Source organism: Lotus japonicus, chromosome 1, assembly GCF_012489685.1.
Source record: "Lotus japonicus ecotype B-129 chromosome 1, LjGifu_v1.2".
Taxonomy (NCBI): Eukaryota; Viridiplantae; Streptophyta; class Magnoliopsida; order Fabales; family Fabaceae; genus Lotus; species Lotus japonicus.
Genome location: NC_080041.1, coordinates 118,851,674 through 118,919,968, shown reverse-complemented (window position 1 = coordinate 118,919,968; position 68,295 = coordinate 118,851,674). Strand labels below are relative to the sequence as shown.

The 68,295-nt window shown below is 38.1% G+C and overlaps 3 protein-coding genes across 3 annotated transcripts; all 3 read left to right on the top strand.

Moving 5' to 3' along the window:
• Positions 1 to 4,091: 4,091 nt before the first annotated feature.
• On the top strand, positions 4,092 to 9,474 carry LOC130729799 (putative serine/threonine-protein kinase). Its single transcript, XM_057581635.1, has 8 exons — positions 4,092 to 4,941; positions 5,749 to 5,979; positions 6,557 to 6,765; positions 7,392 to 7,518; positions 7,760 to 7,831; positions 8,046 to 8,232; positions 8,326 to 8,458; positions 8,913 to 9,474. The coding sequence occupies exons 2-8, from the start codon at positions 5,829 to 5,831 to the stop codon at positions 9,174 to 9,176; spliced, it is 1,143 nt and encodes a 380-aa protein (XP_057437618.1). The 5' UTR covers positions 4,092 to 4,941; positions 5,749 to 5,828; the 3' UTR covers positions 9,177 to 9,474.
• Positions 9,475 to 19,319: 9,845 nt separating this feature from the next.
• LOC130729798 (UPF0496 protein At3g19330-like) lies at positions 19,320 to 20,914 on the top strand. Its single transcript, XM_057581634.1, has 2 exons — positions 19,320 to 19,532; positions 19,620 to 20,914. Exons 1-2 carry the CDS (start codon positions 19,448 to 19,450, stop codon positions 20,648 to 20,650), a joined length of 1,116 nt encoding a protein of 371 aa, XP_057437617.1. The 5' UTR covers positions 19,320 to 19,447; the 3' UTR covers positions 20,651 to 20,914.
• Positions 20,915 to 25,055: 4,141 nt separating this feature from the next.
• LOC130729797 (DNA-directed RNA polymerase III subunit 1) lies at positions 25,056 to 56,561 on the top strand. The gene is made up of 27 exons (XM_057581632.1): positions 25,056 to 25,237; positions 25,338 to 25,467; positions 26,624 to 26,773; positions 27,545 to 27,704; positions 28,330 to 28,517; positions 28,670 to 28,779; positions 29,678 to 29,777; positions 30,675 to 30,890; positions 33,282 to 33,430; positions 33,524 to 33,665; positions 33,739 to 33,879; positions 35,717 to 35,905; positions 37,974 to 38,190; positions 39,104 to 39,197; positions 39,617 to 39,851; positions 40,074 to 40,265; positions 42,596 to 42,694; positions 43,251 to 43,454; positions 43,609 to 43,848; positions 45,454 to 45,601; positions 45,719 to 45,870; positions 48,265 to 48,420; positions 48,492 to 48,608; positions 48,713 to 48,798; positions 49,304 to 49,508; positions 49,617 to 49,819; positions 56,155 to 56,561. Exons 1-27 carry the CDS (start codon positions 25,164 to 25,166, stop codon positions 56,201 to 56,203), a joined length of 4,146 nt encoding a protein of 1,381 aa, XP_057437615.1. The 5' UTR covers positions 25,056 to 25,163; the 3' UTR covers positions 56,204 to 56,561.
• Positions 56,562 to 68,295: the final 11,734 nt, after the last annotated feature.

Sequence of the window (68,295 nt, the reverse complement as noted above, 5' to 3'; positions counted from 1 at the left end):
TTATGACAGGATAACACCACCAATAAGTGGTATTTTTTTTTTCTGATAAGCAATATATATTAAATATATATTATATTGAAGTGAACCACAAGGAGTACTTCAACCTAATACAAACAGGAAAAGAGGAGGAAAGAAAATAGAAGTAGTAAAATTACAAGGTAACATCATAGAACCTACTACTAGTAAAAGCCCACCACCCACCACCTCCATGAAGACGGATTAAAGAAACCATGCCTCATTAGAACCTTACCAGGAAAAACCCCCTTGGGAAAACCTGGTGAAGGAAAAAGAGTACATGAATTCAGAAATCAAGTGGTAAATATTTAAAAAAAAATTAAAATCACAGCTAGCTCTTATTTCTCTTCATTATTCGGAGACCACTACAAGATGGTGGGGCCAATCTACCAACCTCGCTCTCTCCCTCCACCAAACTTGGTTACTCCCCTTCTCTCTTCTCTAACTCTCTCACACTCTCTTTCTCTGACTCTCTCTCACTCTCTTTCTCTCCTCTCAAACTTACTTCTACCAAACATGTGTAAATGTTTGGTGAATGTAAACGAACACTTGCTTAATCCAACCTCTCACATATATCCCTCGCGTCCTTTCGATTGTAATTTTTTTTGACAATGTCAAGTTTCATAAAAGTGAGATGATAAAACTTGACGTTGTCAATTTTTTTTTTACAATTGAGATGATCCTGATCCTACATGTATTTATTGGCATTTTAGCCTTGAAATGTGTGCCAAGAGATTTTGCAGAGGGAGCCCAACGGAAATAAAAGAGAGTCCTAGTATGTGTTTGGTTTTCAATTCACTCATGGTACGAGACAAATTCAACATATTTTCATATGCTACTGTATGCATGTTTGGATGCATGATAAATTTTCACGTTGAGAAAAATATAACTTTGTCATTATTTTCACCCTAAACGCTCACATTAATTTGTTTAAATCATTTCACGTTTATATTACTCAACATTCTATGTCATTTAATATGTGATTTCAACTCACACTTAAATTTACGCTATTAATCTTAAAATGCTATTATGAGGCTACCTTTTTGTGTTAGCTAGCTAGTAACCACATTGCTCAAGTTTGGTTGGCAATGCTCAATCACTTAGTGCATGTTTGGTTTTCAGTTAGGAAGTTCGTTTGAAGTATTGAAATTCGTGATCGAGATCACAATTTCTAATGCACATTCAGCCAACGGAATGCACTTGTTGAGTTGAGTGAATGTGCTTTCACATTCACCCAAATGTACTTTCACATTCACCCAACTGAAAACCAAACAGACTCTTATAAATTCTAACAACCAAGCCAAAAGGAAAATTAAATAAAATAGAAGAAAGACTTGTATAATCATCGAGCGCAATGGAAGGAAATAATGTAACTTGTCATAGTGAGGTCTCATCTAAGATTCTGATGAGTCATAAACCAGTACATAAAGCAATGCTCAAAGTTTCATATATTCATTCAAATACATCCAACATATGTGATTGATTAAAACAATTAATGACCCAATTTTCAAATGTGCTACACCAACTTATCAAATCAATTTTCAGTCCTTCAAATTCATAATTTAATGGAGGAGGTTCTCCAAATAAGCTTGGCCACTTTTGCAATAATGGAAGCATATGAGTTCAAACAGCTGCAAAATGTGAAAGCAAAGAAAGAAAAGGAAAACAGTGACAGGTCGGTAATTGAGTTTCCCCATTGGATATTAAGAGGGCTGGGTAATCTGGTATTCTAGGTCACAAATATAAAGATGTGATCTTTGTGGGGTTGAGCCGATTATACTGTCTGAAAAGTTTTGAATGGAAATAATGTCATTTGAGTTTGTTTGCAGTTAGGTGAGTTGTGTAACACAGAATGGCAAGAGGCTAGTGAATCTATATCAGGCAAAACCACATAAATAAATGTGCTGACACTAGGCCACTGGTGCCAGTTTTAAAGAGACCAAACCAAAACTAAACTAATTAGTTCTATTGCAAAATGGATTTTGATCACTTGATGAACAAGGGTTGAAATCTTCTGTCAACATAGTGCATGTTTGGAGACTGCATTAATGGTTGAATTTTGGTTTAATTGTAATTTTTGAACGAGTTTCCAAACATGTATTATGTTTTCTTAATTTCATATCTCACTAGCAAAATTTTGACTTATCAATTAAAACTTACTATATGAGTTTGTAAGTTATTAGTGTCTGCTTGGATTTTCATTAGCTTAATGTGAAACACATTTGCTCAATCAAATAAATAAATTCTGTTGGGTGAATATGTATTGGAAATTGTGATTTCAATTTATTATTTTAAATTGAAAATAAAACATGTTATCCCGCTAAATTCTTCTTAAATTGATTTTTGATATCATATAATTTTATTGGTAGAATGAGAAATTTAGAAACAGAAGATGTTAGTCAAATGAGAACTAATAGAGAAAGGCACCAAATCATTGAGCCACAATAATTTTGGACGTTGACATTAAGTAATTAACGATGGTGGTTCACTGGTTAGTGCATTATTATCCTTGCACATGTTATTAATCATATATCATTGCATCTCTATAGTCTTGCTTTCATCAAAGTCTAAGAATCTTTCAAATCGAGACCAATCATGTAACTTGTTTCGTTCACACAGGCTCGTACATTTGTTTTTCTTTTGGTCAGAGCCATGTCACACTCTCCAGTCTCCACAAAGAAGAAGGGAAAAACATATTTACCGGATGGGGGAAAAAGGTAAAAAGGTGGAAAAAAAAAACCAGCACAAAGGTGAATTTTTTTGTGGGTTGCTTTTATTGGAGCAGAGCAACCCCTTCAAACCTGAGAAGCTATTGACTTGTTGTAATCATCATGGTAATCATCATCACCCCTATCATTTTATATATGCTTACTTGCAATGAAATGACAAAGTGCAACACAGTATTAAAGAATAATTGGTAAGAATCCGAAGAAGTGTTGCTGTTAGAAATGGGAATAAACAAAAGCTAAAAGGAGCTAGCAGAGTTTGCCGTTGTATATTCTTTGCTTTTAGTCCTAAATCTCTTTCACTTCACTACTAATATAATCCTTAGATGACAACACATTTTGCCTCACTTGAGAATGACACATTACTTCCTCTCGAAAGATTATGAAATCAAATTTTTTTTTTGAAAATAAGATTATGAAATCAATTTTCACTAATATAACAATTGTATTTGTGGACATCAGTAAGTATTTATTTAAGCGACATATAATTTTGAAAGCATATTGTGATCGGTCTATGGTGTTGACCAAAGCTAAATCAACTTAAAATAATTCTTATATTATCCACATCATGTCTCAATTGGTAAGGATGAGTCACTTCCTCACCTCAGGAAATTGTGAGTTCGATTTTTGCTATTAGTGTAAGTGGAGTAATGATACATACACACATCACTTTCCCTTCCATCTCATTTGTACAAATTTTCTTCATATTTCTTTGCTTTCCTATCACATCACAAATTATATCACTCATTCCTCTCTCAATTCTACCATATCTCATAAGGTGAAGGTAGAATTGATATGTCAACTAAATATTGTTCAATGTGAGTGATTTCTTGATAAACAACTTATAATCCCACAAAAGTATCCTAACCCGTGATGATGATCGGAGTCGACTTCAGTGAAAACTTGTATTATACTCCTCATATTGTTATACACAAATATACAAATATATACATAAAAAAACTTAGTAGGAGCAACGTCAACATAGCTGGCTGGTGGGGTACAACAACCCCACAAAGAACAAGGCACAGCTTTGAATCTCCCTCACTTTGTCTTTCACTCTACAAATTTTACCCTTTTGGTGTTCTTTCCTACCTGTGCCCTGTGCATGATAAAAAAACGATCTTTGATGAAAACAAGTAACCAAGATCCACATCTCATTGATTTTACACTTGCAAATGTACTTGTCTACTTCCTCTCTCTCTCTCTTGAACTTGAATGAATGAAACCACTGTGAATCTGTTACAGCCTAGATGCTCTGTACACACAAAATAAACCTCTTTCAACTTGCGGTACCAGACAACAATTATGCCACTTTACAGCCCACAAAAATTTATATAAAAAAGATTATTTTTTTCTCTTTCTCTCTCTCAAATTCTCTATCACACAACAAACAAACACTCTCTCTCTTTCTCTCTCTACAGCTGCATTTTGCCTTTCTGTTTCAGTCTTCAGCTTCAATTCCAATTCCAACCTGTTTCAATTCTGATGGGGTGGAACCATCAATCAAAAGAATAAACAAAAAAAAAAGGGTCCCTTTGTTTATGGGGTTTTGTAGTTTACAACATTACATGTACATACAACATAGTTGTTATATATTAAGGTGATGATGTTTTTATATTCAAGTGTTTGGTAGAGGTGGTGGTCGTGGTGGTGGTAGTGGTAGTGGTAGTAATAAACCTGATTGTGTGTTGTGTCTGTCGGCGCAAGGTCACTTTCTGTCGGCATTGTCTGTATCCACTATGCAACGATGATGATACACTATTGCTTTGTGTGTGCTGTGTGATGTGAGAGAGAAGAGAAAGTGTTGTTTCAAATAAAATTTAATAAAAGAAAGAAAGAGAGGTTTTAGTTTAGTTTAGTTTACTTCTGGGTTTTCAATTTCATTGCTTCCAGAGTGGCACTGCTGAGTTGAATTGAATTGAATTCATAAGTACTAAGTGAAGCTTCAAGAGTTTGCTTTCTGATCTAAAAGGGTTTTTGTTTTTGGGTTTTGGGTTGATTTTGATGCCCATTTTCTCTATCTGCTTCCTATTGATTTGATTGGCGTGAGGTTTTGCTCAATTTGGTTGTTCATATGAGGGAAGAAGGAGGGAGATTGTGGGTCAATCTTGATTACCGTGAGGGGCATTGGAGGCTCCTTCAGTGTGTCATTGGTAAATGAAGCTCAGGCTTTCTGAGATCCTGCCTCATTGTGTAATAGGTAACTCTCTCTCTCTCTCTCTCTCTCTCTGGAGATTTGACATAAAAGCAACCACTTTATTCTGTTTGTTGTTCTGTTTCACTCTGCTTTTTATTTGTTTATGTCTTAAATCTCAATTATGTGCAGTGCTGATGCAATGTTATTAGCTTAGATCCAATTTTATCATAATGCATGATACATTTTGTGCATGTTTGGTTTATGTTGGTGCATTGGAAATCGAGATTGCACGTTACGGGGTGCCCCAATGTGAAAGGAAGAAAGGAGTTCCGTTGGCGTTCTGTTGGCATCAACAAAAAACTAAACATGAACACACATGCATTTTGCTGGAATTCCTAAGCTTGTTACAGTTTTTGCTGGTGATATCATATCACCTTAGAATTGTTCATTAATTTTATCTTCATTGGGAAACCAATTGACTGTTCTCTTCTTTCTGTCCAGCATTATTTTTAGAAAAATGCTACTTCCTCCGAAAACTTCAGCCGAATAATAATCCGAACCATACTTGAGTTTCCGTGTGGCCACATTGCTTTTTTTAAATGCTAAGTGGGCCTTTTGGATTTTCGGAGGATAATTCGCACTTTTTATTCAATTTTATTGAGTTTCTATATTTGCATTCTTATCTGCATGCCTTCCATTTAGTTTGAAATCTGAACCAGCTGTCATTTTGAAGATTTTTAGTTGATATATCCATGCTCTTCTGGCAGTTTTAATGCATAGATATCTTTTAGTTATTATTCCCTTCTTTGCTTTAATATCAATGTGTATTTCTTCATGGATTGTGATCTTTTGCTATTCTTTGGATTCCAGGTTTCATGTATAATAATAGTTCACATAAACTTGTACAGCACAAGTGAAGTGATTCACAAGTGAAGTGATTCCCATACCAGATGTCAAGTTCTCTTGCAGCAATATTAGGAGGAGCTGCAGGAGGAGCCGTGGCATTGGTAGGGATATCTATAATACTTTTATGGTTTTGTTTGTGTCGCCAGAGGAGTGTTTCTAGGACTTCGGAGACAGGTTCCTCTGATCCTTCCCAAGGTAACATCTAACACCAGTGTGCGTGTGTGTGAGGGTTTTAAATTGCGGTTGCGGTTCCAACTGCATCAGGGAATTGCAGACATATGCGGATTGAAACCCTATTATGTAATCGGGTTGATTCGGTCGCAACTGCAATTGCAATGCTGATGCGGGGACTCCAAAATCCGTTATGTTATGGCCGCAATTGCGATTACGGACCGCAATTTGAAACCCTATTAGTACGTATTAATTTGACACATCTATTATGTAATCGGGTTGATTCGGTCGCAACTGCAATTGCAATGCTGATGCGGGGACTCCAAAATCCGTTATGTTATGGCCGCAATTGCGGTTACGGACCGCAATTTGAAACCCTATTAGTACGTATTAATTTGACACATCTATTATGTAATCGGGTTGAAGCGGCCGTAATTGCAATTGTGATGCTGATGCGGGGGGACTACACAATCCGTTGTGCTACGGCCGCAATTTGAAACCCTATTAATATGTATTAAATTGACTCATCTATTCTGTATTCAACATATGTTATCTCCCTCAAGTGTTTATTGTGATGCAAAGAAATTCCATTTACGTGCAGTGGGAAGACATGGTGCAATTGAGTTGCAGATACGAGATACTAGGCGTTTTGCGATGGAAGAACTTTCTCTGGCAACAAAAAATTTCAATGACAGAAATTTGATTGGACAAGGGAAATTTGGGGAAGTTTATAATGGTTTACTTCAAGATGGGGTGCTTGTAGCCATCAAAAAACGCTTTGGAACCCCGAGTCAGGAATTTGTTGATGAGGTAATACTTAGTTTCCTACTCTAAAACCTGACTGTATGAGATACAATGAAATATATCATTGATTTGAAATGACTTCCCGTGCCGCATTCTATAGAATAGTGAAGAGATTATGAATACTTCTTAAAAGTACTTATGATTTACTTTAGAGATGAATGACTAGTAAGTAAAATTGTTTTCCTTGAACTGTTTCATACCGATTCCCTCTTCCTTGTCTGTTTCTGCTTCTGAGTTTTCATGAGAACTCTGTAGTAGTTGTCATTTAGTTTCAGATACTATTTGATTCAGAAAGTTAAAATTTTCTTTGCCTATTGAGTCACTCTAACAACTACTTTTGTGTTCAATCATGTCTGAAATAAGTCTTTATAAATATGTGAGCATAATCAGTATCGCTATCTTGCATCTTTCTAATTGGCAGGCTTCAATATGTAGGAATTCTTAAGCCAGTTTGATGATTAAATATAAGACAAAACTGTTTCAGAGTTTTTATTTTGTTTGCCAGTTATTTTCATTTCATAGTTCTGATGGATTAGCAATTTGCATACATAACTTATTTTAGTCTTAAATACAGGTATCTCTTATTGATCACTTTCTTGCTTTTGATCTAACATGACTGAGTTTTACTTTAGGTACGCTATCTCTCGTCTATTCAACATCGGAATATCGTAACTCTTATAGGCTACTGCCAGGAAAACAATCTGCAGTTTCTCATATATGAATATGTGCCTAATGGAAGCGTCTCCAGTCACTTGTATGGTAAATTTCTATACAGTCACGTCGAAGCATATTCAATTTCTGTCTTGTATATTACTTGAACTTTTAATTTCATATCTATTCAAATATTTCTTACTCATACTCTCAGTTCTGCTATCCGGTTCTTCATGTATGCAAAACTGAATTGAAATATGATACATTTCATAAATTTCATGGTGTCTTGTTTTAGATGAATGAACCCCTTATTGAAGCTCATGATTGTGGCTTTGATTTTCCTTTGCAGGCGCTGGTCAACAATCTCAAGAGAAGCTAGAATTCAAGCTTAGGCTTTCAATAGCTCAAGGTGCAGCAAAAGGTGATCCTTTGCTAAATCAGTGAGCATTTGTGGCTTTGCTGGTATCAGTTTTCTTCTATTTTAGATAAAATATCTTAATGGAACCCACAAATTCTTTTTGTAAGCCATCATAAAACTTGTAGTTATTTGGTAATCCTTATTCCCTTCTCTATGCATAAAGCTCTGAGGAACTTGTTTTTGATTTTCCAAACCTCATTCATACTATTCTATGCAGGTTTAGCTCATATCCACTCTCTGAGTCCCCGTTTGGTGCACAAGGATTTCAAAACAGCTAATGTTCTTGTAGATGAAAACTTCATTGCTAAGGTTGCAGATGCTGGGCTAAAACATTTTTTGGGGAGAGTTGACATTGCAGGATCATCTTCTCAAGTGGCAGCAGATGAGATATTCCTTGCACCTGAGTAATAACTCTAAGGACCCTCTATGATTTGTGCAGTTGTGCTGTTCTGGTTATGCATGATGTTTTCATGATTTGTGTACATCATTCCCTGCAGGGTGAGAGAGTTCAGACGATTTTCTGAAAAGAGCGATGTATACAGCTATGGCGTATTTTTGCTTGAATTGTTGAGTGGGAAGGAAGCAACAGAATCACCCTCTCCGGACTCCAATCTAAATCTGGTTGAATGGGTATGTGATCATTTTCAAACATCATGGATGTAGTAAAGGTGCCAAGCCAAGCCCTTCAGAGCCTGTTTATTTAGGGCGCATAATCTTAGATATGTTGGAATCTCATAATCAATTTTGATAGAGTAATATCGATTTTGGATGACAAGATAAATGTTTGTGAGTCATTTTGGAGAATTGATTTCAGTCCCAAAATCAATTCTGCTTGAAACTGGAGAGAGTAGTTTTTGCGTTCAACATAATCAATTCTGAGATTTTACAATTGGATTTCACAACATTACCTAGAAAAATCATTTTTTCCATAAATGTATCAAAGCATAAATCATTTTACTGTCAACTCACTCTTACTATAGTCAATTTTGTCAAAATCATATTGTGCTTTGTACCAATCTTGCATCTAAAATCCAGGTGCTGTGCTAAGTGATTGATTTTTGCTCTTTTTTTTCCTCTCTAACAGGTTCTAAGAAATCAAGACCGCCACCTTATGTCCAAAATCATTGATAGGAGATTGGAGAGTAGTTTCACAGCTGAAGGCATGGAAGCTTACATCCTGCTTGTAATCAGATGCTTGGATCTTTCGAGCGAAAGACGACCCGCCATGAGCTATGTGGAAACGGAACTTGATAGAATCCTGGAGAAAGAAATGAACTTGACAACAATCATGGGTGAAGGAACCCCAACTGTGACTCTTGGAAGTCAGTTATTCAAAGCAACTAAATAAAGAAAAAAAGAAGGTATTATTATGATAAAATTGTTACATATTATTATATCTTGTGAATTCCATCTTTGCTTTCTTATTTTTACCAGAGAATAGGGCCAGCTTCTTCATAAGTGTATAAAGAGTAGCTGTATCCCCCCTACCCTTTTTTCCTGGGCCAATGAACAGCTGTATTCTTTGTTTTTTTATTTCTGATTTTTTTTCTTCATAAATGTCTGAGATCTCTTGTAAGCCATTATTTGTTGTTAATATGACAATGAAGATTGGGTTGGTGTGGTAAAAACTATTTATCAGTTTTATATCTTCTTGCAATGTCCACATATTTCCTTTTCATTAATGATTCTATAACTATTGTAGTGACTATTCAAACTACATTTTTCTTTTGGCACAAAGCAAGTACTCTTTCCTGGAAGGGGAGAGGATGGGGATGGAGATGGGTTAGGTTCTTAATTGTTGATGGGGGTTGTAGTTGTAGGTAGTGGCAATGCCAGACTTCATTTTTCAGTAGCAAGACCCAAGAGAGAACCTCAATTCCAAGCAGCAAAAATTAAAATTAATTTATTAACATTGCAGACATCACTGAAGTCTCTTTATTTCACATAAACCGATGTGTTCTTGGTTAAAGTGGTACTTCCTTGACTCTCCTTAAGGCTTTGTTTGGTTTATGAGACAAAGAGAGAAGATGAATAGAGGGAAAGTGGTAAGAAAATGAGTAGAATTTGAGGTTGTTTAGTCTGAGAGAAATAAGAGAGATAGAAGAGAAAGATAGTAGTGAGTGATAGTAAAAATAGGATAAGTTTGGGGTGACAACTCAATACCACTTCCACCTCATTGAGAAATGAAGAAATGAAAGACATAGGAGATATAATAGGTGAAATGAGAGATAAATAGGAGATATAATAGGTGATGTGATTGGAAAAGAAGAGATAGATAGAAAGGAAAAATGTGTCGATATGAGATGGAAGAGAAATAGAAGTATGAATGAACCAAAACTTGTAAAATACACTTTTCCCCAAATAAAAAATGAAACAATTGCAAGAGCAGGGGCAATTTTGAAAAAAAAAAAACTCAACAAGGCATGATCTGTACCATTTCTTCTCATTTTGAGAAGATCTCAAAAACCTTGTGGGTCATGCACCCATTCTTCTACCTCCCCTCTTTCACCCTTACACCAAATGCAAGTGCTTCCTCCCCTCCCCCTAACTCTCTTTCCCATCTCTATCTACTAAAAACACCCTAAACCAAGTAATGTTTCAAGTTTAAGTATTGTGAAAACCTCTACCGAAAAGTTAGTCTCACCCTGATATGGATGTTCTTGACTCAAACATGATTGCCAAAAATTGGATGAGGCTAGCTGTAATTGGACTGTAAAAGTACATGGCCACTTGGGCGACTTTAAGCTTGTGGTTCTACGATTGTTCTTTACATATAGAGTGAGTGTCCTAAGAAAAAGTATGAAATGATCAGACTCTTGGTTTAAAATAGCTTCTTATTGCTCAACCAAGAGAGGAAAATCCAATAAGAGTGTTTGGGTGAATATTTGTAAGATGAATTTTGAATAATTTTGATGTTAGAAAAATTGAGTTTGGTTAAAAGTGCCAGGATTTATCTTTAGAAAATGTCCTCTTGAAAATGAATTTAAGAACACAAATGTAAAAGCTCCATTTTATCACCTTCACTCAAATTTGAGTATATAGGCAAAATCAATTTTGATTGTGAGTATCCAAACATCAACTTTTTGTGCAAAAACACATTAGAACTTGAATGGTATAAGAACTTGAATGTTAATCAGTTTCTCATTGAACAAGTGAAAACTACACAAAGGACCCACATTTACATTTTTAATCCTCTCTCTAAAGACATGTCACTTTGCTGCCCTCCATATCTGATCAGCACCTTGCCATTCTCATTCCTTTGAACTTCTTCCCCAGGATTAGATTCTTGAGCATCCCTGCCTGATACAACCGAGAAGACCAACTTTTCTCTCCATCCAAGTCCACTTCTTGTACTTGTTCAAACATTTGCAAACTCGCCTTCTCTTTTGTCTCTACACGACTATAAAGTATAAACCTTCACCTTAGCTCCAAGATACTCTAAGGCTTTGTTTATGAGTTTTTAGGGGAGGGGAGGATAAGTGGAAGAGAGGGGGAGGGTAAGCCCTCCCCTTGTTTGCAAGTCCTTTCCTAAAATCTCACAAATAAGAGGAAAACTTTTCATAAGCCTCTGTCTTCCCTTCTATTCCCTCCCCCCCCTAAAACTAAACTAAAAATACACCCTTTTTTTAGTTTTTAGGGGAGGGGAGTTTACGAGAAGGGTAGGAGGGTAACTATTTGGGAGTCGAAAAACCCATTTGGAGGAACTATATAATATAATTAAGAGAGAGTTTTGGAGGCTATTCAAAAATTTCTCAAACACTAGAAGGGCTTCTTAGAAGTCTTTTTCTTTCCTTCCATCCCCATCAAAACTCAACTCGCAAACACACACCCTAAGGTAACAATAATAACTCCTCCACCTTCATCTTTACTCCCTATGATCAATTTAACAACTAACAAGAGCCATGATGAAGGAAATCACCTTCATTTTGCACCAGAAAATTCGCATATTCACAATTACTTGGCAGCTAACATGCAGCTAATTCATAGCTAACCTTTGAATCCAGCAATGATGTAGCGAATTGGTAATTAATTCGCAGCGAATCCTTACGTAAAATATGAAAATCAACTTTTACACATTTTTCTTCACATTTAAATCCACACAAGGATAACATAGATTAAGTACACCTCCTAAGTAGGTACCACATTCAAGACTTAGAACCTAATTACAGTCTCCTAAGTTTATTTATATATATGAAAACACGTGTTGGGTGTTTTGTAGGTGTACAAATCAAATATCCTCAAATATAAGAATGAAATATAAATTTACTAGTTGTATGTTGGTTTCAATACTTGGTTTTTATCTGATTTTATATATGCTATATGTTTGAATAAAGATTAATTTTGACTGAAATGATTTATTTGTATTATACTAGATCTGGACTGTATTGTGAATATTGATTTGAAACATGATGGATGTAAATATTAAGAATATTAGTGTGTGGTTAAATTGTGATTGAAATTTGTGTTGCATGTTGCACTCTGATGTTGGGGAAATATGCACATTTCTACATAAATGCTGTCAAATTTATGAAAATGAGGATATTTAGGAACTATGAGCCAAGAAGATTATATGATGAGCTCACATATATGGTAGAACATTTGTAATTAAGTAAATAATTATATTTGTGAAAATAATGGGCTTGTTAGAATTTTCCATAAAACTTAGGAGTTAATAAATGAAGACTGTCTCAGTGATGCAGAATCCCCCAATATTATTATCCAAGTAGGTACATGAATAATGTATGGTGTTAGATCCTTTCACTAGTACTGAGACTTCCTTTTTTTGGGTGAAGAAAGTGAATTTGGACTTATGGGCCCTAACATTCATATATAACTAATTTTGAAGTGGGCTAATATTCCAGCCTGAGTAAAATGTGCACACGGTGAACTATCTATAGCACATTCACAATAGTTGTCTGTCTTCTGAGTACTAGGGCCGAAGGTGGCATATTACACTCATGCTTGCTTTCATGCCTTATTATTAATGTCTTTAAATTATGATATTATTGTATGTATGAAGATTATTATTGATTGTTGTGAGTGAGCCTTGCACCTTTGTGTTTTTTAGTATATTTGCTGGTGTCTAACTCCCCCACCATGGTTATATTTCAGGATTGGGATTGTAAGGTATCAGATCATATCGTTCTTTTCAAACGCCGAAGCTATTGAGTCATGGTAGTTTTTAATAAAGTTAAGACTGTTATGTCTTAGAATTATTTATTCAATTTTATGAATTTTGGAGAAAATTCTGTTGGAGAAAATTCTGGGTGATTTTATGCAATTCAATAAGCAGAAATATTACTGTACTAGAGGTGTTAATTTAGCCTCAAATATTTTGTCGATTTCAGTTTTTAACTTCTTAAATTATAATAACTTTTATCGGTCTAGCATGATTCTGTTGTATACTCTGTGTATTTCTAGATTTTTTTTATAGGCAAATGATAGTTGTTAATAATGTTAGTAAATTAATTCATCCTCCGAATTCAAACGCGAGACCCTTCACCTTTCATCTCACCCAACCCTTATATCCCTAGTTCTTATCACTTGAGCTATCATTCAAGGACCTGTGTATTTCTAGATAGCACAATGAATGACATGAAGTCAAAAAGGTTAAGATTATTACTTAATACTGAAAAGGTCTAAGTCAGTCATAACTAGTAATTTTGAAAATTTTTAGGAAAAAAAGTTATAGCCATTTTGAGATTCAAACTCTATTTCTTGGGAAGAAATGACAATTATTAATAGGCTTGGATATTTTGTCCTTAAGATGAATACAGAAATTTTATGAATGGGTCTTTTTTAATCATGCTGTTGACAAGAGGATTTGGGAGCTTTATTCCCTGTTTGATGTGTTGGGCAATTTGGATAGATAGAAGTAATGTCATCTTCAGGGGCGGATTCACCACCTGGCTTGCCTGGGCCCTCGCCCAGGCTCAAAGGAAATAAATTTTTTTTTTCTTTGGACCAGATAAGCATTTGGGTCCAAAAAAAGAAGAGAGAAAGGGCAAAATTGGGTGAAGGTGAAGCAGGGTGATTGGGTGAAGGAGGATGAGGGTGAGTGAACTGTGAAGAGGGTTGTATGTGGGTGAGGGTGAGTGAAGCAGGGGTAGCGGCCTGTGGGTGGTTTCTTCAAAATCGATTTTCTCTCCCAAAATCGGATCTGACCGAAGCTGGAAATCTTAGCTTCTGCATTCTTGTTCTTTCACTCTCTGCAACTCTCATCCACTTTTGTTCTCTGCATGCACAATACTTTAGGTAGAAATTCCAGCATCAAGAAAGCTAATTGTCGTTGTTTGTTGCAGAAATAAAAAAAAAGAGAGAAGGAGGTGAATTGTGGGTGTTTTTTTTTTTAAGGGAATTGTGGTTTGTTGAAAAAGACAGATGTGGAGTATGGAAGGAATTTTTTTGGGTAAGCCAATAATATTATATATATAATGCACAAGAAGTGCTAAAAAGAACAGATACTGATTCAGGTTCAAAGGAGAAGAAAAGAGAAAAAACAGAATTGAGAAAACAGTGGAAAAAACAGGAACAACGAACACAGGGGAAGGACAGAGGTGGTTAGACAGCTTTGCAATGAATAAAAAGATAAGATACTTGTGGCTGGGATTGTTGGAGCTTAGTGGAGGGGTACAACTGTCATCATGTTTATATTTCATTGTGTTTGTTTTTCTTTGTGTTTGTTTACAATATTTTTTTTTTAAACTCAAAATAAACCAACAAACGTTTATTTACAATACATTTAAAAAAAACGTTTATTTACAATATTTAATAATTATATAATTTGTTTATTTCTCATTAAAAATAATTTCTCCAAAGCATGTATATTAATTATAATATTTGTATCAATTTTCGTCATGACACACTCAAAATCAATTCTAATATCCAAATAAAATTCTCTTACAAGAATTTCGTTTCTCACAATGTATCTAAGCATAAATTAAATCACTCAAACTCACGTCTCACGTTTACCAGATCCAATTCTGGTCAGATCTAATCATGCTAACGTTAATCCAAACACACACTCAATTCTTTAGCCGCACACATACGCGTTTGGCCTGAAGCCCTGAACCCACTTTCTCCTCCTTCCTCGCCCGTTCGCCGGCCGCCGCCTGCTGATTGGTCGCCACCCGCAGCCACCATCCATTGCGGTTAAAAATATTGCCCAGGCTTCACAAAATTTCTGGTTCCGCCACTGGTCATCTTCAATGGCATGTTGCTTGGCCGGATTTGTCTCAAACATATGAAATGTTCAAAATCAGATTGGCTTGGTGGATTAAGCGGGTTGGGAGGAGTGCCCGTATCCCATTGGATTGATAGCTGAAAATTAGCATGTGATTAAGAAATTCCACCTTCAAAAACAAGGCAACGTTTGGGAAGTTGGTCACCCCATCTTTGAATGTTCTAAAATTCAATATAGATGAGGCTTCAAAAGGCAATTCGGGTCAAAATGGTATTGGCGGCATGATTCAAAATAATGAAGAGAAGGTGTTGGGTTGTTTCTCTAAATCCATTGGAGAAGGTTTTGCGTATTAGGCGGAGGTTCATGCGCGCTATTATTGTGGCACTGTAGTTTTGTAAAGGATTTAACATGAAATCAATAATTATTGAAAGTGACTCCACCATAGTAGTGGATTGGGTAAACCAAAGGAACTTTTGGCATTTGAAGCTGATAAATGTGTTGAATTAAATAGATGCATTGCGGGTGGATGTAAACTATTTAGAAGTGTCGCATATTTATAGAGAATTGACTTGTTTTGCTGATAACCTTACAAAGCAAATCAAGGGAGTTGTAGGAGAAATCAATTTTGGGCTTGTATTGCTTAAGTACTACATGTAATGAATCTATCATAAATGAGAGGAAGATTATCACTTTTTTTTTACAAAAATGATATAACAGAGAGAAAATATCTCCAGACTATCGGACAGGATGACGATAACATGTTGGAGAGGTCAGCAGATGTCCACTCTTAGTAAGAACGCCAAGGGATTTCCTTGAATCATCTTTATTTTGATCTATAAAATCATTTATGTTGTTTAAAAAACAGAAATTTTATGAAATTAAGTATTCTTGATAAGCTTAGAGGATTTCAAGTAATAATCAAATCTTATTAGACATCATTCGCTTCCAAGTAATAACATTTTCAACAATTTAGAGTTATAATGGGCTGAAGAACCCAAATATTATATATTATTAACCCAAACTTTATGAAATATTTAAGGACAGAAAAGAGATGTGAGAAACATATGGTAAAAATGATAGATAAACCTCTAGAATTGACTTATTATCCTAAAAATTTAATGGTGCTCTCCAAGGGGAAGAATAATGGGGCACCGCAAAGGAAGAAAGAAGAGAGTAAGACGGAAATTTAAATTTCTTTGATCCTTGTCATAAACTTTTGGCCAAAACTTACATTCAAATCATGCGGTGACTAAATCTCAAACATCCATACCTTGATCTTTGTTATAAATTTTTGGATAAATCACAACTATTCAAATGTGATAGGTAGTAATCAAATCATAACCAAACAATCTTAAAAGTTATAAATTGAAATTATCAATTGATTGTTTCTAATTAGTAGAGATTGCACGATGAACGAGAGTAGAGTTAAGTCAAATAGTGGTAGTTTGAATGCAAATCGTTGAAGAAAATGATATATTATTTAGCATAATATGGAAATTGGAGACTTCAACAAAGAAGCAATTGTTAGAAGGAGAGAAATTATGCATGTACTTGCATGGTTGAATCATCACAAATATCTCAATTTTCTTATTTGTGAGTCTTCTTCTTAAAATCGCTCATTAAATTATTTCAACTAATAAAGTAAGTGAAGTAAGTTATTTTAGGACTTGTCTAAATGATTCATGAAAAAACTTGGATTAAATCACGATAGTACTAGGTGAGCCAATGATATTTAAGATAAATGAAATTTATAACTCACTTATCTTAAACATTATTAGTCCACATACGATTAAAGTGATTTAACCCAAAAAAATTCATGAATTATTTAGATAACTCCAATGTGGTTTTGTAGCTTAATAAAAACTAGTCAATTTCCAATGCGAATCTAAAAATATCACTTATGAGGGAAACCAATTTCATTTGAAAGGTATCAAATATTTCATGATTGGAATTTTTTTCAGTATACTCAATTTATTTATTATGCAAAATTACGTCAGAACTACTCAAACATGATTTTAACTCAACGAGATTATAGAATTTGAGTTCAATTAAACAAAATGTATTCTAGAGTAGAAATTAAAATTCGAGTGAAAAATTCACAAAGAATGCTAAAAGCGTTATTATCCAAGTCTCGAGTTCAACATTGTCGGTGAAAATAAAGCACATATTATAATCAATTGTTCATCCTTTAACACGAGCATCCACGATGAAAAAATTAGACATTCTCATTAATGATAAATACTCAAAACTAAAAAAATAAGTTCGTTGTCACAACGGAGGAAGAAGCACCAGAGGACTTGCTGAGTTCAGGAGTTTGACTTTGGAATCAGACTGTGATATCGAGCTGGGAAGGAGAATAAAAGGTAAGGGTAACTCGGTTTTAGTGCGTCTTGAGTCTTGCATGATTTTATCGCACTGCATGCGTTTGAGATGAAGATGTTTATATTGATTGGCATTGGATTATGATTATTGTACTGAACTGAGAAAATGTTTTCTGGAGGCTTCGACCGAGTGAACTTATTGAGACGTGTGTCTCCGTTTTCTGAGAGGCTTCGGCCGTTTACTGGTTTATGTCATTACTGCTTTCTTGTGGATGTTTTGATTGTTGTCGTGGTTGATGTTGGGATGGATCATATACTAAGTGTGTGCTAAGTAGCTATATGCTGTATTGATATTTGTGCATATGCGTTATTGGATTATATTGTGGAGCCTGTGTGGCATATTGTGGAGCCCGTGTGGCATATTGTGGAGCATGTGTGGCATATTGTGGGGCTTGTGTGGCATATTGTGGTGGGGCCTTCGTGGCATATTAAGTGGCAGGTCAATGGTTTTCATTACATGTGACTGTCCCGTCTTGCGAGACGCTTTTGATTGGACCTGTCTTGGCAGTAACACATAGTTGTACCACATGACACTCATTGAGGTTGTTGATATCTGAATTGATGTTATGTTGTTGAGGTTGTTGATATCTGATTTGATGTTATATTGTTGAGATTGTTGATATCTGATTTGATGTTATATCGTTGAGATTATTGCTGTTTGATTTAAATCTGTTATTATGTTGCTGATATCTGATTAAATTTTATGTTGCTGATATCTGATTAAATTTTATATTGCTTATATCTGATTAAATTTTATGTTGTTGATATCTGATTTGATTTTATGTTGTTGGATATATGTCGTCATCTATCTGGAATTAAGTTGCTAGCTTATGTGCCATGTTATGCACTTAAACTTTAATAACATGTTTTTCTCTTTTATATGTGGTAATTGCATGTAGTTAACCCTTTCTATTTGCTACTTGTTGTTTGGGCGCTTAACGCTATTAGGCGACGGAGAACCCTCGATGGAGCTTGGCCTCAGTACGAGCCGAAGATGATGACTTTAAGATTAGTGAAGGACCTAAAGAGTAGAGTCGGGTTAAAGGCTAGAGCCTTGGGTTAGAGAGCTTACCGTTATTGGTTTAAGCTCACCTAATGATTTTTAGGAATTTATGTTTGAATTTCCGGGTAGATTCCGATGCTTTGCTTTCATGCGGTTCCCCGATGCTGAGACCATAGGAAGTATGTCCGATTTATGGCGTCCTTGCATTGTAGATTCTTCGTTGAGTTGTTTCTATTGGTTAGGTTTTGTAGGTTGGGTGCTTTCGTGTTTACCTTCGGGTACTTGCCTTATTCAAGGCTTGATGTAAACCTATATGTAGATGAGAGTATGCATGACATGTTTTAGAAACACTTTGAAGAGAAAAAAATATACTCATGTTTATAAATCCTTTTGAAAAACATTGCATATTTATTTTATCAGGTTACTATGGTGACCCCCGAAATTCGGGGTGTTACAGTGAGTGTAAGTTAGAGATGAATATAAGCCTTTAGATTTTAAAATAATAAAGGGTTAAAATCGGGAGTGGCTTTAAAGACTTACTTCTGGAGTAAATGGAGACATCCTCTGCTTAATTTATTTATTATGCAAAATCACGTCAGAACTACTCAAACATGATTTTAACTCAACGAGATTTTAGAATTTGAATTCAACTAAGCAAAATGTATTCTAGAGTGAAAATTAAAATTTGAGCGAAAAAATCACAAAGAATGCTAAAGGCGTTATTATCCAAGTCTCGAGTTCAACATTGTCGGTGAAAATAAAGCACATATTATAATCAATTATTCATCATTTAACACGAGCATCCACGATGAAAAAATTAGACACTCTAATCAATCAACGATAAATACTCAAATCTGAAAAATAAGTTTATTCTCTTAGCAAATTTTGACTATTTGAGATGTCCACTCACACCCATTAGTCCATTAAGACATTGATCCATTAAAACCCCACTTTCTCTCTCCTTTCATAATAACAACCTTACATAACTTCATAATATCTCTGACACAATCCTTAGAGGGAAGTCAAAATTGATCTTTGCAAAAATTCATAGAATGCTGGAATGCATCTCCTTCAACTCACTCACTCCTTCACCATCCAACCTCCCTCCACCACCACCACCTCCTCCACATTCCCAAGGTAAGAAAAACCCAAAACCTTTCACTCTCACAACCACCACCTGTTTGTTCAAATGCCTCACTGAATAATCTGGTTTTGATTTTCCAGGAAACTCAACTGAAGAAGAAGAAGACACACCCATCACGAGTCCCAATGTCTCACACGAGTACGACCTCGCCGTGCAGACCCACTCCTACAACGAGATCCGCTCCATGGTCCTCGCCCCTCCACAACCAGACCTCATCGTCCAAGAAAACGAAACCGACCAAGACTCCCACCACCGCCACGTCCTCACCCAAGTCCTTCAACCCGACCCGGATAGCGTCCGTGAAGCCCTAGCCACCGCTAAACCCACCAGCGCCACCGTCACCCGCCTCGTCTCCTCTTACTTCGACCACAGCCAAAACGCTTCCCACCTCTGCCTCCTCCTCTGCGGCAGCATCCACCGTGCTCGTCAAATCTACGCCCCTCTCTCCGACCTAATCGGCATCCTCGACCCTTCCTCATCCCTCTCTCAGCCTCAATGCGACCGCGCTTACGACCTCTTCCTCCAATTCGACCGCCACGAGAACCCTTTTCTGTTCCCCCACTTTCAGGACCTCCGCCGCAGCTTCTCCAACCTCCGTAGCCACATCCAGCTCGATCGCCGCAAATGCCGCTCCAGAATCCGCCTCCTCCGCCGCGCCACCGCCGGCTGCGCTGTCTGCCTCGTCGCCACCACCGCCGCCGCGGTGGTATCTGCCGCGCTCTTCGCCGTGCACGCTGCGGTTGGGTTTGCCGCGGTTGCATTGACCCCCTTTTGTGTTCCTAAGAGTGAGAGGAAGGTGCGTGAGAGGTTGAAGCAGCTTGATGCTGCTGAGAATGGTACTCTTGTGGCCAAAGACATTGACACCATTGATAGCCTCGTGGACCGGCTTCAGACTGCGGTGGAAGGCGATAAGGCTCACGTGAGGTTCGCGTTGGAGAGGGGGAAGGACCGGCACGCGACGCAGGAGGTGGTGAAGCAGCTTCGGAAGACGCAGCTGGTGCTTGAACAGCTGCTTAATGATCTTGAGCAACATATCTACCTCTGCTTTTCCACTGTTAACAAAGCCAGACGTTGCCTGCTCAGAGAGATAAGCCTTCATCAAACTTTGTAGTTAGATTTTTGTGTTTATTATGAGATAATCACTTCTGATTCATGATGCTTGCAAACTGTTTAGGCATGCACAGAAACTGATCAACGATTGAGGTAGTGTTTGCTAGATAAGTTAGAATAGGGCATAACATGTGAATCATTTTCTACATTTGATGCTTATTTGTAAAGAATAGAGAATAAAAACACATAAGGTAAAAAATGGTATATCTTGGTTCCATTAAAAAGGTAGAACCAACAGAATAAAATTTATTGTTCCATTCTGTTCCATGTGTGTGCTAAACACTACCTGGATGTGTAGGCTCTCTGTTTATAATTTGTGGTATTGTGTCATAGATCTCAAGTTAACATGCTTTGTTTTGAAGAACCCCTTAATAATGTATTCATCATTCCATTCATTCATGTATGAGGTAGCATTATCTACTAGGGCTGTTGGGACAATTTTAATGAATCGAACCACACCTTGAACTTGAACCTAAATAAACCTAGTTTGAAAATAACCGGATCATTTCCCGGTTCAATTACTTAAATCGCTTTCTGTAAAACATATTTCACGAACTGGATTGATTATTATTATTTATTTACGGTGAACATATAACCCACCATTTCTGCTGAGTTGTTTTCCAAACCCAAAACCATCGTTTTGATACTCTGCCTTGTGCCTTAATCACAAATCAGTGGGCTTTTTCTTACAAAACCCCAAATCACTGAATGAATATCTCCTTTCCTTACATAGTGCAAATGCTAATTCAAATCTGAAATCCCAAATTCAATACGTACCCTAACACTTCATTTTGTTATGCAATTCCTTTGTTTGCACCAAATATTCTGCCTGTTCGTTTGCGATTTGCCCCATCTCTCCACTAAACTAGTTATGCTAAATTGCTAATTGAATTAACTTTTTAGTACTGTTATATTGGTTTTAGATCTCTAAGATTGTTTTTGTCTCTCTGGTTGTATTCTGTTTTCAGATGAATTCTTCGTTATTTTCATTTTTGCTTCTGGATTCTTTGTAACTAAGAAGGTTTACTTTTCATCTGTGCTTCAAGAATGTAAGGTTTTCTTTATTACTTCGGATTTTCAGTTTTAGTTTTTGTTATTTTTAACTCTTGTATGTTGTTGTTGTGTATTAAATGAGTATCCCAAGTTTGTTTGATAATCTATACAAGACCACTAGTTGCTATTAGTTTTTCAATCTTTGTTTGTGATTGGGTTCTTTTTGTATCAGTTTTTAAGGCCTTTGTTTCTAGATTACTAGTAAACTAACTACCCTCTTCAGGCTTTCTCACTTAAAAGCCTTGAGTTTGAGCAACTGTTGTCCTTTTCAAATAATTAAAGAACCTCATAAACACACGTAGGTAAAATGTTATAAGCTTCTAATGTAGATTAGACTATTAGAGCAATTTGATGGCGTAGCTTGCAAACAAGCTGCATCCTTTGAAATCTAGCTGTAGTGCAAAGGTCTCATAACATCTACACGCTTAGGGTACACTTGAGCATATTCAAAATTATAAAATACAAAATTTTAATATGAAAACAACTTTTAATTCAATTGCAATCTGAATACCTTGACAATGAGACAAAGCCTAACAAGTAACAACACTTAAACAACCTGTAGATACAAATTATTTAATTAAAATATCAAAGCTCATGTATTACTTTGGAGAAATTCAATATGAAAGTAAGTTGAATTGGGATATTCTATCGTGTCTGCTTGCTCTTAGTTCATTGAAAATATAACTACGAGCATGAGGAGCTGCTTAAAAGTCCAACTTTTAATCTTTACTTTTATCATTGATTGAGGAGCTATCTACTCCATCTGAGACTAGTTGATGTACCATTTCAGAGGTTATGGCTTAAAAAGTGTAACTGTTGAGACGATCCTAAATGAGTTTGAGTTGAATCGAGCCTTCGGTTACTGATCCCAGAATTCAATATATAAAAAGAGAGGTTGATGTCTTGGAATATTGTAATTTTGAAGTGGCGATGGTGTATTAATATGTGTTGTGTGCATATTTCGAGCTTAATTGTAAAGAAAGACTTGAAAGAGATGAATGATTTCATACATGAAAGAGATGAATGATTTCATTTTAAGAATTAGCAATGCTGTCAAGTACATTAAGTCCTATCATTCTACACGTGGTAGATTCAACTCAAGTGCTGAACCAGAGATTAAATGTTTGGTTTGACTGGATGATATCCAACACAAGATGTTAGAAATATAAAAAAAAACCCTTGACTTGCTTAAAGTACATGAGAATACTTATGTTGATTGAGACTTTCCTCGTTCAATTTTGTTTTTTTTAAAAGATGTTTTATGATATTACAATGCGTATTTTTCCTTTTTATGATGTACCAAGAAGCTACTGAGTTAGTTTTTTTTTATAGGCAGCTACTGAGTTAGTTAATTTATCGTTTGAGTAACAAAACTTATAGACATTAAATTATTAAATAATTTTTTTTCACCCAGGTATCCCACAGCTAGCCGCAAATGCATTACATTTTTTGTCCCCTTAGTATATGACGTTTGGGTCATTTGGAGCCCCTAATTTTTTTCACTTGATTTAAGTCCTCCCAGTTTTGCTAATTAAACAAGTTTAGTCCTTAATTAATTTTTCATCCAATACAAAACCGTGTTTGCTGACTTTGCAATGATGTGGCCAATTTAATTTAATTAGAAGCCACATCAGCAGTGATGTGGAGAAATGAACGACAATGGACACTTCTTCTTCCCTCTCTCTCCCATGCGCGCTTCCTATTGTTTGCCTCAACAGCAGGGGTTAATCCTGATCTTCCAGGTTCCAGACAACTCCTTTCTTCCATTTCGAGTGCTCCTTTCTTCCACCACCGTTAAAATTTTCATCCTAATTATGCATTCATCACTTTTGATTAATTCTCGTGTTCTTTGTCCATGCAACTCCACACGGTACTTTCTTGAGGGACCGGGTAAGGTTGAGAGTACTACCACCAAACTCAAATACATACATTGAGAGATAAAGTACATTCAGAAAACTCATTCATTTCATTGCTCGGAGAAAAGGCCGCGATAAATTTGATAAGATAAGAAAGTGCGAGTAAGCCGATAAAAAGGTAGGCACTCTTATCTTTCCTACGGCACCTTTGTTGGGGTTTACTATAGTGAGGAGCTCGAAATAGATTTTAGGATGATAGGAAATAGGCACATTTATTTGCGTATGGTTGTTCATCATCATCATTTTTTATACTATTAATTCGGTTTTTTGTGGGATTTGTCTAACGTGCACAACTTTTTTATTGTGTAAAGTTACACAAGGGACATATGACTCCCTCCCTACAACTAGCCACTAATCATAATTAAATTAATTAGATTATAATTAAATTTTCTACACACGAAATTCTTGGTTTACCCTCCAAATAAGAGTTAATTTTCAAATCTTGCCTCCTATCTTTCTTTCTTCCCACTGGTCTCAGACTCTCCGTCTCCACGCCACCCCAACCTACCCCACCGGCCACCACCATCACCAACCTCTCCAACCACCCCCAACCCAGAACCGACCACCACCACCAACCTCTCTCCAAGCCACCCACCACCATCACCAACCTCTTCACGCCACCCTGAACCCACCACCATCACCAACACCAACCTCTCTCTCCATGCCACCCCCAAGCCATTCCCACCATCATCCAGAAATCGAGAACCCACCCACCACCATCACCAACCTCTTCACTCCACCCCCAACCCATAACCCATCATCCAGAACCCACCACCACCCCTCAGATCCTATTGAATCAAACCTCAACTCACCACATCCACCAGCGATCCAGATCAGGATTCGATTCAACTTGCTTCCATCCTCGACATTCAGAAGGAGGAAGACGGGTGGGGAGAGAGGACAATGGAGCTGAGGAGGAGGAAGACGGCGGCGACGGATAGTCCGACGACGAAGAGAAACTTTTTCCAACTTTTTACACAACTTTTTCCTTGTATACTATAGGGGGACCCGTTTTTGTGTCGCTAGAGAAAACCTACATAAACAAATTCAAACATTGCACTTCATCATAAATCAATACAAAATTTTATTCCTCTAATAAACAATACTATGGCAAGAATTTTACCATATTACCCTATATTCTTTTACAAATTAAATTTAATTAATATGGTAAAATTAATTATGGTAAAAAAATTTAAAAACAAAGCAGGCCAGTTAATTATTATTTTTTTTTTGCTGCAAAGGCCAGTTAATTATTAATCGAATTGATTATAAATTAATTATGGTGCATGTCTTGATTAATTTTTTTTAGGGTTTGTGTCATGTTTTGATTTTGATTGTGTGGCCCATATGAAGAACGCCGTCACCATTGGATTAGTCTAACGGTCAGGAACGTTGCTGTAGAGGTGTGCAATTCCGTGCGCATCAAGTACTACCCCACTCCCTTCAGTTCAAGCCATTCTCACTATTACACACTGATCGCGCGCCAAAGAAAACCCTAAACCCTTCTTCTCTGTTCGCAGCGAGAAACAAGAAGAAGAAAAAACAATGAGCCACGCTAGAACCGAAGGCGTAACATTCACGAAGGAACCCTACATCGAAGATGAAGGACCACGCAGAATGTGAGTTAGCCAATTTCGTTATGCCCCTCTCTTCCTTCGTTAACTTCGCTTTTCGCAAACTCTGTGTTTGATTGTTTGTTTGTTTGTTTGTTTGTTGCAGGAAGAGCATGAAATTCTCCACGCTCTCAGAATCAGAAATTGGCAAAATCGCCGCTGTTCAAGTCTACAGTAGCAAATTCTATGATAGCAACCTAAAACCCATCGAGGGTGGCTTGTTGGATTCCCACATGGTACTCTCTACGTTTCTATTGCTTGTTTAGTTTTGAAAATTATTGCCTAGGTGGCGTTCTCTTTGTAAGATGTGTCGTTTTTGTTTCGTTCGCGATTCTGGTGTGGTTTGGCATATAGTTTTGTCGTGTGTATTGGGTCCGCCGTGAATCTGGAGTTGTTTAGAATTTCTAACTACAAAACAATGCACTACTATATAGGGTTTATGATGATGAGATGGCTGATTTTGTAGTATGAAGGTATGGATGAAGTGAATACCTGTTCAATTTGCGAACAGGTTTTATAGATTATGACTTATTCGACTTGGGCCATTATGTGAGTTATGGTTGATTGATAGATACTGTTTATTTACCAGGTGATGCTTGTTAAGTGAAATTGCTCAGTTGAAGTCAAATTAATTATTGAGAGGGAATGTAGGAAGCTTCATAAAGCACGGGAAAAGTGTGTGTGCCTCAAAATGCAGTATGGCGTTTTGGGTTCCTTTGCAGTCAACTCTCTACAGCCCTCTCTGCTGCAAAATCCTAACCATTAATTTATAGTTTTAATGGTGAAGATTGATTTAAATAAAAAAGTGATGAATTATTAAAAATCTTCAATTAGTTAATTAGAGCTGCTGCACGGGCAGCAGCTGCTGAGGATCCAACTGGTTAAAACAATACCAGAAGTTACCATGCAAATATTGTTTTTGTTGTTTATTTTCCATTCTCAGATTATAAAGCTAATTTTAGTTTTAGCTCCTGAATTTTAAACGGAAATGAATGACTAGAGTACTAGGCATCACATGTATTGGGTTGAATAGTGTCTTCACTCTTCACAGGAATTCAGTTTTGGGTTGGTGCATCTCTATAGATTTACTTTACTTTTCTTTCCTTTTTCTTTTCTTATGTCAATTCCCAGTTTTTCTTAAATTTTGATTATTGATCAACAAATATCTATTAATAGGTTTTTGGTTTAAGAAGTATTTCCTTTTCACCTTTATAACACCAGACTTGAGGTTTTTCCCCTCTCTTTAATGAAGAAGTCCGGTTAATGAAATATTTGGTTGGATAATATTTTTTGTGTGGACTTTCAATCTGTTTGATCATATATTCTTCTTTCATAATGCTCAAGTCTTTCCTTGCATAGAATGCTTTAATAAAGCATTTGTTCATACTTCAGGGCCCTGCTAGTAGGCAGATTGTCTGTGCAACATGCAATGGGGGCTATGCTGAATGTCAAGGGCACTACGGATACTTACCCCTTGCCCTTCCTGTTTTCAATGTTGGATACTTAAATACTATTGTTGAAATACTGAAGTGCATTTGTAAGGTATCTCAATCTTCTTGTCTTCCTTATCTGATCTCTGTCTGAATTTTGGTTTTTTCTGTATTTATAAATTATTATAAACACAATATTTTTCTTGTTTTGTCTCATTTCTATTAACTTGACTTATAACTCCTAATAACATACATGTCTGGACGGTCTAGCCTTAGGAATTGGTTTTTTGAAGGACTGTTAAGTTTATTGCTTTAAGAACTCAAACTCGAATCATCATCCGGCCTTTGGTTTGGTGGTCTCTCACTTGATGAGTTTGTGATAAGTGGATATTCTCCCTCCCCGAGGGTTGAGATTTGAGCCTCCTTTAGCACTTAGAAAAGAGCTTAAAATTTATGTTATCCATTTCTGTCTAAAAATTCAGATTTTGCTTATTCGATTTCAATTTGAGCTTTGTTTTGTTCAGGCTTTTGTGGCCTGTCACTTTCATCAACTTGTGATAAGAGCTGAGTGACTAAACATAATTGTTACTCTGTCTCAAAAGTGTATAGTTTATGAACATGCATAGAGCTTGACAAAAGGGAAAAAAAGAAGAAAAATGTAGGTTATACTATGCCCAAAATTCTTGTTATTATGCGTAAAAGTCCTTTTACAAACTTGCATGTCATTCTGGTTACTAATGGACATTCTATTTCACCCCAAGCATTTTTTTGTAACTGTTATTTGACATGTAGTTTCTTATATTGTATATAGCATGCTTTTCAATATGTAGTTTTCTAAAAATTCTGCTTAGTCTATATGTCAATGTTTAATGTTTCTTTTCAGGGTTGTGCTCGTATTCTCCTTGATGAAGAAACCCGATTTTTTTTTTTGAAGAAAATGAGAAGCACCAAGGATGAACTGCAGAAGATTAAGTTGCTTAAACAATCCATATTAAAAAAATGTAGCAGAGTCGTGAAATGCCCATATTGTGGATATACTAATGGTTCGTTTCATGCTTTATTCTGAGTTTATCATTGGGATTTGTTTGAGGGTTGTGTTTTGGTGACTTAATTTCAATATTCACTAGAAACATAATTGCTTTAACATTTTTGGAGCTCATTCCATCTTAAAGGATATTATGGATTTAACCTTAGCATATTTTTATTTTCCTTTTGCTTATTTATTCTAAGCTATGAATAATTGCTTATAAAATTTTAATTGTCTGCAAGAAGACCTTTAATACCTAGTTGGCAGCTAGAATAAGGGATCGAGTGCAACAACCTGAGATAAACATATTTTTATTTTCTATTCCGGCCTATATCTAATTAACTATTTTAGAATGCAATTACTTCGAGGCTGATTCTAAAGACTAACATTTCAAAGAACAGAACCTTCCAAGTAAACATGACAGCTGCAGAAGTTCAATGACAGCTGCAGAACCTTCCAAGTAAACAGATTCTAAGAAAAAGGCTACGATAAACTGGATAAAGTCACTTTTAAAAAACCTTCAACCAACTTCATAACCACTTTAGGAGTGAGGATTAAATATGATTATGTGTTAATGCCTTTTAAGACATGTGCATTTTTGAAACTTGGTGGTGATATTGATGATGACTATTGTGATACAGGTTTAGTAAAGAAGGTTCCAGCATCGCTGAGCATCGTTCATGATTGCTCAAAATGTAACAACGATATTGTTGCAGAGCTCCAGTCAGCATTTTCTTGTATAAGGGAGTATAGGGTGACCTTCAACATAACCTCTCGAATGCTGAACGCTCTCCATGCTCTTTCTCTGTTCAGGAGGATGCTTGATGAGGTAGAAATTTATATTTATGCGGATTTTTTTTCGATTTTCGGGCTTTCTTTTCCTTCTCCTTTCCTATTGGAGAATGGATTGATGAATTTTAAGACATCATGAATGCCATGCAGTGGTTACACATTTAACAATTTTGTTACACTTTGTTGTAGGACTGTGAATTACTTTATGTTGCTGAAAGACCAGAGAAGCTCATCATAACAAACATTGCTGTGCCACCTATAGCTATTCGACCTTCGGTGATAACGGAAGGGACACGAAGGTAATGCCAGTTTTATTGTATATGTCTTTTCCCCCTTTCATTTTGCATCATTTGATCTCTGATGGGCCTTTCACACCTGTATAATCGAAGAAAAAAATTGTGACAGAGCTGCAGTGTTGGGCCAAGAGAAATTATGGGTGTTGGTGCATAGTGAAATATGAGTGCTGCTAGGATTAAGGAGGGAAAATGTGAGGGTGTATGTTAATGGAACTTGAGCCCCGCATTGGAATCATGAGATTCTAATGTGGGGTTTTTAAGGCTTCGGGCTCTCCAACTACAACAACTTGCTTTTTGTTGTATGGTTCTCCCAAGGTTCTTATGAGGGTAACATAATGTGCTTGTGGCAGTAAGGTATGGAGTGGAATGAGGACTATTGTGCATTGATATGAGACAAAAATAATGGTGTATAAGGAGGGGAGCGTATTGGTGGCTTAGCTCAGGGAGGGCAGAGTATGTGTATCAGCTCTAGTAATCATCTCTCATTGCTGCATTTCTTCATTTCCTCATTTCAGTATGTGGTTCTGTTCATTGAGTAGTATGTTTCCCCTGTGAATCTCCTTGAGCTATATCCTATTGTCGCTATTACCTCTAGTCCTTATCAAGTTTGTATAAAAGCTCCCAATCCCTGCGAGGTTGATGTGATTAAAGATGGAGTAGATCATGGTAGAAATTGAAATTCGAAGGTGACTCTGGAAAGGGAAATTATCAACAATCACACTAGGAACAGTAGTCGAAGGTGCATGATGTCAAGGAGATGAAAAGAGAGGAAAGATGCAGCGGGGCTAAAAGGATTACTAACTTGATCCCCTGCTCTGTCTCAGCTTCAGTCATTCTTAGTTTAATAAAATTATAAAATTATATGACTGTTCCTTATGGTTTTCCCCTTGATTTGTGGCAGCAATGAAAATGACATAACGGTGAAACTAAAGAAAATAATCGAAGAAAATGCTGGTTTACGCCAAGAAGTAGAAGAATCAAAAGGCTCATCCAAAAGTCTGGTATAAGAGTGCATTTTAAGTAATTGAATTTTACTTGTAAAGCTGCAATGACCTTACATATTTGGATGATTTGTTTGTGAATATTATTACGAGATGCTCCCTTTAAGCCTATAAGGAAAGACAGATTTTCCACTTTATTATATGCTTGAAATAGGCTTTTTCATTTTTTTTTGGACGTTTATGGTGGAGTGACTGGTTTGTGTTGGGCTCTCTGTAGAGCATGTGTCTCAGCTTGTGTTTCTGTTATATCTTATCTCTAATTTGCTGCTGTCTGTGTAGATAAATTCTCTTAGGGAGATATTGTAACCGATTTAGATCTCTTCACAATGTAGTTTCTGATTCATTCTAGAATATTCTTGTTCTCTCATGTATCACTATCTTCTGTTAATTTTCCCTCACTTTGTTGTTTCCATTTAGCTAGTGAAATCTAACACATCATTACACCGTATATATATTTTAGTCTTTTGGAATTTATACTTGTTGTAGCATGCCATCTTGAAGGTTTCCATACACCCTTCTGGTGTGGGATTAATTCCTGTTTGGGCACGGACATTTCCCTAGCTCAAATGTGCTTCTAGTGGCATTTTGAACCTTGCACTCGTGGTAAAGTCAACTCACATAGAGCCAAGTTTACCAATTGAGCCACATTTTGTGGTTGATTCATTGATGTTTCTTTTTTAAAAAAAACTAGTTAAAACTGGTATTGTACTCTACTATAGAATTAATGCTTAATGTTTTGTTGATTTGAATCAAATACAGTCTAGACACTGGTTTTGCAGTTTGCTTTGTATTGTTTGCATTTATCCGCTCTCAGTTTTTTTTCCCTGTCTTGAGATTGTTTATTTTGGTTCTAGGATGTAATAGCATTGTGATTGTGTTGATAATTCTTTGGTTTAGGAGCGCTGGGAGTTGCTCCAGATCGAGGTTGGTCAGTACATAAATAGTGATGTTCGTGGTCAACCACAACAGGGCCAGGAGAAGAAGAAATTGGATGGTTTTGTTCAGCGCCTTAAGGGGAAGCAGGGGCGTTTCCGTGGCAACTTATCAGGGAAACGTGTTGAATTTACTGGCAGGACAGTAATTTCACCAGATCCTAATCTAAAGATTACTGAGGTCAGATATTTAAATCTTTCCACACATGTACTTCTATCCTTTACTTGAAGCATAAAATAATAAACTAATAGAATACAGGCTTAATTGCACTTTTGGTCCCTGATCTATCATGCTTGTGTGATTTGACCCCCAAATGGTTTTTTGGTCTCTGAATTTTTTATCTGTGACAATTGGGTCCTACCGTCAATCGCTCATTCAATTCCAGACGGAAGTCGCCTACGTGGACGGTGGACTTCATTAATGACTTGGGACTGGTAATTTTGCCACTAGGACGCCATTGGGATGCCACTTCATTAAAAAACAAAAAACATAAAAAATAATTAAATAAAAGAAACTAACTAAATTAAAACTTAAATTTTAAAATTTCCAAAATTAAACTAACTCCCTTCTTCATCTTCTCCCCTCCCTCTCACCTGAAACCTTTTTTCTGGTCTTTACCATCCCTGCCAACCACCGCCACCAAGCCGCTTTAGCTCCATCTTCTTTCTTCCATCTTCCTTTCACCTCAAACTCCCCTCTCCTTCAAGCCAACCACCATCAGACCCATGATTGAGCAACAAGAAGGGCAACCTGAGGTGAGATCTTTCTTCTCAAAGAAGAACAACCCCAAGGTGAGTCCTTTCCTCAACCTTCCCTCTCCTTCAAGCCAACCACCATCAAACCCAGTCACCATCGCAGCCAGTTTCGCTGCCGTGAAAAGGATCGCCGTTCACCCACCCTGTCCTCGAGCACCACTGCAGCCTCCGGTGAACACAATGCTGCCAGGTCCTCCTCCGCGAGCTTCTTTCTCACGCCCACCACCCTATGCTCCTTCCTCCTCTCCTCGCTCCTCCTTGAACCCTCTCAACCCCAAAACCCTCCTCCGTCAAAACCGCAAAGGGTTTCACGGTGTAGATCTGGGTTTGGGATTATGTTTGCTTCGTTGTGTGTATGTCACTATGTCAAGGCTCTGGCAAGGGAAGAAGGTGGAGGTCAAGGCTGAGGTGGTGCTGCCAGTCTGGGCTCAGGTTGTGTTTGGGTGGGATTTCTGGCTTTGGTTATGGATCTTGACTCCATCTCCACCCTTCTAACCTTTTCCACTTCGGATTCGTCTTCAACGACCACTGCAGTGGATTGCTATATCTGATTGCTGTGTATTAGAGTATACTTAGTGGTTTACCACGTGAGTCTTCTACTAGACTCTTTCTTACTATTGTTGTCTGTAAATATAGACCTAATGTAATAGTTCTATTCACTTTGAGTAATAATATTTCATAATTCAGTTAGAGTTAGTTTTCTCCAAAGTTAATATGGTATCATGAGCTTCTCTTCTCGGTCTTGCCATGGCTGACGAAGAACCTATCCTTGTTGATCCTCTCCGCACTCATCCACTACCACCTCTGCCACCTCTTTCTTTGCATCATTCTTCTTTGCTTTCGCACTCCATATTGTCAAGCTACCGGATTTGAACTATCTCTTATGGAACAGCAAGTCAAGTCAGTATCAAGGGGCATCCTCTTCTTCGTTTCCTTGTGAACCCACAAGTTCCTGTGCGATTTCTTACAGAGGCTGATTGTTTGGCTGAACGCGAGACCGAAGCGTTCCTTGCTTGGGAGGAACAGGATCAATTGCTTCTATTCTGGTTACAATCAACTCTTTCGATGTCGATTCTCAGTTTCTCACCCCGTGTAATTGGATGCTCTCACTCCTTCGAACTTTGGGAGGGGATTCACAAGCATTTTCAGTCGCAAACTCGTGTGAAATCGCGCCAATTGTGCACTGGGATGCATGCAATGACTAATATAGTGGATGAGGAGGTATATATAGTTCATCCTTTGGGTTTTGTGGATACTAATATAACACTTGTTTTCAGGTTGCCTAAAGCTATCCATGGCCTGAAGCAAGCCAGTCGTGCCTGGTTTGAAAGGCTACAAACCACTCTTCTCTATTTTGGTTTTCAGGGCAGCAAATGCGACTCTTCTCTGTTAATCTACAAGGACATTTCTTGTACTGCCTACTTGTTGTTTATGTCGATGACATTATCCTTACGGGTAGTGATTCTGTCTTTATTCAGGTCCCGGTGACCAAACTTCATGGCATTTTTGCTCTCGAGAAGCTGAGTTATTTTCTTGGTGTTGAAGTGTGATACTTGTCTGATGGTTCTCTTCATCTCACACAGTCAAAATACATTCGTAATCTCTTGCTTCGAGCTGGCATGTTTGAGGCCAAACCTATTTCTTCTCCTATGTGACGCTCCGCAGTATCTTACCATCATGCGGTCCAAACTCACTTTTTATGTTAATCATGTATGCCAGTTCATGTCGAAGCCAATTGATCCCTATTGGACTGCTGTTATGCGTATTCTCAGATATCTAAAGAGCTCTATTTCTGTGTGTCTTTTATTTGTTTCAGGTTGCAATACCCATCCATATGGCTATTATTTTGAGTTACCCTGAGCGTGTTACACGTCACAATAAAGAGAAGTTGAGACAATGTGTGAGAAATGGTCTTTATAAGTATCCTGGTGCAAGGCAGGTTAACCGTGTTGGAGGTCCCAAATGGTTTGTAGTTTCACTCCTCCTATATGGACTAACTAATGTTGATCCAATTTTACCTATTGTGCCAATTATGTAGAACCAATCATTATTTTGCAGGAGCTTACATTCTGATAATAGGAAGCGTCTTGCTGATGAACTGAAAGAAGGTGATATTGTTGATCGTCATTTGGAAGATGGAGACGTTGTTCTCTTCAACAGACAGCCAAGCCTACATAGGATGTCTATGATGTCTCACAGGGTAATTTATTAAAACTAAAATGTAGAATATCAGATTTGGATCACATTGCAATAATCTCTTTTTGCTTATGCAGGCTAGGATTATGCCTTGGAGAACTCTGAGATTCAATGAATCTGTATGTAACCCATATAATGCTGACTTTGATGGTGATGAGATGAACATACATGTTCCCCAAACCGAGGAGGCACGAACAGAGGCTATTTTGCTTATGACGGTAAATCATTGGATCTCATTGTCATAGGATTGCATGTTGACCATTTAAAATACAAATGGGTCCAATTTTCACTACCTGATTTTTTCATCCAAAAAATGATATCCACAAAAAAATTCATTATCTAACCACCTGCTATGACTCTGATAACCCTGCTGAATATTCCATTGTTACGGGGGCTGGGCCCTTAAGTTACTTGTATCTTTTGGGTTGCCAATCTAGCTAGACTAGTTTTTTTTTTTCTTTCATTCATGCATTTCATGATTTTGTTTCTATTTTCCTATGTACTGCTTTCACACTAGGCATCTTCCCATCCATGTAAGTTTAGTAAAAAAATTATTCTACAATAAAACCTTTTATACAGTTTCTTTTCAAAAGCTATTATTTTTAGCTTGGTTATGCAAAATGGACCGGCCGAACCGGTTTAACTGAGAGCCGCTGGTCCAGAATGCTTAAAAAACTGGACTGGGAAAAAACCGGTCAACAACCAGTGTAACCGGTAAAACCGGTATAAACCGGAAATTTACCGGTTCAAACCAGCTAGTGTGCTCTCAACTTCATCTTCAACCTTGTGCAAGCTACCACGGCAGACTTTGCGCGCAGCCTCCTTGCATCGTGTAGGTGCAGTGCATATTAATTTTTAGTTGAGAGAGAGAAGATCATGTATGAAAGGAGGGAAAGAGATGAAAACTGAGCAAAGAAATACGAAGATGAGAAAGGCAGACTCTGACGGCGCATGCTGCAAACAAAGTGATACAATTTTCATTAGGGTTTAAGTTTGCTTAACCATTATTTTGGGCTGGGCTTGAGGATAACATTTTTAACAAAAGCTCAATGTTTTTAACTTGCTAGATTTTTCCTTTTCATAAAAATTTGCTAGATTAGATATTTAGATTTTCCTTTAAAAAATTAATAATTTAGATTTAATGTACATTTGGTTTTCGAAACCAAGAAAGAACACATTTGGTTTTAAAGAGATCAAACATTTTAAAAATCGACTTTATTAGACGTAAAAGAACTGATTAAGCATAAAAGCTTTAAAGAAATAAACTAAGGTATATAATTAATAGAGATAACAAGTGGTGACTCAAAGAAGTCACACATTGCCTAGATTAGCTAGTGCACAAGTGTATATATAATAAAGAACACACACACCCATTGCCTTAAGCCTAAGGTTTTGTGGTGTTGTGTGGTTCTAACTTATGATTTCTAACAATAATATTTAATAGATATATTATTTATGTTTAGTGAGATGACATAATATAGAAAGTTTAATAATCACTTCAAAATAAATTATAAAATAACATTAGAGTGAATATAAAATAGTTTTTTCTTTTGATATATTATATAGTTTTTTAAAAACTTTTATTTAATTGTTACGGTTCAATTACGGTTCCACCATGGTTGAACCTTTAAACCTGAAACTGGTACCTCCACTGTTTCAGTGATCAGTCCGGTTTTCTAAACATTGATTTTTAGCTTCTGACAGTTGAAGATAACTTTTTTCCCCCTAAAAACTTACATAATTGTTACTATTTTTTCAAACACTTTTAATAGAATGCACAAACAAACAGGCCTAAGCACTGGTTTGATTTTGCGTTTGGATAATAGCTTCTTAATGGTATGATTCTTTAATCAAAGTAAGATTAACCCCAACATGTGCTCTGATTCGAAGGTTTTAGTTAGACATGGTTTAACTATCATTATTTACATGTTCAAATGTTGCGTGATTTGTTCAATTAAGTGTATGATCCTCAACAATCGTAAACATTTGAAAATGTTCACATACAGTGTTGTTGTTATTCCATGTAGACCTTACTGAGTTTTTCTTTATTTTCAGGTGCAAAACAATTTGTGCACACCAAAAAATGGCGAAATTCTAGTTGCCTCAACTCAAGACTTCTTAACCTCTTCCTTTCTCATAACTAGGAAAGATACTTTTTATGATCGTTCTACTTTTTCACTTATTTGCTCATACATGGGAGATGGCATGGATCATATTGAACTGCCAACTCCTGCAATTATCAAGGTGAGAGTTTTAGATTATAAACATGATACCTATTTTAACAACTTCCTGTATTATGCAAATTTAACCAATGCAGTTGTTGAATAATGTCATATCATATTGGTTATGTAACCCAGTCTGAGGTAAATCAGATGATTTAGGTGTCATAGGTATGTCATATGATAGCCAACCAAGTTATATTTTAAAAGCCAGAAGACATATTAAAATAAAGTGTTGCAATGCAATATCAACTATTTTAACTTGTATGATTGGATTGCTGAAATAAACACTCATAAAAAGTTATTTAGTGGATAAGAGATAGAACCCAATAGCAAAGGGGTCAGCATAGGGAGCAATTGTTGGGCCAACACAACCAAAGGCCCAAGGATTTGGAGAGTGTACTCCAGAAGAAAAAGAGAAACATGGCTAGGAGACAGTTATGGGTAGTGGGGTGTCAGTTGTAGTAGAGGAATAGAAATTGGGGGACGGAGTTACATGGGAGAGGGGGTGTGAAAAGTGAAAAGAAAGAGAGATACTGCCAGGGGCTTGGGACCTTCAGTTTTAGAAGCCGAGGTACAATTCTATTGTGTTTGAGTTCTAGGTACTTTTAAATTCTTTGGTTTCATCAATAAGTATGCCAAAACTTACTCTTGGGGTCTCTTTACTGTTCAATGAAGCCCATCTCCTTCCATTCTTTTCTACGAGCCTGCTTGTATTTCTTCCCTTCCCTATGTCCCCCATTCCTTTTTACAATATGCCAATATCTATCATCAAGTTTATTTTTATATTTTCCTTTCTATATTCTACGTATAGCCAACTTTTGCTGCTAGTCACTTGAATCACAGGATTTTACTTATTAGGGACATCTGTTAAACCATGAAATCTGATGATCTGTAGTTGTTCCTATTCCTATATCATTTTGGGTTAACCTTCTCTTTTTAGGGGGCGCAAGAAAGGTAGGAATTCAGTATGGCTGCCCAAACCCTTAGCAAATTGGATATGGCAATATCATTGAAATTTGAAACAACTATGGGCTTAGAACGAGAGTCACAATAAGAACAAGAAGTCAAGAACAACCCTATCCCAATGCGAAGTTGATGCATGGGTAAATCCATTTTGGCATGCGTACCGGGTACCTTTTATTATTGGGCTCCTGTAAATATGAGCCAAAACAATTTTCAAACTAAGAAACTTGGGTACTTTTTAGGTACTACTTGGGTACAGTTTTATCAAATATAGGCCAGGGCGGCGCCTTGGTGGGTTCTTATGGCCGGTTATTGGCTCTCCGCCATGGCCGATATCCTGCCATAGCCCATAGGCCGCCATTAGCAACCTTGCTTGGGTACTTATTGAGGATACATTAACCAAAATTAATTTTTTTATCAGTTTTTATTCCATTTATGTATACAAAAATGAATCCCTTGTATCACACATAAAAACCTTGATACCCTACATGTATCATCAATTTGCATCAATGTTGTTCTTTCTTGATTGATGGTGAATAAGGTACTAAATTCACATTTTCTTTTAATAGAGTATCCAACAGAAAACAGAAATTTAACTGAATCTGGGAATTGTATTATTCAACCCAAATAACACAGAATACATCATGCCTTTATATAGGCACGGTTCAGTAGCTTCTAGGAGAAGCTTACTATTTACATTTAACTAACTAACTAACTATCTTGTAGTTATTTCTATTAACTATTACATAGTATATACTCTTATGTCTTTCTTGCATCAGACTCAAATATCAATTTCTCTGATATGCTTAGGTAGTTTTTACCACAAAGTATATTTTGATTTTTTAACTTGTTGAAAATAATATTTATGTATATATTTATTTTCTGTTTTATCTCTTTCTCTTCTTCCCCCCACACTCTGTTTTTTTTTTCTGCATAATAAGATCATATGCATATTGATATTAATATCAACATTGTCTTTCCATGCCATGTAGATTAGTAGCTGGAATGTGTTTTCCACTATTAATCTATTAAGCTGCATGAACCAAAATCTGTATCATTGATTCAATCATGTTTACTAATTTATACAACCGGTGTATATATTCCCATGATGCAATTATTCTTTGCAGCCAGTTGAGTTATGGAGTGGTAAACAGTTATTTAGTGTTTTATTGCGCCCACATGCAAATGTGAGGGTATATGTGAACCTTACTGTTAAGGAGAAGACATACAGCACAAAGCTTGATGACAGGAGAAGAGAGTTTAAAACCATGTGCCCAAATGATGGATTTGTTTATTTTCGCAATAGTGAGCTGATCTCTGGACAACTTGGAAAGGTTACATTAGGTTAGTAATTCTAAATTTACTAGCTTTTCACAAGTTGTTTGAATTTTGTTAATGCAGTTTGTGTGGCTTGGTGAAAGTTTCCACAATATAATAAATGTTGGCCATTTTTTATTGTTATTTAATCATTGAGTTTCCACCTGGATAGATATGATAGAAAAGGAAACCTCGTTCTGGTTGTCAAAACATTGTTACTTCTGTATTGAGAGTGTTTATTGCCCTTTTGGCTTCTTGCGTTACTGCTATGCAAAGGAGTGTCTGGTGAAGAAGAAAGTGAGAAAACCATATAGATGTTAACAGCTGGAATGTATTTAGATCTTCCATCGTAGTGCCTCTTATGTTATGTCATGCAAATGTCAAATTGAGAGTGGAAAAATGTTTTTCTTAATGTTTCTGTTCCATTCTCATTCTTTGTTTGAATGGAAAACAAATCCAGTTGTTTGTCTTTCTGGGTTGTAATTTTCTTTTCCAATTCTGGTTTGGTAGCTTCTTAGGTGTTTTCGGTCTTGCTGGTTTGTTGCTGTTGAGGATTGGTTTTGCTTTTGGGTTGATGGATGGGTCGTTGATCACTGTCATTTTGCTTTAGGCTGTTATTCTAGTTTGTTTTTTTTTTCTTTTTTCATTTTGTTTTTCGTGGTGGCTATTTGCTGCTACATTTTCTTCTCTATGTATTCAGGTTTAGCACCCCTTTTTCTAAGGTTGAATGCAATTCTTTGGCTTATAAAAAAAAATCAGTTTTTCTGAGTTCTGGTAATTTATGTCAACTAACCATTAACATTACTGCAATACGTCTTTCAAAATGAGTGGAAACAGTGGTTGTAACATTTTTGCGAGCTTAGTTTGTTGCTAGTTGTAGTTTCAAAATGAATGGCTTCATGCTTTAACATTTGGTGACCTTTGTTTTGCATGAGTTCAGGAAATGGCAATAAGGATGGACTTTTCTCTGTGCTACTAAGAGACTATAAAGCACAAGCGGCTGCTTCTTGCATGAATCGTCTAGCTAAATTGAGGTACTATACCTGCCTTTTAGGTGGTAACATTAATTTATTCCTTATGATGTTTGCTTTTAAGGCAAACTGATTTAAATGAAACAAAAAGAAATGCTAGAACTTCAAAAAAAAGCTTTTAAAGAACCTAGATGGGTGGGTCAAGTGAGAAGCAAGCATGAGCTCAGCTGTTGAGGACTAATGGTGCCTTTGTGAAGTCAGGGTTTCATTTTGCATGAAAGTACATATGATGAGGGTAACATCAGTGACCGAAGTGATTCAAGTGCCTAGTCTCACCCGATAGGAGTGTGGAAATCCTGCAACAACAACAAGCATTGCTGTTAACATATTTCTGTTAATAGCTTCCAGTTTGTGCATTTTGTTGTATTTTGAGTCCATTGGTTGGCTGGATTTTGAACCTTTAATGATATGCTCTGATGCAGTGCTCGGTGGATAGGCAATCATGGGTTCACCATAGGCATTGAAGATGTCCAACCGAAAGACATACTGATCAACAGGAAGGATGAAACAATTTCAGATGGTTACAGAAAGTGTGATGATTTTATAGAAGCTTTCAATAAAGGAAAGCTAGAACTCAAAGCTGGTTGTGATGCTGCTCAAACATTAGAGGCTCTGATAACTGGTGTATTAAATGGCCTACGTGATACGGCAGGGAAGGTATTCGTTCTTTTTCATTAAATATTCTTTGTTTTTGAAATTTGGTGGCCATTAAACTAAGTGCAAATCATGACTCTTGTCTTTTATAAACAACTTTATTTCTTTGGTTTATTCATGTGATTAAATTAGTTCTTTTTGTGTGAATACCTCCCAGGCTTGGTGGGTAGATAAAACAATTTTATTCTAGTTCAACCGACTTATTATAATTTGAAATTTTTCTAGGTATGCATGCAAACCCTGCACTGGAGAAATAGTCCATTGATCATGTCGCAGTGTGGCTCCAAAGGATCTCCTATCAATATCAGTCAAATGATTGCCTGTGTTGGTCAACAATCAGTTGGAGGTTGTCGTGCCGCTAATGGGTTCATAGATCGGAGTCTTCCTCATTTCCCTAAAAAAGCAAAAACCCCTGCAGTATGTTAAGTTCTCATTATATGGAACTCTTTAATGTTTATATTAATAGAACTCAATCTACTCACCCTTAGTACCTTATTTTCTTCTGTTACTTCCCCACTTATTGCTGTATTTTAGGGTTCTAAATATTAGGGTTTTACTCTAGGAGGAAAAGACCCTAAGATTTAGAACCCTAACACGTATTGTTATGGATAACATTATCATCTGTAACTTGATAAATAAGAGGGGCCTAACAGGCAGCAAATCCTACTAAAACATCTTATCTATCTGAAAAGGCTGCTTAGACTTCTTTCCTTTTATTTCTTTTGTGGAAAACCATGAATAAGTCGAATGATAATTGTCCAACCATTTGGCTTACAGTGTCACTATATGCCTACGTACAAAAGTTAACTGGAAAAGTGCAGCTCATGTATTAGTCTTAGATTCTTAGTTTTGTGATGTTATAGAATATAAGGGTTATTAGGGTAAGTTCTGCACTGATACTTGAACTATTTGTATGGATCGAAGGAACTAGATTAACTTGTTCCTTCCCAACACAATATCAATCTCATATCATACCGTTCGGATCAGGATTGTTTTTTCCCCTTTTCTACTTAAATTCCATTTTCAACAGTAAGCCCTGGTAATGTGAGAAATGACTGAAGTGATAATTCAATAGTGAAATAATTGTGTATAGGCATGCCTATGGAATATATGCCACTTGCTTATCTCAGGATTGACAATAGAGTGCGATAATAGCAGTGTCCCATAGGGGAGCAGTTTGAGGTCGCGGCTCAGCACATTTGAATTTGCGGCCATAGTGGCACCTACACGGCACTACAAGGATGAAACAGAGGAAAACCTTAACTTACCCCTCAAAATGTTAGTATTAGGTTAAATATTAGGGGTAATTTTGGGGTTTCAGTTAAAAAGGTGAAAGGGTAATTTTGGGTTTCCGTTAAAAAATGGAAACACTCCTCTGATTCGCACCTCAGTTTTTCCCATGCACGTCTAGCTTCTACCCATCATTCATTGACCAAGCCACCACCGTCCAGACATTTGAAAGACCGGCGAGGCTCCTGGGAGCTTCTAGCTACCATTTGTAGCCCCAATAGTTTCTATTCTTCTCATCCAGCAACCTTCAGAACAAGAAAGAAGGAGAGTAGCATAGTAACTAAGGAACAAGAAGGATGTGGATTGAGTAGCAGAACATTTTTGGGGTATGACTATGAGTATCTGGGTCACATTAGAACAAAATGAAGAACGAGAAACGAGGGTAGTATCACTAGCGTCACAACTCACAACAGAAGAATAGCAACGATGTTGAGGGAATGTCTCGGAAAGAGGCCAAAGGGGCATTTAGGGTTAGGGTATTTTTGAAATCAGTATATATATATATATATATATATATATATATATATATATATTGCGTCAAATATCTGGTCTCAAATCTAGGTACCCTCCTTTCCCAATTTTGAAATTCTTAGAATTTGGATTTTACTATGCTTTTAAGCTTTGAATTGGGATTTACTCAAATTTCACCGGCATGGGATTTTACAAGTGATTGAAATCGCTGAGTTATTCTCAAATTGTATTTTTTTTGTTGAGATTTTAAGATTCAAAACAGGATTTTAACTACCATGATCGCACGTGTCCAATGTAAACAACATTGCCAAAAATGGATATGTGGTAAGGAGTTTGAATATGAATTTGTTTGCTCTTCATGTTTTGCATCTCTTAGAATTTTGGCTGAACCTAACTCTACGCCAAAAGCTAGGGATTGCCCTACCCTTCTTATGTACTTTGTTAGCCATATCTCACCTTAACACCCTCCCTTACCCCTAAGGTTGGACATCTCGAGCGTGGGCTTGATTGAACAACCATGAGTCAGTTAGGTTGATTCTTGAATCTTGAACATCGGCGGGTGGCTTATAATAGGTGGTCTATATTCAATAGTTTATCTAGGATTGACTCATCATTTTAGAATTTGGGCTAGCCTAACTCTACGCAAAATGCTAGCTTAGGGGTGAGGATTTCCCTGCCCTTTATATGGACTTCGTTAGCCATGTTTCTAGAATCCTTATTGAATAATTGGATATTATGAAGGCTGTATAGTTGCTCACCTTTGTTGCATATTGTCTTTATTCTCATTTATTTGTATATAAATGTCACTGAAAGAAATATTCTTTTGAATATTCACCATATCATTGAATCTTTATTACATATAGCAGCAATGTGTCACTTCTATTGTCTTAATTGTTGTAAATTTTTGTTTTTGGCTGTTGCCTCCATTATGCATTACAGTTCGCCGTTGTTTCGTACATTTAAAACTGTTGTTACTCTTGATGCAGGCTAAAGGTTTTGTTGCTAATTCCTTTTTCAGTGGATTGTCAGCTACTGAGTTTTTCTTCCATACAATGGGAGGGAGAGAGGGGCTCACTGATACAGCGGTAGGATTCATATTTTGAATAAGCCATGTAAAATATATTCTTAATCAGGAACAAATTTCAATTTTATCAACAATTAAATATCATTGGCTATCAGATAAGTTCTATGGTAACTTCAAAGGGAGAGCATTTTATCTTTGGACTCAGAGTTTGGCTTCGGGGAAGCCGGCTAATATTTCATTTTATCATGAATTTTGGGTTTCTCCCTTGGGACAAGGGTTCTTGTTACCTGAACAGTTTACATGTTTATTTGTCATTTTGTTTCCCTCATATTTGGAGTTATTGATGGAACATAATGAAACCGGTCTCTCTCGATATTTACCATGGTTGTTATTAAAAAAAGGACCAAAAGGGCCTTCCTATAACCCCCTAAATAGATGTTTTCTTACATAAATAAATGAAACGGTAAAGTTAAATATTATTGATTTGGGAGCTGACTGGTATGGTGAAACATAAAGCATTTATTTTGGGATGTTAGTCATCAGTTGATTTTTAATCATTTTACTGGGAGGAAAAATATTGAGTCTGTTTTATAGTTTCCTTAATACTTTTTTTGCAGGTTAAAACTGCAGACACTGGATACATGTCTCGTAGATTAATGAAAGCTCTGGAGGATTTATTTTTACATTATGATGACACTGTGAGAGGTGCTGCTAGTAATATTGTTCAATTTTGTTATGGAGATGATGGCATGGATCCAGCAGGGATGGAAGGAAAAGATGGGAAACCATTAAATTTTGAGCGGTTGTTTCTCAGAAGCAAGGTTTGAAACTGCACTATGTTGTTATGGGGTTTCATCATGATTTTCTTGACTTTTGCAATGTTCTGATAAGTTAATTTTTCTTGTTAAGTGCTGCTTTTGTTAACTTTCTCATCATGGTTTTCTTGACTTTCATAATTTTTTTTATAAATTGTAGGCGATATGTCCTAGTGATGGAGACGATGTAATCTTACCTTACTCAGATGTGTGTAAAGTTGTTCATGAGAAGCTTTCAGAGGATGATATAAAGTCAGAGGTGGGCTCGGCTTTCGTGAGTTCTCTACAATCCTTTGTCAAAGACCGTTCAAGATTGACAGAAGCTTTCAGTGAGGAAGATTCTAAAAATCTGAATAACTTTATTCAGAGGATATCTGGGATCACTCGTAGACAACTAGAGGTATGTATGGTCTTCTGCTTAATGTTTCATCCAATTTTATTATTTTAAAAGCTTTTCTCCCCTTCAATCATTTTTGCTTTCGTATAATCATTGTAATCAAGGCGGTTAAAATCGAGATTTTACCTCAAATTGTGAAGGGGAGTGAAAATTGTGGAACTGCAAAGTGAGTTCAGTACATGAATAATAAGATGATTCTACATGCACAAAACACATATATCCATGAATAAGAAAAAAACTTTACTGGAGGTGATAGTGATGTGTATGGCTAATAGAGTACATGATTGTTAGTATATGTTAGTTATCTTTTAAATAAGTAGGATATCTATTAATTGTAAATAGGTAGTGAAATCATTGGTAATAGGGTAAAAATGATATTGTACATTTATTGCCCTGATTATAGATAATAGACTCCGCTGTGTAGTTGAGACACATGGATTCCGTCTATGTTTTGTCTATCAGTTTCTCCTTACCTCAACATGGTATCAAGAGCCTAGAAAAAAGCCGAGACACATTCCTAACCGGTGACTACCCGGTGGATCCACTGCCTAACAAGAATGAACATCTTCAATGGCTTATATAAGGGTGCCGGTGGTCTCCACTTAACAATCTAAGATAGGTTCTGATACCATACTAGAATTTGGGTAAAGTTAGGCCTCCCAAATTGTAATTGAGTTCATGTCTTAGAATTCGGGATAAGCTTAACTCTATCCCAAACACTAGCTTCACTTATTTAGGTATATCTCTAGTCACTATGAGTTTAATCAAAACACCCCTTACGACAGGGTTGTACATCTGGAGCATGGAATTTGGAAGAATAGCATGTGGGTGACCCATATATGGGTGATCTCCAATAAATGGATCTAGTATAGGCTCTTGTACCATATTAGAATTTGTTTAGACTTAACTCTACCCCAAACGCGAGTATAGAGGCAAGGAATGCTCTACCCTTTATACGGCCACAATGTGAGACTTCTGAATACACCCCTGGCTCAGGGCTGGACTTCTAGTGTGTGGAATTAGGAGGATTGAACATCTGTGGGTGGCTCATATATGAGTAGCTCAATAAACAGCTAAACAAAATTAGGATAGGCTCTGAACTCTGATGCCATCTTATAATTTGGGCTAGGCCTATACCTCAATAGCTAGCTTAGTTGTGATGGATGCTCTTCCCTTAATATTTACTTATTTGACCATATCTCTTGTCAATGTGTGACTCTTCTCAACAGGTAGTTTTTCTTGTTCGGCTCCAATGTTACACCATGTGGGAAAAATTAGTAAAACAAAAGATAGATTTGGACTAATACAGACTTGCCCACATGCCTGTATAGATTTTGAAGACAATGGGGGTACAGTACAGCTAGAGGTTGTGTGGGATGTTTTTTTTTTGTGTGTGGGGGAGGGGGGAGAGAATAAGACAGGCAGACCGTTACATGGTGCGGATTATGGAAGGAGGTCATAGGTCTGTTTGTCTGTTTTGAGGAAATCTTGAGGACTACTTCTAATATTTGCAGCTTGTCTCATTTTCTAAAAGAAATCCTAGCTTTCCTTTATTTAATTAACCGTTTTTATATTGTTGTGTTTGTATTTCACATAATTTTTATTCAGGTTTTCCTGGATAATTGTGTATCTCGTTATCTTTCCAAAAGAATTGAGGCGGGAACTCCAGTAGGCGCAATTGGAGCTCATAGTATTGGAGAGCCTGGGACCCAGATGACTTTGAAAACTTTTCACTTTGCTGGGGTTGCAAGCATGAGTATCCTTTATTTGGCTGTCATCTACTATGATGATCATTTAGGTTCTGTCAAATACTTTGCTGGATTTTTGCTGTATGCTGATTGTTTTTGAATGTTGTCCCTTAATCTCTCATTAGATATTACTCTTGGAGTTCCTCGCATCAGAGAAATAATAAATGCAGCCGCGAATATCAGTACACCTATCATCACTGCTTTTCTTGAGGCGGATGATAATGCAAATACTGCAAGGATGGTGAAGGGTCGCATAGAAAAAACAAATCTGGGCCAGGTATTCAGTTGTAGAAAAAAGTCTGAATAAGCTTATACACTTATTATCTGTCAATTATATGATTATTTATATCCTTTTAATCAAAAAAAAAATTAGTTGCCAATTTGTCATTAGTTATTCTTTCATAAGTTTGTTGCATGTATGGCATTTATTTTGGTTATTGTGAAAGGTTGTGCAGGAAAAAAAAATAAGACAGTTGTTCAGTTGTAGAAAAAAGTTTTTATTATGTTATCAACCATGGTTATTTATATGCTTAAAACAATCTACCTAATTAAAAAAAATCAAATGTTATTAGTCATTCTTTCAAAAGATTGTTGTATATACGTTGCTTATTGTGGGTGCATGAAAAAGCAGTATAGTTTTAATATGCGATGTCATTATTGTTACGTGTATTACAACAATAATTGTAAACTCGTAGTTGTAAGGTATTACTTTATGCAAACAGTGAGTTGTTAATACAATCATTTCACATTTTGTTTCTCATTCCCTTTTCTTATAAGATTCTGATAGGGAGCGACCCCCTATTAAGAAGGTTTATGTTAGAAAGGGAGTCAAGGGAGGGAGAAGTTAATATCCTTGCCCTCGGGTGGTGACTAGCTGTGTTTCACTAAAAGTTTCTTAGTTGTTTGTGCTGGGGTAATAACTACCTTCCTCTAAAGGGAAGAGTAGAGTAGTTTGACAGTTAGAGAATTTCTGGATTCATAGTAGGGGAGTGAACCTGGGCACTCAAATTCCTAGCCTTTGTGCTCATCTTTCTCTTCTCTGTTTGTCTCATTCTCTGAGAGCAGAGCAAAAGCAATAACAGTTCCTCTCTTTTCTCTCTTTTACCAAGTTGATTCTATCCGATTGGTATCAGAGCTCCATCCAGGAGCTGTGGTACTGGATTTCGTGTATGATTAAGAGTAAAATGGAGCCTAGGATTGAAGCAGCCGAGCGATTCTTGGAAGGGCTGAATGGGGATCGCAAGGAGGAACTACACATTCAAGAAGAGGATCGCCGGGCACGAGAGGTCGACCAGGAGGAATAGGAGATCCATTTTTGCCGATTGGAAGATGCGATGGAATCGATTCTTCAAAAGCTGGGAGGCACGGAGATTTGTCCGGCGACAGAGGTGGTTCGGAAGGACCAGGATGTTCGCGGAGGGAAGGAGGCGGTGAACAGGGAACAGTGGACACAGAGTGATGTATTAGAGTACTTCTTTGATTGTAACCAGTTAGTCAAGTTGTACTGTGTTAGTTATTAATTGTTAGTGTAGTTAGTTTAGCTTCCTGTGCAAGCTTCTCTTATTGAGCTCTATATACGAGCTCTCGGTGTATATTTAGAAGTTAAGTAATCCATAACAGAATTTTAGTTTACAATTTCTATCTCTATCTCTCTATTCTCTCTCTACGTACTTTGTGTTATTTCCAATATGGTATTAGAGCTTAGTTCAATCCTTCCATTGACGCTCCATGCAATCCTTTCTCTCCCGTCACCGATAGCAGATCTCTTGTATCCTTTTCGCATTCCAACTTTTTATCATGGCGCCAACAAGTCGAAGATGTGATTCGAAGCCACAAATTGCATCGATTCGTTGTGAATCCTCAAATTCCTCTTCACTATCTCATTGGTGAAGATCGCGATCATGATATTGTTGATCCACCGTATCTGAATTGGGAGAAGCATGATTCCTTTCTCTTTACCTGCTTCTCTCTTCACTTTCCGATTCGATCTTACCTATGGTTATCAATTGCGTTCACTCCTGGTAAATTTGGGATGAGATTGTCCACAATTTCATTTCTCAATCACAGGCGCAATCTACTCAGGTTCGTCCTGAGCTCAAAACCATTACAAAAGGTTCACGATCCGCTTTCAATACCTATAACGAATCAAGACTATTGTTAACACCTTGGTTTCTATGGGAGATAATGGGAGTTACAGAGATCATCTCGAAGCTATCTTTGATGGCCTCTTGGAGTTTAGTTCCTTGATGACTTTTGTTTACAATCGTACTCCACAGTGTACGATTTCAGAGGTTGAATCGATGATTATTTCTCAAGAGGCTCGACTTGATCGTGCGAAGAAGCGTCAGTTAGGTGATGTTTTTTGCTTCGGCGTGTCTATTTTCGGGTCATGTTTGTTTCTAGGTCCTAATCTGATTTCGTGGTCCTCTCACAGGCAAACTGTTGTTGCCAGGGCCCGAAGCAGAATTCAGATTTAATAACATAGCTGAAGCACAACATGCTTAAGCTTAGTTACTTCTTACTACCACAAGTAACACAGTAAAGCATAAGCACAACATAACAGTAACCAAGTGATATCACCAGATAGGCCAAACTGTATCTCTAACACTTCTTCTAGTCTATTCCTGAAATGTTTGATCTCAAACTCATCATTTTGTTCTAATTAATACAGGTTGCGAAGAGTATCAAAGAAGTTAGGACTTTCAAATCAGCATCACTTGTTATCACACTGGACATGGAAAGAATCCGAGATGCACATCTGAATATTGATGCTAATACCGTAATAGAATCAATTTTGCAAACTAAAAAATTAAAATTGAAACCAGAGGTAGAGTTTCTTGTAATTATGATTTTATATTCCTATTTATGTCTGTAATATTTGAAGTCATTGTTATGCAGCACATTAAGCGTTTGGATGGTCATAAGCTTGAAGTTGTTCCCCAAGTTGCTGATAGAAAAAAAATCCATTTTCAACTTAATTCTCTCAGAAATTTGCTTCAATTTGTTGTAGTAAAGGTACTTTTGCAACATACCCGATGAAGAGAATATCATGATTGTTTTGTCTGGCCGTATATTTTGTTTTCAGGTGGGAAAAACATATTTCTATTTCTTCATTGCAGGGAATTGGAACTGCTGAGCGAGTTGTTATCAGTAAAGAAGAAGATAAAGCGACAAAGGTTGAAAAATTCCAGTTACTGGTCGAAGGGTTAGTTCATCATCTTTATTATATACTTTTTCTCACAGTAGCTTATGTTTCCTTCAATCCCTGCTTTGATGCATATAGCATAGTTTTTCTCGATCGCGGGAATAATGTTGACCTGGAATATTGCTTCTTCACAGTCTCTGTCTGAAAGAGACATCTTTATTTTCTTCCATGATATGAAACAATAGGTGGCTAGTAGAAGAAAGAAGGTTGCCATATCTTTTAGAAGAACGTGGAATTAAAAACAGGAATATGATCAAGTAGAAGATATTATCCTGCTTCACCTAACAAAAGCTAGACAGGGAACAATCGGGTGTTGTAAGAATAAGGTGGATTGGGGTTAGTGAAAACCAGGATGACTTAGTTTTATGTAGTTGTCTGTGTAAGCCTTATGAGAGGATGAGAAAACTATTGTCGCTAAGTAATTTGTTTGTCGTAGCATTCATATTGCTGCTTGTTAATTGTGGACGTTATTTTCTAATATTCATGTGTTCATTTTTTCCCTCAGAAGGGGCCTTCGAGACATTATGGGAATCGAAGGGGTCGATGGACGTAAAACTGTTAGCAATCATATCATGGAAGTATGTGAGACTCTGGGAATTGAAGCTGCCAGAAAGAAAATCATTGAAGAGATTCAGTATACAATGGGAAGTCATGGAATGAGTATAGACATACGCCATATTATGCTTCTAGCAGATGTGATGACGAATAGGGTGAGTTATTTGGAATTTGGAAATAACTCCACAAAAAAACCAAACTGACTATATCTGTGTTTGTGCTGAATATAGATTTCTACTTATTTACGTGATTTCTTAAATCAGGGTCATGTCCTTGGAGTGACAAGATTTGGAATTCAAAATATGGGCAGAAGTGTATTAATGCTCGCATCATTTGAGAAGACATCAGATCATCTTTTTGACGCATCCAGACATGGGAAGGAGAACCCAATTGAAGGAGTGAGTGAATGCATAATCATGGGTATACCAATTCATATAGGCACTGGAATGATCAAAGTCAAACAAAGGTGAGGCAAGAATGCAGTGTATGTTAATGTTGAACGTGATACTGCTTTTTCATGGTAATCCTATTTGTTGAACAGGAATCATGCATTCATTTAGCTTTCTTGATAGGAACTTAGATTTCAGAGCTAGTTTATGTTATGAGCAAGACGAAATCAATCATCTCTGTTATGAACCAACTACCACAAAAACTCAAGTTGTTAAGATGGAAAACAAACAACAACTTCTTTTTCCTACTATGTGAGGTCGGTCGGAGCTCGATCTAAAACTAAACTATAAGGGATATTATTGATAATGAGGTCATTTTTAACACTGTCTTCCCATGTTCTTTTTGGTTTCCCTCTACCTCTCTTCATAGGACTAAATACCATGTTAACAACTCTTCTCACCGGTGCCTTCATAGGTCCTTCTTTGTACATGTCCATACCACCTAACTGATTTTCCATCTGCTATAGGCGCCACTCCTATATCTTCTCTTATCCACTCATCCATCTTAACATTCTCATTTATGCTATTCCAACTTTCTCTCATGCTGTCTCGTTAAAGCCCAACATTCGCTATCATAGAGTATAGGAAGTTGTTAGATGGAAACACATGAATAGTTATTATGTTATATCCTTAACAATTACTACAAGTAGCTTCTATTAATTAAATTTTAATAATCAATCCGGCATTGTTTGAAAGCTGTCATTCGTGATCTTCTCAACCTATGAGATTAGGCTTTCATGCGAGTTAGCCTTTCATGGTTAAGGGTCATGACTTTTGGGCATTTTAGAAAAGTTGGCCCTTGATTATATGTACTAGAAAAATATAAGGTTTCGTACCTCATTGTGAACCAAAAACGGTTGATAAACTGCTCATGTTCACTTTGTAATGATTGCATTTAATTAAGAACTCTCATGGATGTTGATATTGTTAAAACAAAAAATTAGATATATCATTACTCTGTAGAAATATATGAATTCTATCCAGTGTTGAAAACTCTGAACTCTGTAAATCTAATTCTCATTCATTTCAAGATAGTGATACAATGAACCATAGAACAGTATTTATAGAAGGAGATGAAGCTTGATGAACAAGCTAACAGTTCTAACAAACTCTAACAACTAACTCTAAATTCTGTTATGCCAGCTAGGCTTGACAGCTAAGCAAGCATAACTAACACACTAACTCTGCTACAAACAGTAGCTTTACTTAACACGAGTAGTATACTCTAATACACCCCTGCAAACTCAAGGTGGGGGAGAAGGAACTCTCTCAAGCACCTTGAGTTTGGAACGTAGATACTCAAACCTAGAAGGTGAAAGAGCTTTGGTGAATATGTCAGCAATCTGGTCTTCAGAAGGAATGTGATGAACAAAAAGAGTCTTGTCAAGAACCTTTTCCCTCACAAAGAAGATATCAAGCTCCATATGTATGGTGCGAGTATGAAGAACCGGGTTATGAGTGAGAGCAACCGCACCCATATTATCACAAAATACTCGAGGTGGAGAAAAGGGAACCTGAAGCTCGTGCAATAATGACTGAACCCAAAGTAATTCTGCTGAGGTATTGGCCAAGCTGCGATATTCTGCCTCTGTGCTAGATCTAGCAACCAAGGTCTGTTTCTTGGAGCTCCAAGAGACCAAATTTGGACCAAAAAAGACACAAGTGCCCGAGGTTGATCGTCTGTCATCAGGGTCAGATCCCCAGTCAGCATCACAAAAGGCCACAAGAGGGACAGAAGTGTGTAAGGAACAAGGCCTAAGGTGAAGACCATGATGTATGGTGCCTTTGAGATACCTAAGTATTCTTTTGACAGCCTTCCAATGATCCTCCAAGGGCTGGCTGAGGAATTGGCAAACCTTATTCACTGCAAAGCTAATCTCTGGTCTTGTCAAAGTAGCATACTGCAGAGCACCAACAATAGACCTGTACAATGTTGGATCTGCAAAATAATCTGAGCCATATTTGCTCAACTTAGCACCTCCAATCATAGGTGTAGATATGCCTTTGGCCTCCCCCATTTCTGCTCTCTCAAGCAAATCATTGATGTATTTGGTTTGTGTAAGTAGTAAGGATCTGTCCTTCAAATGATGAACTTGAACACCTAGGAAATAGTCTAGCTGTCCCAACTGTTTCAAAGAAAATTCTGAATCAAGATTCTTCACCACTTGCTGAACTAAAGGCAGTGAATTCCCAGTAATAATAATGTCATCTACATAAACAAGAATGTAGATAACACAACCTTTGGTGTAGAAAGTGAACAAGGAAGGATCACATTTGCTAGGAGTGAAACCATACTTAACTAGGGCTGCCCTTAACCTTTCAAACCAAGCTCTTGGGGCTTGTTTGAGGCCATAGAGAGCCTTGTGCAGCCTGCACACAAAGGACTTGTCTTTACAATGAAAACCAGAGGGTTGTGTCATGTAGACCTCCTCTTGAAGTGCCCCATTAAGAAAGGCATTATTCACATCAAGTTGATGAATATGCCACTTCTTAGTGATAGCCAAGGTGAGGATTATGCGAATAGTAATTGGCTTGACCACTGGAGAAAAAGTTTCTGAGTAGTCAAACCCTTTCACTTGGTGATATCCCTTGGCCACCAACCTTGCTTTGTATCTATTAATTGTCCCATCAGCATTCTCTTTAACCCTAAATACCCATTTGCAGCCAATAGGCTTTCGATCCTTAGGGAGTGTAACCAAAGTCCAGGTTCCATTGGCCATCAAGGCATCATATTCAGCTTGCATAGCAGCCTTCCACTTAGGATCCTTTAATGCTTGAGTAGAGTTTGTAGGTTCTGCTTGGGTTAGGAGAAGTGTGGGAAATAATCTGGGCATGACAATACCAGATTTTGCCCTTGTTTGCATGGGATGAACATTCCCAATGGGCTGAGCAACTGCACCAGTAGAAGAAGAAGTTGCAGAATTATTATGCCCTGGATGTGCTGATCGAGAAGATGAGCCATGACTAGGTGAGTGACTAGGCTGCTGCTGAACTGAAAAACCACTGGGATGAGTGTCCCCTGAAGAGGGAGGTGAAAGTGGAGGAGCATTAACAGCTTGTGGTGGACCATGAACAGCAGCTGGTACCAGAGAAATAACAGAAGAAAGCCCTTGATCTGGGTGAGGAACCTCTGAGGAAGTGAACATGTGTTGATAGGGAAAATTGAATTCATCAAAAACCACATCCCTTGAGATATAAATTTTGCCCTCATTGTCCATACACTTATAACCTTGATGTTGTGATGAATAGCCCATGAACACACAAAGCTTAGATCTCAGAGACAACTTGGATTGTGTGTAAGGCCTCAAATGTGGGTAACAAGCACAGCCAAAGACTCTAAGTAGCTTGTAATCAGGTTGTGTATTAAAAAGTTTAAGGTAAGGACTTGCATTGCCTAAAACAGAGGTAGGCAATCTATTAATGAGAAACACAGCTGCAAGAAAGGCCTGATCCCAAAATTGATATGGCAAATGAGCATGTGCTAGCAAGGAAAGGCCAGTTTCAACAATATGTCGATGTTTCCTCTCCACACTACCATTTTGGTGGTGTGTGTAGGGACAAGTCAACCTATGAACAATCCCTGACTTTGTAAAATAGGAAGTAAGAGGTTTAAACTCTGTGCCATTGTCAGTTTGAATAGACTTAAGTTTCTTGCTAAATTTCAATTCTACCATAGCTTGAAACTGTAGAAATGTGGAACAAGTATCAGATTTCTTTCTCATAGGAAAGATCCATGTGAAACGAGAAAAGGCATCCACACAAGTAAGAAAATAAGAAAAGCCACAAGAAGACTCAATAGAGGAGGGCCCCCATAAATCAGCAAAAATTAGCTCTAGAGGAGAGGAGTAAACAGTAGTAGAAGAATGAGATGGCAATCGATGGGACTTAGAAAGACAACAAGCTGAACAAACATTGAACTTTGTTTTATTAGGAACTTGAATATTACAAGAGGTTAAAGCTAAATGCAAAGCCTCATGGTGAGGATGACCTAATCTAGAATGCCACAAACCATAAGAGGTTGGGCTTACAATAGCAGAAGATGAAACTAAAGACTTAGGACTAAGACTAGGTGTAGTAGTGCTAGATAATGCAGCTGACAAGGCAGAAACTGAGTCTGAAACAGCCACTGGAGACAAAGAAGCAGAAGCTGGAATTGGAGAGGTCTTGGAAAGAGAAGGAGTATGCATGCCTTCAAAGACATACAAGCCATCTGGTCCAACATGACCTTGAAGAAGAACTCTAGATGTGACCTGACATTTAACAACACAGAAAGAAGGGTGAAACTCAAAATAAACATTATTGTCCCTTGCAAACTTACTTACACTAACCAAATTCTTGGTGATATTGGGAACTAGAAGCAGATTTTTAAGAGTAAGTGTGGTTGTATTATGATAAGGAGAAGGAAAAGAAGCAGATCCTATAGAAAGGATTGGCAAACCTTGTCCATTCCCCATGAAGATGTGGTCAGTACCAGTGAGGGAGACACTATCTGAGATGACTGAGGAGTCATTTGTCACATGGTGAGTAGCACCAGAATCAGGGAACCAAGTGCTCAGGTTTGCTGAAGCAGATCCTCCAGCCTGTGATGTGCCAGTAAGCATAGCTTGTGGAGGCCTTGCAATAGAATTTCCAGGCCTCTGTCCTCCATTGTTGAGCTGAGAAGGAAAATTACTCCATGGAGTACCAGCAAAGGGACTAAATCCAAACTGCTGAGGACCAAAAGGAAAACCAGAGAACGAATTTCCATGACCAAACTGCTGTTGCTGACCAAACTGAGTGGGAATACCAAACTGAGGAGATCCACAGTAAGGTGAGAAGCCAAACTGAGGCATAGGCATCATAGGAAAATTAGGAAATTGCATTCCATATCCTGAGTTCATTCCAGAAAAGCCAGAAGACGGATTGGATGATGATGAAGAACCACGATAGTAACAAACAGTAGCGTCATGTCCATACTTCTTACAAATCTGACATTGAATGCTGCGATTATTACCTCTACCTCCTCCACGGCCATTGTAGCCACCGCGAGAGTTGTTTCCACCATTGTTGCCAGTGTAGCCACCACGTCCACGCGATTCATAGGAACCAGTGCGATCATCACTGCGATCATCATAAGAACGATCCTTATAGGAAGAATCGACAGATCCAGAAGCATAGTTTGCTTCAGAGGCCACCGGCGACGGCGTCGACGGCGGAGGTTGAGTCGCTGGTGGCGGAGGAGCCTGAGTAAGGAGCGCCGACGGAGGATTTGTCGAGATCTGGCGAGTACGAGCGCGATCGAGACGCGCTTCATGTGCGATAATCATCGCTTCAACCTGCGAAATCGAACTCGATGATTCACGATTGTACACAATCGTTTGAAGATGACTGTATTCTTCAGGCAAGCCATCAAACACTGCTTCCAAGTGTTCACGATAGGAGATTGGATCTCCAATCGTGATTAGCGCATTAACAATCGACTTAATACGCTTGATATACTCGGAACACGACTTCGATCCCTTGGAGATGGATCGAATCTCAGATCTCAGTTGTGTTGACTGCGCGAGAGCTTGTGCGTGGAAGAATTCGAGCACTGCTTCCCAGACTTGCCAGGACTGAGAGCAATTCACCACAGTAGGAAGCACTGATGGTGAAAGCGAAGAAAGTAACCACGTAAACAGAGCAGAATCTTGCTGCTCCCACACTTGATATGCAGGATTCTCCACTGCATTCACACGATCTTCTTCAGTGAGAAATCGTGGCGGAATCTCAGGATGAGAAAGAAAACTCTGCAGCCTGTGAGTGCGAACGATCCCTTCCACATGCTGCTTCCATGAAAGAAAATTTGTATCATCAAGCTTCAACGTAAGCTTGTGAACAAGCGTGGATGAACTCAACTGCGGTTGAGCCACTGGAACTGGAACCGGGATCGGAATCTCTGGAATTTCTTCAGCCATGACGAAGAAGAAGGAGAAGAAAAGAAAATCGAGAGAGATCTCAAGGATCGTGACCTGCTCTTGATACCATGTTGAAAACTCTGAACTCTGTAAATCTAATTCTCATTCATTTCAAGATAGTGATACAATGAACCATAGAACAGTATTTATAGAAGGAGATGAAGCTTGATGAACAAGCTAACAGTTCTAACAAACTCTAAATTCTGTTATGCCAGCTAGGCTTGACAGCTAAGCAAGCATAACTAACACACTAACTCAGCTACAAACAGTAGCTTTACTTAACACGAGTAGTATACTCTAATATCCAGCAATAAGAAATTGACTTTTTGTTCATTTTTTGAGACTTTGATAATTTCTTGTCTTATTTGTTATATTATGGTCTTCACAACAGACTCTATCTAACCCCTCTTTCTTAGGTTGGATCAACCGGAGTTGCCTCAAAGAACCAATCCTATTCTATCTTGAGTTTGAAACTGTATATCAGCAGAAAGAATGTGGATAATCCAGGACGGAGAGCATTGAATGATGAGAGCCCAGGGTTGGAAAATTTACTGTGGATGTGCATATATTTTGCCGAAAGAGGCGCAACGCTTTCTCCCCCGACCAAAATATAGCTCAGTTGTTTACTTGTGGGTTAAGATTTTTGTTGTTGGGACCTATCAAGAGTATGTTATTATTGAGTTAAGCGTTTTATTAGTTTATTTATTATTAAATGCTGGACTACCAAACTTGTAAAGGTACTACTTTGCGATTCTCTTTTTAACCTCTTGCACGGTTTCTAAAATGTTCCTCTGCTCAAATATTTTAAAGAAAATTTAGATTATCTGTTTACTTTAACCCTTTGTCCGAACTCCTTGGTCAGCCCCTAGCTATTTATCAAGTTTTATTTCTGATCGTGAATTCTTTTTCTTTATTTAAAAAGATTATCATTGTTACCCTTATCAAAAAAATATGTATTCATGAATTAAGTTAAGTTGATCCAAACAATCAGAAGGTTATTTTATTGTATAGTTTGTGAAGCATAGTATCCGGGCCTGGTAAAAAGCAACCGTTGTAAATAGTCACTGTAAATTTTACAAATTTTCATTATATGCGAATTAAAAGATCGACTCAAAATGTGACTCTTTTTCGCTTCTTGTATATATATTTCATATCCATGAGCTTTAGAATGTGTATTGTATGTGGTTGACTCAATGATCCCCTAACTGTCCTGTCAAAACACAATAAGGAGCAAACTCTTGAACCCGTGGCCTCTCGAGTCGAGTGTGAGTCTTTTGAGCACTTGAATGAGGGAATGCTTGATAGTGGGGTTCAATTTAATACCCTGCCCTTTAAAATCCACATCCCATTTTAAAGTAGTAAAAGACTATACTATACCCCATTTGTGAGATTCCGATATCTTGAAATTCAGAACTTAAATTTGGCCTTCTCATTTCCCGGAATTAAAATTTGAAACATATTTTAACTTTTTTTTTTACATCGGAAATGTAAATTGTACCCGTCAGGAATCGATCTCTGGACTTCCCTCTACCCAACCCATATGTCTCCCAACTTCTACCTCTTGAGCTATCCTACAGGACAAAACATATTTTCACTTTGACGTTTCCGAATATATAATTCTTGAAATGCAAATATACTATTTTTGGGAAATTGAATTCCCGGAATGATTGTTCTGAGATTTTTAATTTTTTAAAACATAAATCGCAAAACTTTCACGAACTTGAAAATTTGAGAAGAATTTTTTACATTTTGTGATTTAGAACTTGGACAATTTGAGATTAGAACTCGGAATGTAAAAGTCCAACAAAATACAATAAATTCATTACACATATTCAAAGTCAGTTCCATTACACATACATAAATCCAAAAACATATACATAAATCCATAAAAAATTCATCCAAATCCAAAATTCATCGCGAAGCAGAAACTCAAATCCAAAATACAGCAAAATTCATACCCATCAAAATTCATCCAAATCCTACATATTTACGGTGAGGTGCCCACTAGGGTGGACACTTATAAAACTGGTCCATGGTGGACCAATGCCTTAGAACCCTTGGATATAGGAATCTAAGAATATTCTTAAAATAGGTGGTTAGGATTGAGTTAATTTAAAAAGGGTAAAAGTGTCATATCCTCTCTCTCCCTGCCTGAATTCTTTTCCAAACTTTCCTCTGTCAAAAAACTCACTCTGGCCGGCCTCCGCCTCCGCCTCCGCCTCCTCCGCCACCACTACCCTCTTTGATTCATCATATCCTTCGGTTCTCTAGCAGTCAAAATCCATGGTCAGCCTTGCCGTCAGAAGTCCCTCTTCTCTTCGACCCACCGCAAGCACTTCTTTATGCTGAGATTTGTGTTCATCGATCAGATCTATATATTCATCGACGAGGGAAGAGATCTGCTCTTTCATCTACCATATCACCATGAAATTGACCGAAAATTATGGGTAGTTCCTTTGTTGATTTATTATGTTTCACTCTCTTCCTCTCTCTGTATTTCACGTTTTTCTTTCAATATGGGTTTAGATCTCAGTTGCATTTGTTGTTATATCAAAGAATGATATGTCCTGTTGCAGAGGAAGGAGGGAAGGAGGGTGAGGGGGGTGGAGGAGTTGAAGGTGGTGAAGTGGTCGAAGAAGGACGACAAGGACGAAGATGACAGTGGTGGTTGTTGTTTTTGTTGTTGGTTGTGTCGTCGGGGCTGTTTTTGTTGTTTTTGTTTTAGAATGAAGAGGAAAGGAAGTGGTGGTTGTTGTTGTTGTTGGTTGTGCCGCAGGGGCTGCCATGTAGTGAGATGGAGGAGAAAGAAGGGGCGGGTGGAGGGTGTTGTGGGGAGGGAGAGGCAGGTGGGGTGCGGTGGGGAAGGATGGAGATTGGGTGTTGGGAATGGGGAAATTACTGAAGAGGCCCTTTGGTCCACCATGGACCAGTTTTATAAGTGTCCACCCTAGTGGGCGCCCATATTTACAAATCTCAATCCATAAATCGAAATACATATACACAAAAAATATTCCCTGCCTAGCGAACTCCAAAGCCCTCTACATTAATGTTCAGCTAGGTCCTTCAACTAGAGGCACATTTGAAGCACCAAGCGACTCTCTCAAGAACTTATTTAATTCATGGTAGGTTACCTTGAAAACAATGCAATTTATATGTTAATCAATAATGATGGTAAAAGTATAATTTTTGACAAACATAATGACATTTAACTTATCACACCACCAATAATCAGATGCACATAACTAAGTACAAGAAATGGATGTGATGCCCGGAAATGCTAACTCATATACTCAGGTATTGTCTTTGCTAGAAAAGTAACCCAAGACCCGGGCTAGATGACACAATTGTCGAATGAGGCGTAAACGACATATGCATCCTGCGCGGTGGGTGGTGTCTTTATTACAACCCAAGGGTGATATGGGATCGTTTGGACTTCCCAAACTGGCGGAGTACCTCTTCGGCGGATAAGGACGTGCGATATACCTGACTCTAATGTTCTTTGAATAGAGGGACACATCCCGCCATGGTCGATGTTGTAACGCCCCGAATTCCAGGGGTTACTGTAAGACCTGGATTTTCAGAACAAGCTAATTTCCGACTCACGCGTAGAATCAGTGTAAGCGTGACAGGAGTTTGATATTTGAGAAAGATTAATGAAGAAGAAAGTTCATGAATTGCTTGAGGAATGTTGCGTAGTCATTTTAGGAATTAGAGCGAGTCGTCTGCACACCCGCCTTATGGCAAGCGTGTCCAGAATAGGCTAATTTCGCTTTAGAGCAACGTTTTAAGTGAGATTTCGAATCCTTGGAAAATTTAAAGATTTTCTTTATTTTTCCTTCGACCAGCGTTTCATTTCGGAACTCTGGACTGTACGCACGATAGTATTCACTTTTCGGAAGTCCGACGACGCTAATTTCCTTGCTTCGAAACCCTAGATTCGAGCGATGGATGAAGACTTTTTCTATTCGGGACTTCTAACGAAGTTTCCGTCCGCGTTGCCAGATTTGTTTCGACATTTCCAATCTTTCTTCAGAAGGAAGTTTTGTCGTCTGAGCATCACAGCAAAAAGTAGTTTAACGGGACAGATTAACTTACACCGCCTTTGGGATTTTAGATATCGTTTTTCCCAAATCATAGATAATTGTTTTGAGTTCTGGAATTCTGACGCCAGAATCTCTCTTAGAATTCCTCGGTGGACGTGCTGCAAAAATCGGAATCGCGAAATTTTCATTTTCCCGCGATTTCACCTGCCTATAAATAGCTCGAAAAAGCAAAATCTCTTCATTCTCACCCATTCAAGGCCGCGAGCAAGGAGAGAGGAGGAGAGGAGAAATTTTCGCGAAAACTTGACCAATCTTCGTGCAGTTCGTCCCTACTTCTAGGTATTGAGGTAACTAGCATGAATCCTACCTCTGTTTACTGTTTCTGTTGCGTTTCTGAAGTCGTTTCTGTGCTCACAGTTTTGAGCTTTTTCTAAAATTGTCCGATTTCCTTGATTTCTTGGTTGGGTTATGTTCCTTATGTTCCCATGAGTCTAAAACCTCTGTCAGTAATCGCCGATTGCGATTCAGTTGTCCAAGATCTGAAAAATTGATTCAAAACCCCATTAGTCGCACATTTCGAAACTTTATTGTCGAAAAGCTGTAATCTGACTTCGTGCCTTTAGGATTTGTTGTCACGGATGTCATGAGGATCAATGCTGTCAAATTTGTTTTCCGAACTGATAACTTTGAAGTTTTGAGCCTTTATTTTGGACCAAAATGCCCCTGGATAGTCGTATTTCGACCCGATTGTCCGAAAATTGTTCCGATAATTTCTTTGCCTTAGTTTTACCCTAAAACTACCTTGTGAATTGATTTAGATCGAAGAAAAAGTTCGAAAACCCTATTTTCCATAGTGGCCGAAACCTAATTGCTTGGGTACCGTGTCCAAAAATAATTTTTGGGTCTCTATGACCTGAGCCATTGCGTAGCTCTTTCAATTGTCGAAATTTTGGCGCCGGTTTCGTGTCATTCTGAGTTCTGTAGCTCGAGTTATGCTCGTTTTAGCGAACGAAGTCTCTGTTGTCAATTTGTGCCTAAATAGGAACTCTGAAGCTTTAGAGGCTTTCTTTACGATTTCGATTAGTATTAGTAGATCGTGTTGTTCCTAGTGAAGCTTGTGTTGATGATTGTGTTTTCTTTGTTCTAGGTTTGCAATTTCCATGCCCAACTTCTACTCACGAAGGTAAGGGTAACTCGGTTTTAGAGCGTCTTTGAGTCTTGCATGCTTTTATCGCACTGCCTGTGTTTGAGATGAAGATGTTTATATTGATTGGCAGATGATTATGATTATTATGCTGAATTTGGAAAATGTTTTCTGAGAGGCTTCGGTCGTTTACTGGTTTCTGTCGTTACTGCTTCCTAGTGGATGGAACATGTGGTTACTTTGGATTGGTCCTTGGATGGGCTTTGTTATTGTCTGACTTGGCATATAGGGCTTGAGTCAAGTGGCGATGAGGAGGTGTGTCCTATCATTGTCCCATCTTGCGAGGTGCTAAGTGGCGATCAGGAGGTGTGTCCTATGATTGTCCCGTCTTGTGTGACGTTAAGTGGCGATTAGGAGGTGTGTCCTATGATTGTCCCGTCATGTATGACGTTATAAGTGGCGATGAGGAGGTGTGTCCTATCATTGTCCCGTCTTGAGAGACGATATTGATCGATCCATTTTGTTAGCAGCATATAGTTGCATTATAGGGAACTAACACCTGACCCTATGTTGTTGGATTTTCATATTGGTTTATTGATATCTGATTTGATGTTACATTGTTGAGGTTATTATTATCTGAGTCCGATTTATGTTTAAGTTGTTGATATATGAGTTGAGTTATGTTGCTAGTTATTTACCATGCCAGGTAATTAAATTCGAACAGCATGATTTTTCTCTTTTATACATGGTAATTGCATGGAGTTAACCCTTTCTATTTGCTACTTGTTGTTTAGGCGCTTAACGCTATTAGGCGATGGAGATCCTTCCGCCGAGGCATAGCTACTCGAGTTGGAGATCGAGTTGTAAGCGGTGGAGTAGAGGTATGAGAAGCAGCTTTGCTTCTCTTCTTGTGGATTATGTTGGAGTCTCTTTTACTTTATGAGAACTCTGTTATTAAAGTCTTGCTTCCGCCACTGTTAAAGTGCGCATGTTTATTCTGAACCTTACTTATGGTATTGTAAACTATTATTACTGTATATCGGGAAACAAGTTATCTAAATAAAGTTATGGTATGTTTCCAACCTTTTAGCCGAAGTGTTTAGTTGTTTTACAGAAAAAAAATTCCCTTGGTTTTTAGGGATTGCAGATTGGTCCTTAGACTTTGTTAGGTTACTAATGTGACTCCTCAGTTGAGAAATTGGGGTGTTACAATTGTGGTATCAGAGCTTTGGTCTAGAAAACCAGAGCTTTTGGGTAGAGTGCCTGCTTAAGATGTTTGAACTCTGAGACCGATTGATGGGGTGTCAATCGGAGGAAGAGTGTGCTTGATTACTGTTTATATAGATTATTTTTGAAGGTTATTCGTAAGTGAATAACCTTATGCTAGTTATTGTTAATTATACATTTGATATAAGTATATACATAGTTAGTTATTATAGAACTTTGTGTTGTTCTGGCCTGAGTATCTGTTGTGGTCTTTGACTGTTCATGAAAACAGGAACAGGAGGTTTCCACAACCGATCGAGACTCAAGGTTCAGACAGCATGAATCCGATGGAGCAAGCTATTGCTAATCTGACTGCCCTTATGGCACAACAAGTTACTAACACTGCTGCAAGGGAGGAAGCTGAAGCTCAACGTGCTGCTACTGCTGCTTTGGTGGCTGCACAAAACCAAGCTGAAGAGAATGCTCGCCGTGTTCAGCGGGAGGAACGTGAATTAGCTGCTGCTCAGACCAGGGGTCTGAATGATTTCAAGCGTCAGGATCCGCCGAAGTTCTTTGGGGGCTTCGATCCGGAAGAAGCTGACTTATGGCTCCAAGAGTTGGAGAAGATCTTTACCTTCTTGCGTACAACTGCAGAGATGAAAGTTGATTATGCAACCTACCTGCTAACGGGTGAAGCTGAGTATTGGTGGCGTGGGGCTAGGGCTATGATGGAGGCTGACCATCAAGCCATCACTTGGGAGTGTTTCCGTGGAGCTTTCTTGGACAAGTACTTTCCTAGGAGTGCTAGAGCCGCTAAGGAAGCACAATTTCTGAGACTCCGTCAAGGAGGCATGACCGTTGCTGAGTATGCTGCAAAGTTGGAGTCGTTGGCTAAACACTTCCGTTACTTTAGAGGACAGATTGATGAAGGCTACATGTGTGAGCGATTCATTGAGGGGCTGTGTTATGAGTTGCAGAGGGCGGTGCAACCGCTAGGACTGAATCGCTACCAAGTGCTGGTGGAGAAGACCAAGGGGATTGAGGCCATTGATAATGCAAGGGGCAAATTCCAAGGTCTGAACAAGCCTTACCAAGGAAGTGGAGGTCCGGCTAGGACTAACCAAGGAAGAGGTGACAAGGGTAGGCATTTCCAGAAGAAGCCGTATGTTCGTCCTCAGGGTAGGGGGACAACTTCTGGGTTCTTTTATCCTACTGGTGGAAATGCAATTGCACTAAGAACCCCATCTGGGAATCGGGAGGGTGTGACTTGCTTCAGGTGCAACAAAAAGGGGCACTATGCCAACCACTGTTCTGAGAGTCTTGCGGCGTGTTGGAACTGCAACAAGCCAGGCCACACTGCTGCAGAGTGCAGGATTCCTAAAGTTGAGGCTGCTGCAAATGTTGCTGGGGCTAGGAGGCCTACTGCTGGTGGAAGGGTCTACTCGATCAGTGGAACTGAAGCTGAGGAAGACGATGGTCTGATCCGCAGTACCTGCGAGATTGCGGGTAATTCCCTTATCGCGCTATTTGATTCTGGTGCTACGCATTCATTTATAGATATAGCTTGTGCGGCAAGGTTAAATCTAGAAGTGTCAAAGCTACCGTTTGACTTGACAGTGTCTACCCCTGCATCTAAGAGTCTAATAACTAACACTGCATGTCTGGAATGTCCTTGGATGTACCTAGATAAAAAGTTTGTAGCAAACTTAATCTGTTTACCTCTCAAGGGATTGGATGTGATCATAGGCATGGATTGGTTGTCCCACCATCATGTTCTTCTTGATTGCGCCAATAAGGTAGTTATCTTTCCTGATGCTGGACTCGCTGAGTTCCTGAACTCGTACTTTTCAAAGCTTTCTTTGAGGAAAAGAGCTTTGAGTTCTCTCATGTCTACAACCGTGGTGGAAGCTAAGGAGAATGGAGTACAAGGAATTGCTGTTGTGCAAGATTTCGAGGATGTGTTACCCGAAGACGTACCTGGAATACCTCCGGTCAGAGATATGGAGTTCACAATTGATATAGTCCCAGGCACTGGACCTATATCAATCGCACCGTATCGTATGGCACCGGCAGAACTGACTGAGCTGAAGAGTCAACTCGAAGATTTAACCAAGAAGGGGTTTATCCGACCTAGCGTTTCTCCGTGGGGAGCGCCAGTGCTGCTTGTGAAGAAGAAAGACGGAAGATCGCGACTTTGTGTGGATTATCGACAGTTGAACAAAGTCACGATAAAGAACCGTTATCCATTGCCAAGGATTGACGATTTGATGGATCAGTTGAAGGGTGCTGCTATTTTCTCGAAGATTGACCTGAGATCGGGATATCACCAGATTAGAGTCAAGGATGAGGATATTCAAAAGACGGCGTTTAGGACACGCTATGGGCACTATGAGTACTTGGTGATGCCGTTTGGAGTTACGAATGCACCAGCTGTATTCATGGACTACATGAATAGGATCTTTCATCCATTCTTGGATCACTTCGTTGTGGTGTTCATCGACGACATCTTGATCTACTCGAGGAATCGTGAAGAACACGAGGAACATCTACGTCAAGTATTACAAGTTCTTCGGGATAAGGTACTGTATGCTAACGCGACAAAGTGTGAATTTTGGCTCGAAGAAGTAAAGTTTTTAGGACATGTCATCTCAAAGGAGGGTATTGCTGTGGATCCCAGTAAAGTGGAAGCGGTACTTGCATGGGAGCGTCCTAAGACTGTGACAGATATAAGGAGTTTCATCGGTTTAGCTGGATATTACCGACGATTCATCGAAGGTTTTGCTAAGATTGCAGGACCATTGACGAAACTCACCCGGAAGAACCAACCTTTTGCTTGGACAGAGGATTGTGAACAGAGTTTCCAAGATATGAAGAAGCGTTTGACGACCGCGCCAGTTCTGACATTACCACAAGAGAAGGAACCCTACGGGGTTTACTGCGATGCTTCGTACCAAGGTTTGGGTTGTGTGTTGATGCAACACCGAAAGGTTGTGGCTTATTCTTCAAGGCAATTGAAGATACATGAACGGAACTATCCTACGCACGATTTGGAGTTAGCGGCTGTGGTATTTGCGCTCAAGATTTGGAGGCACTATCTTTATGGGAGCACTTTCACTGTTTTTAGTGATCATAAGAGCCTGAAGTACCTGTTCGATCAGAAGGATCTGAATATGAGACAAAGGCGTTGGGTGGAATTCATCAAGGACTATGATTTCACTTTGTTGTACCACCCAGGAAAAGCAAATGTTGTAGCAGACGCACTGAGTCGCCAGACAATTCATGTTTCATCGTTGATGATTAAGAAATTGGAACTTATCGAGACTTTTCGCGACCTCAGTTTGGGTATGCAAGTGACATCTGGAAAATTGAGCTTTGGGATGGTGACGATCACTAGTGATTTTCTGAACGAGATCAAGGTGAAACAACTGTTAGATGAGGAGCTGATCGAGAAACGGAACTTGATCATTTTGGGAAAAGCGCCGGATTTTGAGGTAGGAACCGACAACATTCTGCGTTGCAAAGGACGTGTCTGCGTACCATTGGACATGGAGTTGAGAAGGATGATTCTTGACGAAGGTCACAAGAGAAGATTGAGTATTCATCCGGGATCGACAAAGATGTATCAAGATCTAAAGTTGAATTTTTGGTGGCCAGGAATGAAGAAGAATGTAGCAGAGTTTGTGGCGGCATGTTTGACATGTCAGAAGGCGAAGATAGAACATCAAAATCCTGCGGGTATGTTACAGTCACTTGATGTGCCGGAGTGGAAGTGGGACAGTATCTCTATGGATTTCGTGGTAGCTTTGCCAGCTACGAGGAAGAGATTTGATTCCATTTGGGTCATTGTGGACCGTCTGACGAAGTCAGCACATTTCATACCGGTGAAGACCACGTTCAATGTGGAGGCACTTGCAAAAGTGTATGTCGCTGAGATTGTACGACTTCATGGAGTAACATCGAGTATTGTTTCTGACAGAGATCCGAAGTTTACTTCGCATTTCTGGAAGGCGTTGCACGAGGCGCTTGGGACGAAGTTGAGGTTGAGCTCTGCCTATCACCCTCAGACGGATGGACAGACAGAGAGGACAATACAGTCATTGGAAGACTTGCTGCGAGCCTGTGTTCTGGATAGTCAAGAAAGCTGGGATGAGCTGTTGCCGTTGATCGAGTTTACTTATAACAACAGTTTTCATGCTAGTATTAGAATGGCACCTTATGAGGCTTTGTATGGGAGGAGATGTAGAACTCCTTTATGTTGGTTTCAAGATGGCGAACATCTTCTCGTTGGACCTGAATTAGTACAACAAACTACTGAGAAAGTGAAGCAAATACAAGAGAAGATGAGGACGTCACAAAGTCGACAGAAGAGTTATGCTGACACACGACGGAGAGAGTTAGAGTTTGAGGCGGGAGACCATGTGTTTCTTCGCGTGACACCAACTACCGGAGTGGGAAGAGCGATAAAGTCGAGGAAGCTGACACCGAAGTTCATTGGACCGTATCAGATTATCGAGCGAGTCGGTAAAGTAGCTTATCGGATTGCGTTGCCACCTTTTCTTTCCAAGATTCATGATGTGCTACACGTGTCACAATTGAGGAAGTATATTCCTGATCCCTCTCACATCATCAAGGAAGATGATATTCAGCTTAGAGACAACTTGTCTTTTGAAGTGGCACCAATGAGGATTGAGGAACGTAGGATCAAGCAGTTGAGGAACAAGCAGGTTCCTCTGGTAAAAGTGATTTGGAACCAAGTCACGGGCGATGCTACTTGGGAACTAGAAGAGAGGATGAAGGAACAGTATCCGGAACTCTTCACTGAGCCTTAAGTTTCGAGGACGAAACTTTCTTTTTGGGGGGTAGTATTGTAAGACCTGGATTTTCAGAACAAGCTAATTTCCGACTCACGCGTAGAATCAGTGTAAGCGTGACAGGAGTTTGATATTTGAGAAAGATTAATGAAGAAGAAAGTTCAGGAATTGCTTGAGGAATGTTGCGTAGTCATTTTAGGAATTAGAGCGAGTCGTCTGCACACCCGCCTTATGGCAAGCGTGTCCAGAATAGGCTAATTTCGCTTTAGAGCAACGTTTTAAGTGAGATTTCGAATCCTTGGAAAATTTAAAGATTTTCTTTATTTTTCCTTCGACCAGCGTTTCATTTCGGAACTCTGGACTGTACGCACGATAGTATTCACTTTTCGGAAGTCCGACGACGCTAATTTCCTTGCTTCGAAACCCTAGATTCGAGCGATGGATGAAGACTTTTTCTATTCGGGATTTCTAACGAAGTTTCCGTCCGCGTTGCCAGATTTGTTTCGACATTTCCAATCTTTCTTCAGAAGGAAGTTTTGTCGTCTGAGCATCACAGCAAAAAGTAGTTTAACGGGACAGATTAACTTACACCGCCTTTGGGATTTTAGATATCGTTTTTCCCAAATCATAGATAATTGTTTTGAGTTCTGGAATTCTGACGCTAGAATCTCTCTTAGAATTCCTCGGTGGACGTGCTGCAAAAATCGGAATCGCGAAATTTTCATTTTCCCGCGATTTCACCTGCCTATAAATAGCTCGAAAAAGCAAAATCTCTTCATTCTCACCCATTCAAGGCCGCGAGCAAGGAGAGAGGAGGAGAGGAGAAATTTTCGCGAAAACTTGACCAATCTTCGCGCAGTTCGTCCCTACTTCTAGGTATTGAGGTAACTAGCATGAATCCTACCTCTGTTTACTGTTTCTGTTGCGTTTCTGAAGTCGTTTCTGTGCTCACAGTTTTGAGCTTTTTCTAAAATTGTCCGATTTCCTTGATTTCTTGGTTGGGTTATGTTCCTTATGTTCCCATGAGTCTAAAACCTCTGTCAGTAATCGCCGATTGCGATTCAGTTGTCCAAGATCTGAAAAATTGATTCAAAACCCCATTAGTCGCACATTTCGAAACTTTATTGTCGAAAAGTTGTAATCTGACTTCGTGCCTTTAGGATTTGTTGTCACGGATGTCATGAGGATCAATGCTGTCAAATTTGTTTTCCGAACTGATGACTTTGAAGTTTTGAGCCTTTATTTTGGACCAAAATGCCCCTGGATAGTCGTATTTCGACCCGATTGTCCGAAAATTGTTCCGACAATTTCTTTGCCTTAGTTTTACCCTAAAACTACCTTGTGAATTGATTT

Bases quoted from the DNA above. Each gene is read 5' to 3' on its own strand.
- LOC130729799 (XM_057581635.1), top strand. From the start codon at position 5,829: ATGTCAAGTTCTCTTGCAGCAATATTAGGAGGAGCTGCAGGAGGAGCC. The intron at 5,980-6,556 runs GTAACATCTAAC...ATTTACGTGCAG, and splicing joins TTCCTCTGATCCTTCCCAAG to TGGGAAGACATGGTGCAATT. The intron at 8,459-8,912 runs GTATGTGATCAT...CCTCTCTAACAG, and splicing joins ATCTAAATCTGGTTGAATGG to GTTCTAAGAAATCAAGACCG.
- LOC130729798 (XM_057581634.1), top strand. From the start codon at position 19,448: ATGCTGGAATGCATCTCCTTCAACTCACTCACTCCTTCACCATCCAAC. The intron at 19,533-19,619 runs GTAAGAAAAACC...TTGATTTTCCAG, and splicing joins ACCTCCTCCACATTCCCAAG to GAAACTCAACTGAAGAAGAA.
- LOC130729797 (XM_057581632.1), top strand. From the start codon at position 25,164: ATGAGCCACGCTAGAACCGAAGGCGTAACATTCACGAAGGAACCCTAC. The intron at 43,455-43,608 runs GTTTGAAACTGC...TATAAATTGTAG, and splicing joins GGTTGTTTCTCAGAAGCAAG to GCGATATGTCCTAGTGATGG. The intron at 48,421-48,491 runs GTAGAGTTTCTT...ATTGTTATGCAG, and splicing joins AATTAAAATTGAAACCAGAG to CACATTAAGCGTTTGGATGG.